Source organism: Stegodyphus dumicola, chromosome 4 (assembly GCF_044657685.1).
Source record: "Stegodyphus dumicola isolate Sdum_Otavi_A_Nest chromosome 4, ASM4465768v1".
NCBI lineage: Eukaryota > Metazoa > Arthropoda > Arachnida > Araneae > Eresidae > Stegodyphus > Stegodyphus dumicola.
In genome coordinates this window covers 88025759-88097399 of record NC_140771.1, presented here as the reverse complement: position 1 = coordinate 88097399, position 71641 = coordinate 88025759, and the positions used below count along the sequence as shown (strand labels likewise).

General features: G+C 33.2%; 1 protein-coding gene across 1 annotated transcript; it reads left to right on the top strand.

Annotated features, from left to right (window-relative positions):
- Window positions 1–30870: 30870 nt before the first annotated feature.
- LOC118198239 (proton-coupled folate transporter-like) lies at window positions 30871–70730 on the top strand. Its single transcript, XM_035369867.2, has 6 exons — window positions 30871–31035; window positions 45409–46515; window positions 50813–51049; window positions 59161–59244; window positions 62869–63025; window positions 67885–70730. Exons 2-6 carry the CDS (start codon window positions 45516–45518, stop codon window positions 68006–68008), a joined length of 1602 nt encoding a protein of 533 aa, XP_035225758.2. The 5' UTR covers window positions 30871–31035; window positions 45409–45515; the 3' UTR covers window positions 68009–70730.
- The last annotated feature ends 911 nt before the right edge of the window (window positions 70731–71641 follow it).

Here is a 71641-nt window from a genome sequence, read left to right as displayed (position 1 = left end):
ATGTCAGGAATACCAATATGTTTCAAAAAGTTGGATGTTTTTTTAATATACTTGCAGAATGCCTGAAAACAAAAAGAGCAAGCTATTAAGAAGAAAAATACATTTTTGCTTAACATTTAGAATTTGTTTGATTTATTTTTTTTTAATTTCATGATATTTAATTCCTGCGATTTCAAAAATAAAATATTTGACTAAAATATGAATCACATTTTAAGAAATTAAATATATATGATAAAATTGTGTAAAGCAATGGACACGATGATAAAACTTTTTAAAGCAATGTATGCAAGTCATCCTAAATTAAAATGTCGAATATATGTCTTTCTTTGGCCCACCAGCGGCCGAGCGGTAAAAACCGCTGAACACTGGTAGTTCGTTCCGGAGTTCGAGTCCCGGCGAACGGGCTGGCTGCATGGGCGTTTTCGTGGTTTTCCCTATGTGTAACGTGGATACGAGCTAGTTTCCCTTAAAAAGACCTCCACGGGGCATCCCTTCCTTTCCGTGTAGTGCCTAAGGGAGGAGCACGTAATAAATAAATAAATAATAATAATAATAATATATCTTACTTATTTATATATCTTTTCTGAATGGAACATTGAAAAGCGTGTTAACTGTGCTTTACTTATTTTCTTTTTCAATATATCAATTTTGAAAGGTACCGTAATCTGGGTCACAAAGCATTCTTCCCAAACAAACGCAATTCAAATAAATAAAATAAAATTCTGGAAAATTTAGATTAATAAATATATTTAAAATGCGCAGTTCGAATAAATAAATAAAAATTTTAAAACAATTATCTGAAGAGACAATGCAACACAAAAAATTAAAATAAAAGTCTAAAAAATTCAAAAATTACCCAAAATAATAACAATGACTAAAAAATATAGTATAAAGAAAACTATTTGAAAAACAAAATAATAAACGATGCACCTTTTATTGATTTAAACTACGCAGTTCGAGTGAGTAAACAGAAATTTTGAGTTTGTTATTCAAAAATTCGTTAAAGGTTTACAAAATAGGAAATCGATAATAAAATAAATTCCAAATTTAAAATCTGGGCTTCCATTTGGTCACAATCGTCGGTGGATTACTTCATTCAAAATTCGATGGCTCTATGAACCGTTGTTTTATCACAATGCGATTATATACATACATTTATGCAGATTTTTCATTATTTAATTTCTTTAAATATAACGCATAAATATAGCATAATTTGTGGCAACAGTTTGAAAAGTGATTCGCCGTTTGAAGTGAATCGACGCAAAATCGCAAAATGAAAACACTAGTCCTTCAGGGACAAATCTCTTTGGACTAATAATAATACAAAAATATAATATAAAGAACATTATTTGAAAGAAAGAACGATGTATCTTTTTTCCGCTCACGCACAATGTAAAAAGGAAAAGGAAAATAGGTTCCTACATATTAAGAAGTTCGCCAAGTGAACTATTCTTGGCGTAAACAGAAAAAAAAAAAGCACCAATATTAAATTGAATTTAAATTGAATATTAAATTGAATTTCTCCGTAAATTTTGCACCAAATTTTAAAACAATTTAATATTTAGACATAATTTGAGTCGTAGAATAGAAATGTGTAAAAGAAAATTGGTATGTTATTTCAGAAAAAGTCTGAGTTTGTGTCAAAATACCTATGTTAGGATAGTGCTATATATAAATCAAATATATATCGTTAAGTCGCGGTCTTGAGACATGAAAAACGCAATTCGAATTTTATCAATCGGCCCAGTAGAACGGAAGATATACACTGGTTATCATAAATTATGGAAATATCACAAAAATAGCGATAACTCCCTCAAAATAAGCCAAACCGTGTAAAATTTGAATATGTTGCCAACTAAGAGTAGCTGAGTAAAACTGCGATATGCAAATTAGTGCCGCTGCTTTCGGAATACGTCATCTGCGAGGAGCATAAAAGTCCATGTTTGAGAGCAAGCCCACATATTTTCACTGTGACAGTGACATCAGAAATCTGAGATAGCCAATTCGTAACAATGACCTCCAGGCATCATTTGCCTGCAGAACTGCGATGGAGAGCTAGTGGGAGACTAGAGGCAGGACAAAGTCAAACAGAAGTGGACAGATGGCTAAATGTGAGTCCTTCTGTGGTTCATAGACTTTGGAGACAATTTCAAACCACAGATTCGGCGTCTAGGAGGTTCAGCCAAGGACGGCCAACTGCTACGACGAGCGCCGATGACCGATATTTGACATTATGTGCACGCAAGAATAGAATCGCTACTCCGACTCTTCTTAGATCCTCCCTTGCTGCAGCAGCAGGAAGGTTCGTGTCAACGTCAACTGTGCGTAGAAGGCTCCACGAAGGTGGTCTGTATACGAAACGACCAGCCATTTGAGTGCCGCTCACGTCACGCCATAGGAGGGACCGTTTTCAGTGGGCACGACAACATGTCCACTGGACGCCTGATCAATGGAGGGCGTTTATCTTTACGGATGAGTCCAGGTTTAGTCTAGAAAGCGATAGTAGGAGGTGTTATTTGATATGGAGAGAACCTAGAACCCATTATCATCTGTCAAACATCTGTGAAAGAGATGCATACGGAAGGGGCAGTGTCTGTGTTTGGGGTGGCATCTTTTTGGGTGGACGCACAGACCTCCATGTCTTTCCAAGGGGAACCGTGAATGCTCAGATTTACAGAGATGTCATCCTTGATGTTTATGTGCGCTCATATGCCGGGACAATAGGCGGTGCTTTGCTGTTACAAGACGACAACGCAAGACCACACAGGGCTCGCATCGTAGATGATTATCTTCAAAAGGAAACAATTATGCGCATGGAGTGGCCAGCTCGATCTCCGGACTTGAATCCTATCGAGCACGTTTGGGATGCTTTAGGGAGAAGTCTAGCTGCTCTCAATCCGCCCCCTCAGACCCTTGTCGCTTTGCAAGAGCAATGGCTCTCGCTTCCTATGGAACTGATAGACCGCATAATTGAAAGCATCACACATCGCTGTATGTGCTGTATTGCTTCTAGAGGCGATCATATTCCATATTGAAGGTACTTTTCCTATAGCAAACTGACACCTTCGATTTGTTCATTTTATACATGTGCTAATTTCTATACTACCATATTTGCCTGGTAATTTATTTTTTGTTATTTAATACCTTACTATGTGTTGTATATTGTGGGTAAATTTCATTAAATTCTACATGTAACTTTTTCAGTAATCGTGATTTTTGTGATTTTTCCTTAATTTATGATAACCAGTGTAGAACTCTCCCTTCCCCCCCCCTCAGTGTACATCTAGTACCATTAAAGCTGAATACTTCGTCCAGTTAAAAAAAATACTTGTGTAATTAATTCCCTGGATAAAGACAATAGTAAGCTGACATTAAAATATATTTTAATAACAAAATGTTTTCTTTCATAAAATATAAATAAAGCAACGTCCATGTACAGTGTACAAGTATTCTTTATAAAGTAACCTAATACGCAGTTTCACAGCTCTTGTATATTTTTACCGATAGATAGAGAATAGAAATATGGGACATTTTCGAATGGCGTACTGTATTAATATAAATATATGACAATTTTTTACGATTGATTTTTAAATGGAAGAAATTAAATAAGCCGTAAGGTATTTTCTGTCACTTACCGTGTGGCTTCGTGATATAATTCGAAGCACGCCCCACTAGCAGTTAGGAATGCGGAATTTTCACGTCTCCTTCTCCGAAATATATTGTCTAATGGTGTCTACAGAATGTTACTGATTAATAAACTCAGAATCAGTGAAACCTTATGAAAATCACAAATTTTATTTAATTTTTCTGAAGAGTGTGCTCAAAAAGATGACTAAAATGTTTTATGTCTTTAAATGTTGCACCTATATACTCGTATGTATTTCCATGTCGCAAAATTTGTTGAAACAAGAGAAAAAAACATTCTGAAAAGAGTTACAGCTCTGTCATCTCATTGTGGACTGTGTGGTTTTCAGGTTTTGTTTACTCGGGAAGATCCTCGAACTAGTGATGCTGCTACAAAATATAAATCTTATCTTAAATATAAATGTTCAGAAACACATTTAAAATGCAGTAAGATCAGTAGTGGTGATCATTTTCCTAAGCTGACCATCTCAGATATTTCTAAAAATATTAATAAACATCGCAAATGAAATTTTATCTCTAAGACCTTCCCAGTTGAACAAAATCATCTGAATCTATGGGTGATCATCTTAAAGAGAGATAACTGCATATAAATATTGCTTGCATTTTATGGTTTTGGTTTGGTTTATTTGATTATAGTAAAGCACACAAAGGCTATTTATCCAAAAGGAGGAATACCTTCGTTTTAGGGTTATCTGAGTAAAACTGGCTTGTATCCCCGTTATACATAGGTAAAACCATGGAAACCTCTATGTAACCAGACCGCTCTCTGAGATTTGAATCCGAGTCAAACTACCAGAATTCAAAGACTTTAGAGTACAGTGGAAATCTACTTCCCAAACGATTTTTGCCTTCCATGGTGTTTAGAAATGCCGTGCCAATGACGGTAAGTAAGTACGTCGCTGAGATTGCTTCCGGCCACGGAGGTAAACCTTACGGAATACCACCCAATACCATCCTAACGGAGAAATCCACTATCTGTCGAAACGTGGAAAAAAACAATTATAATAATCTACTAATATACAAATGATTCCAAAGCTTTGGTTAGCATAGTTACTGTGAGCGAATTCTATACTACAAAAACTCACTGCAGTATAAATTATGTGTGGATACGCATTACCATTAGGCATCCGTATTAGCAATTCTACAAAACTTCACTGCAAAATCTAAATAAAATCAGCTAACTTATCAAATCAATATGATACATAAATATTCTGCAGAATAATACAGTATGTTATACGTATGAAAATGCGAAAATAACATACAAATGCAATATATATATATATAAGCAAAATAAATGCAAAGTAGTACTCTGGTATACAATTGAAAGTAGTTCGTTAAGATCCATATCTTGCCTAACATATACATTATCTTCTATACACTATGCTGCTTACTGTTCTAATACAATGTCGTCTTGTAAAGAAAGGAACTAACCATTACTGAATAATACTAATTCTTACAAAAGATTCAGTTCATAGGGAATTAATTCTACCTTACTTACCAGTAAAAAATGGTGCATTTTGCTAAACACTAAAGGTGCATTTTGCTAATATTATTCATAGTTTAAGACTTATGCCAAAATTCTAAATCGCAATAAAGGAAAAAAAGGTTTACATATAATAACAAATATATACAAAATATCACAGTAATATTCATATGAAACTACTACATTAAGAGATATAGTAAAGTGCATAAGTATATGAATCTAGTACTGTTATATGCATATGAAGCCAATATATTGAGCGCTATGGAAGGTTTATATATATTCATTGAAGCAGGTTACACTACACAGAACAGAAATGAAACCAATGCACTGAATATGGAGATTAAGCCTGAAATACTAAAAATAATACTCTGTACTATGCTTACTTACATATCTATATGTTCCTAATGCTACTTGTTTTCTAATACAATAACTTACTTCCTCTCTAGGGATCGAGGAAATGCAAAACAAAACTAATTATGACTTTTGGTAGCAGTTCATGAAGTGCTCACCACTAGAAGTTTATTTAAATAAGTATATATTCATAATTATTGCTTAGAATCTTTTCCTAGGACTCTATATCCTTAGAAAAATAAATCCTTTATAATAGGTCAATGTTGAGAGCGCTTTATCTAGAAAATAGTAAAAAAACAATATTTATTTTAAGTTTGCCCGTTTTAGATTACAATAACACATAGTTTCCAAGCATTCTTTAGAATTTTGATTTTTTTCTTGCACTCACTAGATGCATGGAGCTCCAGGCTTCACGGAAAACAATTTGAAGAACATTACCCTACCGTAGAGCAAAAACTCTAATTAGTAAACAACTGGTAACGCTTTAGTAAATTTCAAAAGGTTTCACATCTTTTAAGTGCAACATTTATAGTAAAAAAAACCGGTTTTAGTTAACCAATTATTCCACACATTGGTTAACTTAAACTATGGTCGCTATTGAGACTATTAGGACATAGTGCACATAACAACTGCATCAAAAGAAGTTTTAAATAAACATTTTTATTTAAAACTTTGACTATAACCCAGATGCACGGTTTTTGCTTACAGAAGTTATCTTTGCAGTTCGGAATATTCAGCCAGTACAAAGTACGAAATAAAATTTAAATAATTTAACATTTATTTTAAATGTTTATTAGCCGGAGATTTACAATGGTTTTAATTAGGAGATTTACAAAGATTTACAAAGATTTATAATGGCCGGAGATTTACAAATGCACGGCCTAACAAATGCTTACTCAGTTCTAAACTAATTGCGCGAGCAACACGGCTGGCAGAAATAACGTAATTCTCAGAGCTGGGCAAGGGAATGGTACAATGGACAACTCTCTAATGTTAAAAATTTCTGTTTTTATATACAAGAATCTCATTTCATCCTGGTGATAGCTAACGAAAATTAGAAGTGATCATATAGATCAAATCATAATCTAATGGGTTAATTAAACTAAAATCCTTACAAGTTCTCGGTAATATATATGTAATTAATAATTTCATGAGGGGAAGATGATACTCATGGAGTCATTCCATTTGCCAGGATTCGAATTGGCGTCGAAGTAATTGTACTCAGGGATCTTATACACTCAACCACTGAAAGGTAACCTATGTTGTTAGGTTGATTCAACAGTGAGACTGATGAAATATATTTTGCCCTCAGAATCGAACATAAATTATCTAGTACACATATTTTTGCCGTCGTTGCTACCAGACGCACCCAGTCGCGACCAATATCTACACGAATACATAATTGGAATGATAATATACTCTAGCTTCTGGAGAAGTAATTAATAGATAAATATCCTCATTAATTCCGTTAAAGCAACAGTTGCCAATTGACGGAAAAAGGAGACACCATCGTTCTACAAAAAGGCTAGGTGGTATTGTGTTGTGTGTTCGTATATCTAGCATTAAGAAATACATCAAATAACATTGTAAGATATTGTTGCTGTTGTGGCTCAGTATATAATCACATAATTTACATAACTTCAGATACTCAAATAACTTTACAGCAGACTGTACACTTTGCAATAATGCACATTACAAGTTCGTTATGAAACATCTAATTATGATAGTAGTTAGGTTCAACTTCTAGAACCAAACTGAATGGGTATTAAATTCTGACTCTTGTCACTATTCTTATCATATATATACATATATATTGTTGTGTGCGTAAGAGTTCGTAATAGATTGAATGCACAAGTCCGATAAAAATTTAATAAAATTTATTCTTCTTATCACAAGAAATATAACAAATCTCTGAAATTTTCCTCAAAGATATTAGTACAAAATTACAATATCACGCAATATAATCAATAGCTATATTTTAAACTAATAGAACGCTATCCACAGGGCAGAAAAAGCTATCCGATCTCACCGCGAATTCGCTACAATCAACAACAACAGTTACCTAAACAACTGAGCTGAGATATTTCTCTCTGGCTCTTATAGCTTTTTAAATCGGTCACGCGAGACAGTTCTAGAATTTCTGGAAAGCAAAAAGAGTAGAATTACGTTTACAGCTAACATAGTAGTCAATTACATTTATTCAAATTAAATATCAATTACAGAGATAAACTTTTATTCAATGTTAAATGCACGTGCTCTTGTATTTTTTACTTTTTCAGCGTAGCTTTCTCTTAAAATTTGTCATGCGCTGCATTGCACAGGGTAATACAACAATTTTAATTATACTTCTACTTAAAATATCTAATTAAATACAAAATTCGTAACAATATATATATATAAATAGAGATAAACTCCCTTTCTTTGGTAGCATAATCTCATGAGCTTAAGACTATAAAGGAATAATTCTCTTGTCTTAAATTATAGATACACGAAGTCAGAAGAAGAGTGAAAACAGCTATTTTATTTGATTCACAAAATAACAACAATGTCCCGAGTTAGATTTACACAAGCCAACATTTCTGGCTTAACTTACACAAATAATGTTAAACTAAAATTAAATGTAGTTAGATTAACCTAACGGTTCATAGGATAAAGTTACGCGCAGGAAGGCTCTGGTTTGTAGAAAACCGGCGAGACAAGCTTAATGGATAGAAGTACTCAACACCATAAAATGAAATCGATATTTAGTCATAGTAACAACGTGGCCTCAACTAGGTAGAACAAGCTATAAAATCATTTTGCTAGACCTTCGCTTAAATAACATTTCTTTCTTTCTCAATCTGAATAAACGCGAGTATCTCATTTACACTCTGGCATAAAAAGTGTATGTGAGAATGAGAGCAATAGGAGAGTTATTTAAAATTAACTAACTAACAGTCAAAAATGAATCGATAAATCCTTACATATATATTAACGTTAAAATTATATGTATATAATTACAAAACAATTCTTTTGAAAAGCCAAATATAAACATGCCTAGTATTTTCGCGCATTAAGCTGCAGAAAAACTTATTTGAAATTTATTACTTATGAATTAAAATTTTTGGTCTTTGTGAAATATTAGCTCTAAATTTCTTATTATGTATATATAAGGTTAATCAATGCCTCGCTATATATCGATTAATTGATCGGCATTGGTCAGCGCCGAGTACTGGAAGGTTCTCGATAGTTTAGGTGATCCTTGATACTAAATAACATTGTTTTACCATAAACTTGGAGCAGGCTTGTTACTCGGGATTTTAGGACGGTGTTCTCTGGTAAGTGAACAGATGGTAAAATATGGTCTGGGGTACCAGTTTCCCCGCAGATACAGAGACCGGTGATGCTTTTAAAGTACTCGGAATTAATTACAGAGGTACTCAAGTACTCGGGATTACTCAAGATTAATTACAGGATACGTTTCCTTTCCCCATAAGAAGCCGTGTCCTGTGATTAATCTTGTTAATTGCTTAGAAGTGATGTATTTCTCGTCTACTTGTGTCATGTCGTGTCATGGCGGTTTTGTTCACATTTACCTGTGTTTGCAATTTGATCTGTGTTGTAGTTGTTTCTTCATGTATGAGCGTGGCCAGTGTTCTTCCTGTGGATAATGAATAAATGAATACTTCTTGATGTTGCTTCTTTGGTTTTGTCAGCAATTTTTTGCCACCCACCCCAGCGTGCGCTTTCGTGCAGGAGAGCGTGATATTAATTTGTTGATAAGTCTACTTGAAATTTGCGTAATTCTTGGAGATATGTTGTGATAGTTGTGTATGAACAGAAGTACCGACATGTTGTCTATGCGGATGGTGATATCCTGTAGACTTTTCGATGATGCGATGTACTGGATAGCTCTGAAATAGCTGCTGATTCTGCCTGAAACACCGTATTGTTATTGCTTAGTCGCTGCTTCCACAGTTTCTTCTCCATGCTGAAGGACTAGTGCGGTGCCAACTTTGTCTTCCATGCGTGAGCCGTGTCTGTACGTAGGAGTGTTGTTGATGAGGACGCTATGATGATGCAGATGTATGTTTACACCGTGTCCTTTAAGTGCTGGATAAACATGTAACATCGTCGTTGACATTTCATGATTATTTAGATAATGTCATTTATTCCGCAAAGGCATTATCGCTGCCAGTGTGTTACCTTCCCTTGTCATGATCCTGAAGCTGAAATTCCCTTAAAACTTTGGCTTAATGACCAAATCGTTAGCCAGGCAACTTTCTTGTCTTCAATCCAAAATATCATCTTCTAAGTTTCTGGTAGAATGAAAATTCCAGTGCGGGAATGAAATAGAGAGTAATTTTTTTATTCAATTAAAATTACAATTTCTTCAGCAAAACAAGCCAATCGGCTAGCAGGCAGAACGACAAATTTCCGGTGCACAAAATTGAAAGGAAATTTGTTGTCCCACTGGGTAAAAAGACATTGAATTTAGTGTACCAACCGACTTAATTCCTTATTCTACGAAGAGTTCAAATGTAAACAAATGGCGACCTCGTTAGGCCTAGCGCCACGTTAAATTGGTGATAATTCTACAACTATTGCATACAGATTAAATAAAGGCATAAATATCTCAACCGAACATAAGAACAACATAATTAAATCACTTGTTAAAGAAAACAAATGCATATAAGAATAAAAACACAGAGCTCACCGAGACAGATAAGAGGATGGATATATATATATGCAGCCGACGGCGCAAAAATGCATGTTGTAGGAGTCCCACATACAACATTTTATGGCTGATTGTTTTTGAGTTATGCAAGATAAATACATATGTACGTACGCATGTACGTACAGAAATCACGAAAAAGTCTCTTCTGGAACCATTTTAAATATATTTTTCAATCAATATGGAAATTTAGTCCTTTATTCTGTTCGTACGTATAGAGATGGCAACCAAAAAAAAAAGCCTAAATGGATATTTTCATTGAAATATGGCACCCTAAATTTTTCGCCATTACAATACTTCCTATACTTCGTACAAGGAAGTAAAAACACTGAAAAATTATTAACGTAAGTCATTTCATGAAGATTTTCTTACTCATAGATGTTAAATAACGGTTAATTAATGAAACTGTTTTTTAAGGAAACAGGATATGCATGAATAATTTTAAGAATAAAAGATACTCTCAGATATGCTAGTTGTTTATTTTTACTAAAGAAGAATAAATAAATAAATACTCTGTTTAATACGATCTTTAGTTTACAAGTAAAATGTTTGTTTGGATAATTGTTAATTTAAGAAATATTGACTGGTTTTAGTTACAAAACGTACATGGTACAATTTTCCTTAAATTTGGCTGTGCAAGAAATTTATATTCTACGTTTTTGACTCTAAAGAATTGCTTTGCTGTTTCCACTTCCCGCATTGAATAGACTGGATTATTTTGCAATTAAAGGAAATAGCAATACAAAGACATAAGAAAATGTAAATGCTCTAAAACTCAATAATTGATAAGAACAGGTGCGTCAAATAAAGCGTGTTTAATTTAATCTCGGTTACAAAATTTGTATTGTTATGTGGTTACTGGTGACCTTAACAATTTGCGAATGCGATATTAGTGAAAGATTTTCCTTTTCTTGATCTTTTCTTTTCTGGAAATTCCTACTGTCAGAGTCAAGAGATTCTGTTGTTACTTATATTCACTTGTCTGATAGTAACATCAGCCTAATGTTATGTACTAGTCACGGTACCAAAAATGTTATGTTTTCCTAAAGGTCTGGTACCTAAAAGGTTTCCTACTCTGTTGACATAACACTTAAAATTTTCTAACAACAGTAATATACTAATATCAATAAGCCCTGTACATTTGCGTTGTGTTTTCGGATTAACCCTGAAATCAATTTGAGAATGAGACGGGTGAAAATCATGAGCACACACACAAAAAGAAATAAATAAACATTGACTGATCTAGAAAAGTGAGCCTATTTATTAAATTCTTCAAGAATTACTTAATCCATTAATTTGTAGGCAATGTATATTCAATCAGAACTGTAACATATTGATGATTACACAATGCAGAATTAACTTAGTAAGCAAATTATATTCAAGCTGAACTGTAAAATATTGCCTTCTACAAATGCATACCCTTACAGAGTAATATTACTTTTATCTTAGACTCAATAATATCAAACTATTATTTCTATTACATTCAGGTAAACATGATCAGATAAAACTTTGGATAAATTAACAATACCCTCCCCGTGGAGAAAAAAAAAGAATAATTAACAAGTTATACTTTCCAAAAAAAAAAAAACATTTCACACAGAGTAATCAATACCAATGTAATTCAGGTTATTGCACATAGTAACTTTCTATTTTCAAAAGAATGATATAACCGGGTAATATGTTAATTAAAATCAGGCTATTACAACCTACTAGCAAGTTAGTCCCTAAGAGGAGCAAAGAAGCTCAAATAATGACACCTTTACCAATCAATCTTCACCATGAAAGAAATTCACAAGTTCAATTAAATAATTTAAAGAAGAATATATTTCCTTAACCAATCTAACTAAGTTACATTCACTGTTTCAATTAAATAAATTAAATAAGGATATATTTCCTTAGCCAATCTAATAATTTACTTTATGGACAAACAAAATGATTTCATTAGAATTAGGTTAATTTACTCAACTACAATATTTTAATTCAACTACTTAAGTTATTTCAATCACTATTAACTATTTTAGTTGTTAGAATTACTATTAGAAATTACTATTAGAATTTACTATTATAATTTTTCTTTTTTTTTTTTTTTTTTTTTTTTTTTTTTTTTTTTTTTTCCCAACAAATAAAAGAAAACAAAAAAAAACTTATCTGCGGAATCACAGGCTGCAAGTGAACAGGAGGAGGAGAAATGCCCTCATATTTAAAAAAATTATCAAGATGCCAAGGAGGACGGCTGCTGAGCGTAGTAGAAAATGAGAAGAGTTCATAGGTAGATGAATTTTCAATAGAGTCCAGAAGGTTCTAATTGATTTAGGATGCACTAAGGAGGTTCTCATTACTCTGATAGTTGATTTCCAATCCAATATTGAAGTTAGCCGTTGTTCCAGTTAAATGAAGCATTATGTAGTAGCGACCCCGGAACTAGCAATGCCGGAGACTCTTGCAGGGCGGAAAATAATTCTTAAAGACGTGAAACATCGAGGCAGATGAAAACTCTATTCATGGAGGAGAGACTAAAATTTTCTTAACGGCACCAGTACTAGGCATCACCCTTCGTTGCATTTTTCTATTTTAATTATCTTTGAGTAACTTACATATTCAAGCACTAAAATGATGAGACTATAATTTAGTCGAAATCATGATGCATATAACTAAGTCCCTCGTTCAAACCTCAAGGGCAGGAAGCCCGTAGATCCAAAGGCGAAAAAATGCATTTTCCAAAATAAAATTCAGCTGCCAGCGAGTACAGCGTCCGATGGTAAGTCAAAAGCGCAGAAAAAGTGTCCTTGTCCCTCAAAACTCCCCGTTAAAAGGGAGGACGCCGGACTGCCTAGTTGGCAAAACCCACTCTTCGCCGAAAGTTAAAATAGTTGCAACAACAGCATACCCTCATGTTATCAAACTCGCCAAAACCACTACTTTGAAACCTCAACGGAAAATCTATGTCGCCAAACCCTCGCCAAAAAAAAAACCACCTGTGACAGGGGAAATTAGGAATTTCAACAACCCTGCAAGGGTCCCAACGAAAGAACGCTGAAAACTCGCAAAAAGTGACATTTCAACCGGAAAGAAGGCATTTCATCCCCCTTTAACTAAATCACAAGCAAACGAGGAAAAAACTACTAATTAAAGCTCATAACTGAAATGCAATTAAAGTTAGAGAAACGAAAGTTATGCCAAATTAAAGAGCTAATTTTTCTGCAACTAATAATATTAAATACTAAGAAATCAAATTAATTTTTGACATGAAAAACTGAGTTTATTACGTAGAAAGAAATACTTATCCATTGTTTGCGTGTACAAGATTGAAGACGCAGTTCGCATAAACTCGGAAAGCCAAAATATATTACACTAGAATTAATAGGCCCAAAAAGAATATAACCAAACTTGTGTAGCTCAAATTTTGAATAATTACAAATTAAAATTTTGATTTTTATGAATCACTTAATTAAATTAAATTCGCTACACTACACTAAGTAGTTGCCTAAGGCGACGTTAGTAAGCCTAAGTAGTTGCGTAAGCATCAGCCTAAGCCGACGAAATTCCTCGTGGCAAGGAGCGCAAGATACGCCTGCCGTTGGCAACAGCCTTAAGCACCTTTGATCGTGTGATTTAGCTCAGTTCCGTTCACAATTTTTATGGAAAGCTCTCCGGGGGTCTCCCACCCCTCTGTTAGTTTGCATTGTTAGTGAAACACATTCTGTTCGAAGCTAAGTATCGAATTAAACGGGCTTGCTTTAGCTCAATAAAAAACTAGTACAGTATAGACAAATTTATGTTCCAATTAAAATCTAAACTTTGTACTATTTCTGTAATTATTCTGTATGCTCGGAAACTATTTTGTATGCTCGGAATTATTCTGTATGCTCGGAAACTATTTTGTATGCTCGGAAAAAATACAGCGTTATTTAGGATGTAAAAATAACCAATAAGTAAATAAATAAGCAGAAATTTAGTCTTACTCAAATACGATCATATGTAACACCTGATCATTCATTTAAAATTGAAATGTAATGAAATGAAATCGATGTGATATAAGATATAACTGCAAATTTGTTTAGAGTATAATTTGCTCATTGATTTGCAAAAGTCATGTTTTTATTTATTTGTTAATTATTGATCAAAAAAGTCTTCAAATTTAATTTATTCCTATTTATTGAATAGAATTAGAGATTCCTATTTATTTAATAGAATCTGTAGAATTAGAGAAATTCAACAGAAAATAATGTTTCTCAATAGAATTAGAGAAAGATTCCAATATTAAGCATCAAAACATAATGCAAATGTTTAAAAAAACAATTTCATTACGATTTCTCAACACAGAGGGCAGCACATGCTCAAATTTAAAGATTGCGTAAACCCTTAGAACGCGGCGATGAGTGACGTCAAATTTTTCTTCAAAATATAAATGAATTGAAAACGGCATTTAAATTTAAATATATGAAACATCAAACCTTTATCAAAATTAATTCTGTTTATTTAAGTTAATTATTAATATTATTAATTTTTTATTTAAATTAATTCTATTTATTTAAAACAAAAGTATTTACCAAAATCTGAATGTGCTTAGATTTTAAGGATAGCCCAAAAAGGGTTTTTCAAAAGTTTTATATGATTTACGAGTAAAGATTATCGATGGAGACTGCCCAGGTGGAATAGTGAAACATTTATAGGATATTAGAGAAATATACATTTAGACTAACATGGGGACATTACATATCATCTGTATATTTGAAAGCGAAAAAAATATTTAATGTAATTCTATAAAAATATTTTATGTAATTCTGTAAAAATATTTAATACCTTTAATTAGATATATCATTAATGAAATGCATTTTTATTTAAATAAATCAGATTATATAGAAAAAGCATTTTCTTAAGAAATGAATCTATTGCTTTTAAATAGTTTAGTTTGTTAATTAAGAACAGATAGATTAAATATGAAAAGGAAATAGCTACCTTTTTCTCCGAATATCGCTCGAGTGAAAAAATGAAACTACGTATTAAACTGAAAAAAAAATCATGTTTCGAGACTAATTGTCATTTTATGATAAAAATAAAAAGAAAGAACAAAGAAGAGCTAAGGTTTGCGTGAGCAACCTGATTCAACCATGAAAATGGAAAAAAAGAAAACTGAAAACATCAGCCTATTAGTACTTAGGTAAAGCCGTTTGGGGCCGTTTAGTTAAATAGCATAAGGAAGATCTATAAATAAAATTACTTATACAGAAAAAGCTCGAAAAGCGATATATCTTTCAACAGCTTGAAGTCTACGTTGAACTTCTGGCTGACGATCAGAATGCGACGAAGAATTTCTTGAGCGATTTAGTGAGTTGATTTTGATCGAAAGATTATTTTCAGAGTAAATATACAATATAGATTAGTCTAGCTTGTTATGGAAATGCCTGCTAACAAAACTTATTGCGTTGGAAAAAAAATTATACAGATCACAAGACTAGTAAATCGCGTGTGATAATTATGGTGTACTCTAACACAGAAGGGTATCATAAATTGAAGCTATTTGTCATTAGAAAGGCGAAAAATCCGAGGTCTTTAAAAGGTACAGAAGTTACCAACCGATATATTCCTATTTCAGTCAAAAAAGGGGTGATTGATTCACATTTATAATAGAGTTTTCAAACAAAATTTGCGCCTCATGTAAAAGATTTTTTAAATCACAAGGCCTGCTTAGAAAATCAATTTAATTTTAGGCAAAGCGCCTTCTACCCAGGTAAGTTAGTGTTATGATCAAAAGATGAAAAAATTCTTACAGCCTAATGTGGCAGCCGTAATACAGCTTATGGACCAAGGATACATTGCGATGATCAAATAGAAGAGCTGCTCCAGGGTTTTACGTTAATTATTGAGAAAAGTCTAGTATTTTACAAAAATTTCTGCTTTCAATCCTAGATGCAGTCTGTTTAAGAATGGTGCTGCATCGGAAAAGGTCAGGTCACCCACAACTGTCATGAAATCTTGGAGGAAACTTCTGCCTGACACTGACGAGAGGAAAAGTATTTTTCTCTGAGAATGAGGGAAAAGTTGCACTGATGAGAGGAAAAGTGCAGCACAGGAATAATTTCCGGCGGATTTCGCCTGGATTGTAAGCCGTGTTCTCCGGTAACAAAGCAGGGTGCGACGCAGCCCCTAATCCACCTGGTCTGTGAAACCTCATGATGCAAAATGAACTTGCCCGTCCAACAACAAAAGACCACAGCCACCGGCCCGGCCGTACCCCAACATAAGACACATTAATTTATAGAGAAAACTGTGTTCTCGGTATTGAAAAAGTGAACGAAGGAAACATTTCAGAATAGCAGAATATTTCAGGCTAGAGTCGACGACCTTAGCTATACGGCCAGAGTGCGACTTGTAGATTTCGAAACCTACGCAGAGAACAAATTGCCCAAAAAGGGAAGAAGGAATCAAGGGAAAGTGGGGGAAGACGCATAACGAAGGGAGATGTAATCAGCGTACAAGCTCATGCAAAACACTGCACATCGTCACGTCAAATGCTTTCTCGATTATTCGGAAAGGCAGAAAGATAATCTCTTGACAAGATAACGTTTTATTTAATTGACGAACATTGTGTTTTAACTCAACTATTGTTCAAATTCTGTTGTAAATATTATTCTTTAATGCATTTAGAACTCAGTTTCTTTATTTCTAATTATGTTTATTCTTCCAATGTGAATAGTTGTTTTTTCTGCTTTGAATACAGATTTAACTTATGCAGCAAATTGAAATTACACTTCAGAATAAACTAATTGAAAATACAGGTAAATTCTTAATAGTATTTTCTTTAATTATAATTGTTTTCTATTAATTAGTCCTCTTTCGTGTGTTTTTGACAGTCGTATTAATGTGGTTTCGCCTCAGTATTACCGGGATTATCGTTTTTAATAAGAACAGAATGATTTATCAAACATTCATCCGGTTCTGTTTATACTGAAGGCAGAACCAAGCACATAGAGATAAACAGAGATAAATATAGTCAAACTTCTTAAGTTAAAAAGTGGGAGAAAATCCCGTAATCAAAAATTTCGATTTATTGTGAAAAGTTAACAATACTTTTGGATTATATTTGGTGCGTGCAAAAGTTCTAGAGTTTTTCAACGAAAGAATTCTATTGCGCTAGATATAATACATTAATATTCTAACAATTTATAATAACTATTCTCAGTTTACAATACATATTTACAAAACTCTGCCTTTCATCGGTTGGTAAAATTAATCTTCTCTACTTTGGAAAAGTTCAGCATTCTAGCGAAAAAAATTCTGCATGTTGTCATAGTCCAATTCCCCAAGAAAACTGTTAATCCTAGGAAATGTATTCTGCTGTGAGCAACCCCGTTTGATGCATTTCTGCCTCATCTTATTTTAACTCATGTACGTGTAAAAGACAGTGTCTGATATGCTTCTTTTGGATCTATACATTTTTATCTCTCTTCCTCATAACCTGGAAATAACGGTCGTATCGACCCCTTTTACTAGACGGAAAATGGACAACCCAGTACTATCCCTCCAACAGCTAATGAAAAAATTGAAATAATTTGTTTTAAAACATTTTCTAATACACTTTTCTAGTACATACAGTTTTAACTTACAGAAGTTCTATCGAATTTAAATATCATTTGCAAATTTCAAAATGAAACGATACTGATTCAGGAAAAAAAAAAGAAATTAAAAACAAAATATGCAAATGTTTTTAAGCTTACGAAGATAGTGAGAACATATTTTCGTATTACTTGTGTTTGTTGATTGTTTATAGGAAAAAAAAAATCCAACCTGTTTTTTAAAACTTCACAGGATTCAAGTAGTCTTCTAAATAATTATATTTGACTGTATTTACTTAGGGCCAGTCTATACAAATACTATTTTTTATTTTACTTTTCGCATTCCTTTCCTTCCAAATGTGCTTCCTATTCACTCGATGTCTTTGCGTACCTTTCATTCTGATAATTCACGTAAGAATGACACAACCTCACATAGATAACACACATTCCATTATTCTCTTGGCAGAAGATGTGAGGTAACTGTACCTGTACACCTTTTTTTAATACTGCAATTAAAAATATTTCTTCGCATGGCTAAACTTTCTACTTTTTTTCTTTTTATGGCATATGACTGACGAACCGCTTAAAGAGTTTGAAACAAAAGTTCTGTAAAAAAATATTAATTATGATTATGAAATAAATACACACATTATCACATAATACTATAACAATACTGTTATTTTAACCAGAAATACTGTAATAAATTATACTGCACTACATTATTTTGTGATAAAGGCCACCCAATGGTATAGTGGTTATCGACTCTGACTACCGTACCAAAAAGCCCGGATTCGAATCCAGTAGAAAGCATGGGTGTTGTAAATGTATAGTGCCTTTTGCGGCGTGAGAACAATCTAAATATACGGCGAGCTGAAAGTCCACTCGTGTGGATTAGTGATAGGGAAAGAGGGGTGGACTATCATCTGATCGCCCCCAAGATGCTGTTCTTCAAAATTATGATGGAACTGGGCAAAATCGCACTACTACCTATATGGTACCTAAGGCTCTTGCTAACGACCGAGCGATCTCGCGCTCCTTGGCACTATAAAACTCGTAGGTTTGTTCTGATTACATCGAACAAGTGAGATAAGTTACAACAACAACTGTGATAAAGTTCAAATATTGGAAGTACATAATTGGAAATAAATAAGAATAGTTTTGCATTATAGTAAGAATTGGGACTTCATGATTCCCTGATTTGTTTTTTGTATTTAAATATTTAATTTGACAGCAAAATCCTGCATTTCGTTGTTCACCTTTTCACGTATTTGATGCTCTCGGTCGGGTAAAGGAGTGGATGCCTGACAGGAAAAAAATATTAATTTTGATTACTTACTTTCTCAATATTTTTCGATTTCGGTTAAGAATAATTTTACTCTCAAAAAAGTCTTTTTTCAGGATTCGCAGATTTATGAAAATTCATTTTCTAGCCAAAAAAGCTAGTTATGTGAATCTGTAGCATAATGTTATTTAATGTAAGCTTCTGAAAATTCAAAAGTCGGCTAATTTTGATTAATCGTCTAAATACATTAAAGAGAATTTTTCAGAAAGCACAAATGCATCAGTATTTTCTACCACTTGTCTATTTACATTTTCCTTGACAAAGTTGTTGACTTCCGCTTCCTATTTTTCATTGATAAATACCATTTGGAATATGTACATCCAGAAGCATCTTAATGCCCAAAGAAATAGAGTTCAGTGTAAGGTTATTCAGACTCGATCTGAATATACAGCTGACATTCTTGATTATTAGAGTTTTATTTACTATTATTCTACAAGTAACCAAAATAACTATTATCAGAATTAAAGCCTAACTTAGAAGGATGGGAATGAAGTTAGCACTTTACAACAGAATCATACCTTACAAATATTCTGGTTAGGGAAAAACCATTCAGATAGTAATTGACAATCTGGACATCTAAAAGATAAGAAATTTTAAAAAATTTGAAATGTGTTAAGCGCAGTTGGATGCTCATGCGGTTACCAGAATTCTTACATTAATTCAAAAAGCATTTTAAGTATATTCTCCATTCTTATCTCTTTCTGAGGTTTGTCCAGGAAATCTGTAACTCGATCCTTGCCTCCTAATGATAATGTTCATACGAGTACTAAATGCAGCGAGTTAAGTCTAAGACCGCTCTTGATCTATAGGTTTATTGCCGCAGACTTTAAGTTTTTCTACTTCTACCTTTTACTTATGGCTTTTACTACCTTTTACTTATTTGTTTGTTTGCTATAGCAGTGATGAATGATTTTCTTATGTAATAAAGTAATGATGTAATAAAGTAAAAGGGAAAAAATGCAATATTGTGTTGTGTGAATTATTCAGTGCACCAGCCACAATGAAATGCTTATAGTAAATTTTCAGATACACTTATCCAAGTCTGAGTTTCAATATTTATTCCATAGGTTCGCAAAAAAAATAATCTTCAAATACATTAGTTATTTTAATATTACGGATTATAAAATATATAAATTTTTGGTACCCCTCATATTTAATAAAAATTAAAAGTACGAATGAGTAAAAACCGCTGCAGAAATCCCGATGAAGGCTATATCTTGCAAATGTTTAGTTCATTAAAACGTTTGGCCATACCACCAGATAAAAAAATGGTATTTATTATAAAGCATATGAAATATAATTATTGATTTTTGTTAGATAAAAATCTTTAATTTAAATTAATGTTTTGAAAACTCCTAAAATGTTGATCCAGTAGGGAATAACATCTTCATGCTCTTACCATGCGTATTTTTCAAACAAATTTCTTTGTGGAATAAATTTTGATTCTTTATTACCCATGCGCAATGAAATGAGTTACAGAAGAAAGGACATTATAAAGTTCTCACTCTGCTTTTGTTACATCGCTGTACTTTATCCAATTTGATACAGCTGAGTTCTCTTTGGAGATCATCACTAGATGTACACTTTCGTTCCTTTCATATCACAAACGAATCATGATCACAAAACGAAAGCGCATGTTTATTCTGTGACTAGCAATACCGAACAAAACCTCTCGTTTCAGAACCTTCGCAGCATTTTAGAAAGGCCACCAAGTATTGAATAACGAAAACGTATTCTTGGTTTTTCTCTCTCACTTCCATCACTGCAGCTCTGCGACCGCTAGTGATAAATTTCTCCAAACGTGTTTGCAATTTATGACTTTTCATATTTAATTATATTTTTAAATAGTTAAGAAACAAGGACAAAATTTGAATTTTATAAAAATGACAGAGGAAGGTGTCATGGCAATAAAATGCCATTACTAAAGGTACCATTTATAACAGGACTTATCAGCAACCTACCCTGAAAGCATCATTCGAGCAGCAGAGAGTCATTACAACACTCATAACTATCACATGTAATCGCTTGGTATACAGACATAGCAAGCAATCATACGGTAGAACAACAAATCATATTTAAATACCGCTTTCAATTAATTTAATACTCCTTATAGGATTTTCTTTATTTCTTCAATAACTTTTTAAGGAAAATTTGGTCATATTTACACTCATGTCCATAAATTAAGGATAATGCAAAATCAGGCAAAGGAAGTGTTAGAAGCAACACAAATTTGACTTATTTTTAAAGCTTATTTATTAAACAAAAAAATAAAGAGCAAAAAAAAAGATGCTATATGTTTGATATTATTAAAAAATTTAACGACTTTTACTCCCTGGAGCAAATTACAAAAAACCCCTATTTACAAAAAACCAATATTGCATGGTTGGTATGATTGTTAATACATTGTATGTCTCCCAGACGATGCAATACAGTCCGTACAACGCCTAGGCATGCTGAGTATCAAATTATCGATCTGATCTTGGGGGATATTGCACCACTCAAAAAGCAATGCCCTCCGAAGTTCCGGTAGACAAGTAGGAGGAAGTTGACGGGCTGCAACTCGTCGGCCAAGTATGTCCTACACGTGCTCTACTGGATTCAAGTCCGGTGAGAACGCTGGCCAGTCCATACGGGTGATATCCTCCGATTGAAGGCATTCGCTTACGATGTTTGCACGGTGAGGACGGGCGTTGTCAACCATAAACACAAATTGTGCGCCCATGGCGCCCCGAAACAAACGTACATGTTGTTCCAAAATGACGTCCCGATAGATTTGGCTTGTCATGGTTCCAATTTGAACATGCAGGTCAGTTCTGGAACCCAGAATAATTCCACCTCAAACGAGCACTCCCGCACCACCGTAACGGTGTCGTTCAATGATGTTTTCTTGGTGGTAACGGGTACATGGAGCTCTCCATATGAAAGTCCGGCGAGAAACAGACTGCAAGCTAAACCTGGACTCGTCGGAAAACATCACACAAGCCCACTGTTACGGTATCCACAATGCATGCTCTCTACTCCAGTCTAACCGCAGGCGACAGTGAGTTGCAGTAAGTGGAACGCATATGAGAGGTCTACGAGCATATAGACCAATCTGCTCTAAGCGTCTGTACACGGTCTGCCTTGAAATTGTCGTACCAGTGGCTGAAGAGAGCTGACGAGACAGGTCTGAGGCTGTGCTCTGCCTGTTTCGTTTGGCAGTAACTGCCAAATACCGATCCTCATTCGGCGTTGTAACTCTGGGGCTACCTGTGCTGTGACGTCTACTCACATTACCATCATCTTGGAATCGTTGCCAAAGCCTAGTGATGACACTCTGGGCAATTCCAAGTTCGTCTGATACTTCCAGTTGGGTACGCCCACATTCCAGACGGCCGATAATTCTACCACGTAAAAAATCATCCAAATGCGTCCTTTGTGTCATAACTATTCGGTTATTGCACTGAAATGCTTATAAAGCGCCTGAGAACAACAATTTTACTTCTTTGCCTGTATTCCTTATATATCACACTCTTACACTCTCGTCATTGTGACGTACCATCGGTGTCACCTGCTTACTTTCTGAAATTTGCATATGATTCTTGAAGATGTGTGTAGTGATTTTACAGGTGATATATTTATTTTAGAGTTCGATTTCCGCGTGACTCCGAATTATCCTTAATTTATGGACATGAGTGTATATACCATATGGAACAAACAACGAAAACATTTCTAGGAGATATCAAAATTAGTCGGAACTTCTAGGATTCACTGAGATTTTAATATTAGAGTAGTACTACAGCAGAAATATTTAGAACGTCAAACGTTATTAAAATTCATCGCCATTTAAGGATCATTAGCCGTAGAATATAATTATTCTCATTTAGGAAAGGTTCTTGAAAGAGATAATTTGTAGTGTCAAACAGGAAATATTTACTTTGAAATGCAATTTATTTTTAGAATATGTCTGAATTGAAATGAATTAAATGCAAAAAGTATTTCTAGACAGATTAAAAAACTGTGTTAAAATATATCGAAAAGGTATATATTATTTATAGACAGGCATTGTATAAAAAGTCGTGTTAAAATACATTGAAATTTCAAAGTATGTATTATTAGTTCTTACAACTAATAATGTTATCAGACTGAAAAAAAGGAATAATGAAAAAACAATTAGTTCACAAAATGCGTAGAAACTATAGAAATTCGTACCGAGAAAAGGTGAATTGCAATTAAGAACAAATGTTTTCGCATACATTTCTTGCATTTTGAGGTTCTAAGCCAGATTATTCTTCGGATACTTTTTCCCCAGGCGTTATGGTAGCATTGTTATACTGGTGTTAGCATTTTCCTTTTTAAAATTTGTGCGAATGATTCTTTACTTTACAGCTACTCTGAATTCTATACAGTAACAAATTTCTTAAAATGCCAGTTAACATATCACTTAACTCTGAATATTTATACCATTAGAAGATTTTTCAAAGCTATATGTGAGCTATTATTATCAAAATAATGTGCTAGATCTCGATAAAAACTAAGATAGCCCTGATGCCGTTTCGTCATCAGGAATTTGCAAACTAAATTGGTTTCAGGAAAACGGGTTTAAATATTTGATATAAGTGCCATATTAAACTCGCGTATTTTTCTTCTTATGTATTTAGCATAAGATTCTAAAAGTTTTTAAACTATTCACGTAATTTTGCCCTACCTCACGGCGTTATGAGAGAGAGTTTGCTAAATTTCAAAATGAGTTTATCCACATAGTGTTTGTATACACTAATAGTTATCAAATATTAGCTATGTTGTAGGCACACCTTTGAGTCATAAGATTTTTGACACGGTCCAGAAGTTTGCGGTCTAGATCGGACTGAGCACACTAGCGCCCGTCGGTAAGTCGGGCGGTAAAAAGTCGCTGAATATAAATAATTCGGCCTGGGTTCGAATACCGGCGAATGGGTTGACTGCATGGGCGTTTTCGTGGTTTCTCCATGTGTAACGCGCATACAAACCAGTTTTCCTTAGAATGTTCCTAGAAAGACAATTCGGAAATGAAGTTATTCGTTTAATTTTTTTCTCCCGATTCTCTTACGGTAATGCTTGTAAAAAAAAAAAAAAAAAAAAAAAAAAAAAAAGTGGAGAAATACGCAAGTAAATGCTATAAATTTCGAGGAAACTCGATTTGTGATTTTTGCATAATAATCTTCTAATGCGCATTTAAAAAACTATCCAACTCTTTAACGTAATGAAAAGCATCAAAATCAACATGTAAAATGCAAATGTTTAAAGATAGTAGAAAGCACATATTTTTGGCATGGCGCAGAGGACTTGCATTACACACATCTTCAGAAATTTTTAGAGCTATTACGGTTACAAAATAACAAATATCTACGAAAGTGAAGGTAATTGCCAGGTAATAATGGTATTATGCACTAAAAATAATAGATAAAGATTTATTGGCAGAATGCAACTAAAGATAAAATGACAGAAAGTCATAAATTTTTGCTTAAATCCACCTCCTTGTTGTTTTATGCGCTTCCTATTGAAAACTATCTTATCTTAACACCGCAAAGGTTGCATTCAGCATTTTTCGACAGAAAACAAGTCATAAAACTTGCGTAATAACAGGTAAAATGATTTTCAATATTTTTTAATCTTATTTTAACTCATTTATTTATGAATTACAGAGAAGTAATATCTATGATGAAATTATCTTTTTCTTTTTGTGTAAAACAGATCTTTCGTAAAGAGTTCATACAAGTGTTTCTGTTTCTTTCATTTTTTTTTTCCTTTTGCGTAAAATAATAGCATAAAAGGAATTAACGCCGTCCTACAATTGTGAAAGATTAACACGTGTAACATTTTTGTCGTTGCTAGCATTTTATTATGAATTTATTGTAAAAACAACGTTCAGATGGAATATTGCGTATTTACGCTGGTACCCAAAACTATCGTTATCACAAGAGCACCACCGATTTCTCGAAATCTGTTGAATAAAACTGAATGAATTTATATGGAGAGATTGGAGGGACACTATTGCATGAAAGATATAAATGCAACATGAAATTAATAAATACAACATGAAAAATTAAATATGAATGCATACGACACAAAACTTGATTATGGAAAAATATAAAATGAACTAATAAAGAGAACAAAATTATAAAGAAATGAATAAAACAGGAATATCTCAGATATAGATGCAGACTTCAGATATTAACAGCTGTCATTTTTCGCTAGTTGTTCTGCATATCACAAAGGATTGTATATTCTCAATTAGGTTGTAGAGACATTAGGTTATTTCGAAGCAAAAGAGATGAAAAATGAGCAACGCCTTGCAGGGAATCGAACCGCGGACCACTGGAATACGCACCTAGCGTGCAGACCACCACACCACGAAGGCATGCTAAGAAGGCGGGAGAAATACCTTATATACTCCTCCTTCTAAAGAGCGACTGGGGTTTTTAGGGGACCCGATCGCCAAATCCTGGGTGTGGAGATTCATCAACGGGGTGGATTAAGCAACTAACAGAGCTGCATTTAGCCTCCGGGATCGACTTTTTGCCCACCCTTGATCTAAAGTCATTGGTCACAAAAGTAAAACACACTGGAGAAGGGCATTTGCCAATTCTTAAGCGAAATGCTGCTTCTGGAGTACATCTCAGCCTATCTTCAGGCAAAGCCAATAGAGGGGAATGTCACATTCAGCATTATGAAGTATTTGGGATTCTCTTGCGCATAAAGTCTATGTATAAATTGCATAAAGTCTATGACGCTTTGGAAACATAAACTTTTAAAAGGTCTTTTGAATAATTATCTTCTAGCCTTGTGAAACTAAACAGAGATCAGAAGAATGGTGTACAAGAAAATTTATTCAATCATAAAATTAACAAATGAACCAACTTGGGTTACAAGAAGCCAGCACTTCTGGCTTAATAGAAATAAGTAACAAATAACAATTTCGAGGTGTGTAGGCTAGCCTAACGAGGTGTGTAGGCTAGCCTAACGAGGTGTGTAGGTAGCCTAACGCGCAGGAAAAGCCCTAGTCTAAAGTAACCGGCGAGACAAGCCTAAAGGCAAGAACACATCAACGCCGCTAACGCTTTAAATCGCGAATAAATCACAGCACAATATGGTTTAGAATAGGCAAACACTCTCTAAAACTAACTTCCAGAGCTCTTGCTTAAATAGCCCTTCATTCTACCTTAATCTTAATAAACTCCCGCTAACTCATTTACATTCTGGCATTAAAAGAGACTCATAGGAAAGACTTTTCAACTTGAAATGAACTTTTAGTTATAATTAAATAGATAAACCTCACAAATGCATTCAAGAGAGCATATTTGCAACAAAGTTGTGCGTAATAAAATTCCTGTAATAAACATATGAATACAATTTTAATACTAACTGCTTTTTTGCATTAAAAGCTCACCAAAATACAATTTGTAGAACAAATTTTACTAATTTTTGTGTCATCTAGTATAGGGATTCTCAGTCTTAAAATCTTGCATCACATAATGCAATGTTTCAGTAGTGGTACGTATGCTCTTAGTTTCAGAAACCCAGATCTAGTATGCGATTCAGCTTGCCCTTGCGCTATTCCTGAATTTTTTTTTTTTTTTTCACTCTGCTTGGTTACAATAATTTCGCTCTTCCGATTTGATGAAAGTGCTTTGGTTCCATAACCAGTAGATAGTATAACCATTTAAACAATGAAGCATTTATACTCAGCATTTTCTCACTGCTACATCGTGTCTATCTACTGCGTTTAAACTTCACAAGTGAGTTCTGTCATTTTAACTTCTAATATAATTTAACCGATGCAAATGAATGCGTGTATTTTTTATGCATATTAAATAAATGCGGGATAATTACATTTAATTCACGCAAATTTTGCCATAATATATTAATTTTAATAAAGCATTTGTAAAACATATATTGAAGTTTCAACAGCAGGTATATTACTTTTGAAACAATTCGCATAAATTTGATAATGCATTTTACCTACGTATTATATGTTGTCAAATTAAAATATTCACATCACTATATTTTATAACCAGAAATAATTTTAAAGAACTGGGAAAAAAAAAGATTCTTTTGCCATATTAGCTATGAGTCAGAAGCATTTTAAACATCAAAAGTTTAAAATTTTTCCATTAAAAAATGGATCCATTAAAATATGGATCTTTGTCGATGTCTAAATACGAATATGGTTTTATTCCAGCGTTTATTTTGCGCGCTATTTAGCCCACTTCACATATGTTATATATCTGAATTAGTATCTTGATAAATTTTAGGAAGAATATTCCTAACAGTTAATTTAAAACTTAAATTATGAAAATTAATATATTTGAAACTCAAAAATTATTAATCTGATTAATACAATTTTTTTTTTCTTAGCGTATTTGTAAACAAAAATTATGTAAAAGAAATTGAAATATTTTCGACATATACCTGTTTTAAGATTTATGTAACTTTTTAGTAGAAAATGTGATATTTAATATTACTTACTTTCACTCCTGTCGTAAATAATTTACGTCCGTTCGTTGCCCTGCGTTGTCAACATGCTTTCGAATTGTCGTCCACAGAATTCAGTTGCTAGAATGTAGCTGACCTGTAACTGTTTTAATACTTATTTTTAATTTAACTATGCTATTGGATTAGTATCAGATGTTTGTGTATAAATATTGTTGCGTTTTTCTTTTCTGATAACAGTTCGTACGTTATTCTCTTTCTTCACGTTTTTACGGGGTTCGTGTGGATTTGGAGTGAATAATGACAATACCACTTGCTCAAGTATCGAAACACACTTTATTGGCCAGTATTGTCAGAACAGCTCCAAATTACGTTTTACAGTCGTCGATAAACTATTATAAACACGCTGACACGATCAGAGACACAGCCTCCAGGTTATCAGGCTATCACGATGGAGACAGCTTCACGGCAAAGCACTAGAGGACAGCTCCCGACTCTGCTCAGTCGTTCTCGGAACTCCACGTACTTTCGAGACTCTCCACGCTACAACTCGCGATGCACTCGACCACACACAGAGCACAGCTCCCGACTCTTCGGTTCAGTCGTTCCCGGAGCTCAACACGCTCTCTCGACGATACACTAACCGTGATACACTACGAGACTCTTTCGGTGCGCTCGACGACCCACTCGGCACTCGCTGCCCGGCTGTCAACTCGATCAACTCCGCAGGGATTGACTTACTAGACGAGACACCAACTCTATACTCTAGACGAGGCACACTAGATCGCCCTCTCGACGAGGCACTCTCCAACTGCGGACCAGCAAGGTTTATATAGCTTTCGGCTTGTGTTCGAGAACATTCTGGGCTAAGCCGGTAAGAATTCGTTCCAGAAGGTTATCCATCCGTCCATTGCATATCGCCAATTTTGTCACCAAATGGGTGATTTCTCGCCAAATATGGCAACCCTGCCTTCTTTTGCCATTTTATGGCAACCCTAAACCTGCTTTGCGGGTAAGCTATCTATCTCACCGCGCCTGTACATTTTGTAACAATATTTAATTATTGTATGTTTACAATTTGGTTTGCCTAAATTGACAATAGCTGATTTAATTAAAGTTATTTCAAAAGTAACATCTCACTCAACGTCGGTGCCATTTGATTAATGGCCAGTAAACAGGTATTGATAAACTTTTTTGAAAATATTTACGTACATTAATTTTACTGATGTAATATTTTCTTATTATTTATATTTTTCATATCTATCATACACATCGCCATCAATTAAGATGCTTCTATTCATAGGCTTGTTTAATAATATAATTCTTTACACAGGACAAATAAGATCACTTTCTTTCCTTGAAATTCAATCGTTTTCACGGAATTTTTAGAAAATGTTTAAAAGCACAATAGTATGTATTTCAAAGCGTTGAATTTGTTACAAAAGGTGTGAGAGAGAAATATTTCTTTTCAAAGCAAATTTCTAGATATTGAAATTTCAAGGAAATATTATTGCTTTAAATGTAATTTCGAGTCTTTCGCGTAAAAGACTGGTACGACACCTGAACATGCAGATTCTGCTAAAATAAATGGAGGCATTTCATGATGTCCTTTTAAATAATTTATTTTTTCCTCAATGATTTAAAAGTGTCATTCAAAATAATTAGATGTATGTGTTTTTATTCTTCACAATATCCAAAATTGTGGCCTTGAAAATTCTTGCGCACCATATTTCTTAGCGTATCCCCCCTAGTCTTCTTAGCTCCTGTTTCTGAAAAATATTTTTAAAAATATATATATTGCCTAATTTTTCCTTTTCTCAGCGTATTCAGGGAAAACGTTCCCTTCAGTTTTAAAAGGGATTCGTCCATGTAGTAATTGTGCTCGTCTAACAAAGGTAAATTTTCGCAGACCACCTGCAAGGTCACGCCAAAACGTTTTGCTCTCAATCTTAAACTTTATGCCAGCCTAATACAAGGACAAACCAATCACAGCGAAACAAATGCAAACTGACATTCAGTCTAAGATTTTGCTGATTCAGCTTCACATTCGCGTTCTATAATTATTTACAGATAATTTGAAGCCTAAGCCGTAGCAAAGGCAGCGTTAAGAAAGGGTGAGATTCAAGTTTGAGGGAAGTATAAATAAAGCTATCTTAAAGATACAGTAATATTAATATTACTATGTATTTTTATTGGAACGTAGGTTTATTTTAGAGAAAGAATATTGTGACAGCTACCTGTAGAGTACTCATGGCTTCATTTGTTATGTTTTTATTAGAAGCGCATCCTTCGGATATTAAATTATTCACCTAATTTTCCCTTCTCTATTGTTTAGCAAATATAAATGGTTTGGTTTATTTGATTATGACTAGGCACACGAGGGCTATATGCCTAAGGAGAGGGATGCCTTCGTGGAGGACTTCCTAACGAAAACTGTCTGGTATCCACGTTACACGTAAAACTTTAATTGGAAGATAACACAGAATACCTTCCCAATTTGAGACATCGCTATGACGTCTGTCTTGATGCTAATAGCACGTATACCGAAACTTACAAATTTTGTTTGTAATCTTGGAATAGATAAGTAAAAGCGTTTTCAATACATTTCACATAGTAAGTATTGGAACCTTATGAAGTAACACAGTTATCTACAGGAATGCATCCATACACTCTATTATTTAAAAAAGTAAATATTTGAAAAGAATCTTTGATTAAATAACAATATATTTAATGTGGGATTTTTAAATTAAAATAGCCTATAAAGCCAAAAATTATTAAAGTCCTTATTACCTACCTTGCCGTGATTAATCTCATACCTACACCAAATGAGTAAGAAATAAATAGTACTTAAAATCGCTTAACTTATTCGAGAAAATAACTTGAGTTATTGTACCACACGTGTACACATTCTGCATTTATTCGGTCATTAAAAAGGCTTATTCAAAGTGACAGTCTGCATACAATCGAAACTACTTTAAAAACGTTTCAAAGATTCATCTTTATGAATACATTAAGTCTTTCAAAGGCTCATCTATTATCTTTGTGAATACATTAAGTTCTTTTCCCAAATCAAATCACGACTTGGAAAAAAAATTGCTTAAATGTATAAACACTGTAGACGAATCTGAAAAAGGCAGATGCGATGCTTCACATTTAAATGTACGCTGAACATATTTACAGCAAATATACGATATTTTTCTGGGAAAAATATGTGAAAAGAAGAGCTTTTATAGCATGAGCTTATCCTTATCTGTTCCAAATTAACATCCTTATCTGAAATTATCTGCTACCATTCTTGAAAAAATAATACAGAAGCTGTTTGGTTTGTTTCAAAGGTTAGTCACTTTATGCTTCCTTCTAAAATTTGATTACGTTTAATTCAGTTAATTTTTGTTCCAGTATTTTGTGCGAATGGCTTTATTTTTGTAGTCCATTGCTACAAGCATATTGGTTTTAGTGAAGGGAAAATTTACACCTGGATCAAGTAGCTGAGGTAATTTTTAACTACATTAATTTGCTTTGCGTTTGCCTTTCATTTACACACGTAAAAAATTACATATGTACACATTTACTTATGTAAAAAATCTGACTTGACCAGAACATTATTTCTAGCTAATTGTTGTAAATGGCAATTGTTGTGTCAATAAAAAGAACAGTCTGTAATGCTAAATTTCGGATTGCATTTTATAAGATATAATTTGCCATGCGCCAAACAATATAATTTTATTAAATGTATACCAACATGATCAAAGTTTGCTCCTTTAGTTTTCTATTAAAATTTGTATTTCAGTGGGCGTATGAATAATATATAATTTAAATGGCTTTTAGTTAAAGAAAATTAAGTGCTTATGATATATTTAAAATAAATTCTTTAAAAATGCCATAATTTAATTTTCTACTGTGCTAGTTCTACAGTACCAACAAATCTAAATTCATTTTTATCCGTACGTGTGATATAACCACGATATTTAGGTATCAGTTTACAGTGTTAGTTCATTTGCAAAAATAATGTTATATTGATTTTTGGTAAATTGTTATGGGCTTCAAGTAAAATACCCATTCTGGTTGTCCAGTTTTACCTAAAATCCAATCCCACTCGTTATATGAATGCAGAAAGCTTAACCGTTTGAGCACGGCGAAGCACTTCACTTGTCGTATGCCAAAAACACGGCGCATCGCGATAGCGCTTCTCTTGTTTTGTATCGAGAATGCGAAGACGCTGGTGTTGGTTAGTATACTTTACGCAATTATTGAGAGCAGTTGTAGTGATATCAGTAGCAGTTGTTTTATAGGAATTGGAAATTGTTTTCATTTTTTTACCAAGTGTTATGCAGCGTCTTCGCATTCTCGATACAAAACAAGAGAAGCGCTATCGCGCTGCGCCGTATTTTTGGCATGCGCAAGTGAAGCGCGCGCCGGACTCAAACGGTTAACCACGAAAAACAGAAAGTTTTGAATAAGAATTATAGAGGACTAAAAATTCGTTATGCACATGTAGACACACATTCAGACAGACATCATTGTAAAAGAGTGAAAACGTTTTGTGTGAACACTAATTCTCGCTTATCATTGAAAACTCACTATATAATTTTTGGGCTGAAATAATTACCCTTTAGCTACACATATATTCCGTACTATGATAAAAAGTGCAAAAGAAGATATTTGTCAGAAAAATTTTTTTAAGTACACGATAAATTCCTTATTGTTTAAAAGAAAGGAATTTAACAAATTTTACTGTGATGTTATTTTCTTTCTAGATCCCTGTCCGTACATATTAAAGTCTGTGATGAGATTCTTGTTTCTGTGCATAATATAAACACAAATTATATGTTATTATACACACTTCGCTTCTACATTCATAAAATATTTATTATCTCTATAATTTTTAGTTAGCAACTCGTATTTGTCAGATCTGTCAGAAAGTTTTTCTAAGATAAAATTTTCCTTTAAGCTAATTATTAATAAATGTAGACTTCTTTTAGTATTAATAAATGTAGACTTCTTTTTTCTTCCACTTTCCCCAATAGGAATGTTTTTATTATCTTATTTTATTACCTTAAATTATACATAAGTACTCAAAGCTTTAAGAATGCTCGTTTTACGAAAATTAACTTTTATGAGAAACATAAGTTAGTCTTCTTTTTTCTATTACCAAAAGAAATTTGGAAAGGATTTTCGTTTTCGTAAAGAAAGGTGAGTGAAAATATGGTTCAGTCATTTTTTATGCAAGGATTGCGTAAAATATGACTAGACACACAGCATATGCTTTTAGGCTAGTTTTTGTTTTGATGTTTTGATCACCTACGAAAAGCTACACAATAGAAAGAATATGTGTGAGTCTTAGCGACCAAGCGTACCATATTACTTATAGAATTACCATATTACAGGCACGCATCAAAACTGTACACACAGTGATCTTCGGGATAAAAACTATGATAAAATATTAATAATTTACACTTGCCTTCTCTTATTCTATACCATAAACCTTGAAGCTCCCTTACCATTCAAAATTCAAATTACTAATTATTTAAATCGCGCAGTATACTGTGAAATTAATGTAGTTTCAGTATAAATGTCGGTTCACTTTCAAATGGTTGCCATTAAATATTAGAGCCCTGCATTATATTTAAAGAAATTAAATAATAAAAATCTGCATGAATGTATGTACGTTTCTCGCACTGTGAAAAGCAACGGTACCTAGGGACATTAAGTTTTGAATAACGTAATCCTCCATTCGAATATGGGCATCTGGAAACCCAAATTTGGAATATGGAATTTGTTTTATTATCTATTTCATATTTTGCAGAGCATTTATGAGTTTCTCGTTAAGAAACTCAACGATTTCAAAGCGAGCAATGGCACTTCTGTACGGGAGATGAAACTCAGTGTTTACAATACGATCCACAAACAAAACGACAAAGTGAACAGTGGAAAAAACCGTCTTATGTTAAATGTTACAGGCATTTTGAGAGCGATTATTATCAAGATTTCTATTAAATAATCGAAACCTTTTGACTCTCTCCCGCTCCTTTTGAATGCGTAATCACGGTTCTCGTTTGCGTAGTTACTGCTAACATGCTGAGGCTAATTTCTGTCTGTCATCCACTGTCTTGAGATGCAAGCTTTCAAAGACGTGTAGGGTCCAGAACTCGCTCATAATGGTGTGTGAATGAGATTATGCGCCTAAAGAGTTTCGTTATCCATTATTAAAAGTATGTAAATCTATGGCTATGTCTGTTTGCACGTCCATCATTCTATATGCACAATATACCTCTAAAATCTATTACACACACACACATATATATACACGAAATACAATTAAAGAAAACAGTGTTTATTTTTTATCGCTTGTTTTCCCATCCTTATTTGATGCGTGTTAAAATGATTTAATTTAATACTATTTCATTCACTATTTTTCTAAGAATTTATCCTAAATTCTAAGTGAGGTATTATCAGAGCTGGATTAACCATTAAGCAAAATAAGAACTTGCTTAGGATATCAAGGAAAAGTGACACCACAAAAAGGTGCTTAGAGACTCAAGGGGACACCACATTGCCAAATTTACCATTAAATGGTGCAGCTAAAACCAAAACCGAGACTGAAGAAATAGAGAGAAAAAAGAAGTAAATGTTTATCTGTGGGGAAGGAGGGAACGAACATTTCTAAGCGCTTATGTTCTCCGAAAGTCTTCATCCGGCCCTGGGTATTACAGTATCAAGCTTCATTACAAAAGGTTAAAAGATAAAAACTAAAGTAAAAGAATGTTAAATTTATTCTGTATGTTGGTAATTTACACATTATTAAAGAAACTCGGCTGAAAAAATTAATTTGCTTGAAATAAAAAATGAATCTGATAGCTGATTTAAAAATTATTATGCAAAAATTCATAATTTATTAGTTTTGAGTTGTAAATAAAGAATCCATTGTAACTTATTTTTAATTAATAATGCCATTTCTTAGAAAAGGGTTCCCATTTCATGAATAATTAACGGAAAGCAATAGTTTGAATATTTTGCAAATTAACTTTATCACCTCTGGATATTATTTATCTATCTACACGTGATAAAGTGCACAATGTAGTTTTCGTGGCAATAACATGAAATGGAATTTTGCATCAGATAAATTATCTACGTTATTTCTGATAACTACCTGAAGCAGATAGCGAAAGAAACGGAAAATAATCAAACATGACATTAAAAACAGCTCATTTTAAAGACACAGCAGAGATATTGAATAAACATAGAGCTTATTTACGATGTTTGTAGCTTTAAAACATCAAAATTCTCGAACAGCATGAAACTAACTCATCTTAATTCTGAAAATGTAAGATTCCCCCTCTTGCTTGGGACAAATTGGTTATATGACATTGTGCAAAATAATGGTAACAAAAAGCATAATTATTATGCAAAATAACATAATAATTATGGGAATTAGCACAGGGAATTTCAAAGTAGGCATTCAATGAGGAAGAAAACAGTTTCTGAACATTAAACGTTTACTTTCCATGCGGTTTAAATCCTTGTTATATAATTGTTGGAAATTAAGAACTTGCTTTCTGATTACAGAATATTTATAGTGACCCGTTGTCAAATGTGTTCTGTTGCTTTTTGGGATTTATTTTTGGAACTAGACTTGCATCGCTTTTCCCCTAATTCCAACCAATCTTATATAATCTACTTCTGGAAAAATTTGGATTTGCACACTATGGAGCCAAGATCCTCTTGTATGATAAAAAAGCAAGTTTTATAATTAAATATTAGTTAAGTGAAATTTAAAATAAGGCAAAACTTTTAGCCCGAAGGCCTATTAATTTCGTTTTGGCATTTTGCGTTGGTTCACTATAAATGTCGGTTCGCATTTCAAATTGTTACCACTAAATATTAGAGCCCCGCATTATATTTAAAGAAATTAAATAATGAAGAATATCCATGAATATATGTATGTTTCTCGTGCAGCGAAAAAACAACGGTACCTAAAGACATCAAATTTTCAATAAGTCGTCTTCCACTTGAATATGGAGATCTGGAAACCGGAGGAATTTAGAATTTGTTTTATTATCTATTCTATATTTTGTAAAACTTTAACGAATTTTTGATTAAGACACTCAGGGATTTCAAAGCGAGCAATGGCAACACTGTACGGAAAAAAAAAAGAAACATTTTTATCTCCAGCACGCGAGACTGTGTATCAGAAATTCTAAAGATATGCTTATTTTAAAATTATTTTGCGATATTGCTGTTAAATTGAATTTTATGGTTTAAGTGCAAAGAACATGATATTTAATAAATAAAGGTAATACACAAAACGTTAAAAAAAAGGGACCCTTCAAGGTAATTATTTCTTTCCAATGGCAGATTGCGAACAGTTACAGTGTAACACATTCCATTAATCTATTTACAAGGCCAGATGTGGTGATCTCTTTATTATGGAGGTATCTAATATGTGGGCTACTATCGCCTCCTATGAAAGGACGGACAGTTACAACCACGCTTTCTCCGGGATTCGATCCAGGCCCTTCAGTATTGATGTCAGGCTTCCCTAACCAATATACCGTCTGGGCGGCCTGAGCGTAATGTAAAATCTGAAATATTTCAGACTTTCTTTTATTTTTTTTTTTTTATTATTTTTTCAGTTAAATTTGGTTTATTGCAAAAACGCCCCTTTGGGCGTAATATAAAATCTGAAAGCTTTCCGACTTTCTTTTATTTTTTTCAATTAAATTTGTTTATTGCAAAAACAATATGTAGTAAATAGTATTTTTTCTCTTCCTCGTAGGAAATAAAGAAGTATTGTAACCACGATAAATTCCTAATATCATATTTAAACGAAAATATTCATTTTGACCGGCTATCGTATGAAATTTAGCGATGTTTTTAGGTGACATCTATACGTAAAGACAGAATAAAGGACTCTTTTCCCTGAACGAATTATAAAACTGATTTAAAATGGATTCAAAAGAGAGTTTTTCGTGGCATCTGTATCTACGTACCTAGGAATGTATGTATCTCGTATAAGTCAAAAACGAATAGCCTCAAAACGTTGAAATTTTGTACATAGGACTGCTACAACATGTAGTTGCGCACCTCCCTTTTTGGTTGCGATCGGCCGTACCAAACGTAACTCTTATACTCTGTTACTAGGCTCAGTGAGCTCAGTTTTTTTTTATTCTTATATGTCGATAAACTGTGCATTTTTTGCTTTAATAAGGATTTAATTATGCTGCTCTTATCTTCCGGTTAAAGTATTTATGCCTTTGTTAATATGCATGCAATAGTTGTAGAATTATCAACAATTTAAAAGTCGTTTAAGTGAGGCTGAGCCTAATTTTTTTATCATATCAGCCCTGTATGTTTACATTTGAAACTTAGCAGAATAGTGAATTCAGTTTCTGCACCTTCAGTATCATTTTGCCGAGTGGGGCCAAAAGTAAACTCTCAGTTTTGTGCACCGGAAAATCTGCCTTTTTTGCGCGCTGGCCGAATTGTTTGTTTTTGCGTGAAACCTCTAATTGTAAAAATTGTTTTAAATGTATTTGCTGTTTTACATTTTTATATTTTTTTCATTTTTAATAAATACATTTTGAAGTTTTATGTATTTTTGCCTTGCCGCGAAGTGAGAACTGAATTAATTGAATGAGAAATATATCTCTAATGAAATTTGAGGAAAATAAGTTTAAATGAAATGCAGGAAAAAATGCGTATAATTTAATATTCCGTGCAGGAAGTCATGTGGTGTAACACATTAGGTTTTTTTTTTTTTTTTTTTTTTTTTTTTTTTTTTTTTTAATTTCTACATGATGAAGTAATTTCCATTGGTTTTTAATCTTTTATCTTTCTTTTTTTATTTTCCTCCTCTCCCCGAGTATATCAATTTGTTGTATAATTTAAGCAAATCGATGGAAAATTTCTTTCTTAAGTGTAAAATTTGAAGTTTAATCAAAAGTTATCCTGTTCAATAAAAGTTTCAAATAAACCTATCTATCATCCTGTTAGTATAGCAATTAAGTAGTGCCCATTCCATTTTAAGAAGTTAACTTGTGAGATGCAAAAACCTGCAAGTCAAATTTTAATAACACCGTTCCAATACATGCTTAATATACATTCAATAACCATTTGAGAACCTGAATTACACTTTCTTGGAATTTAATTTTGTGTGATATAATTGCATTAAAAGCAACCTGCGTGAGAAGTAATGCAATGAGATTAAAAGTAATGCATTTGCTGATTAGAAGTAATGTACTAAGATTTTTTCGAGACATTTAAAAAAAAAAAGAAATTGAAATATTAAAATAAAAACTAAGATTACAATTAACTGTACAGTGCTGAAGAATCTTAACGGGGAGCCCGAATAATAACATTTTTTAACACTTTTTTTTATCATCCTGTGCAAAAATTCTTATATTAAGATAAAAATAGATTATCCCTATCTGTCCACTCACAAGCACACTGTAAACATGCCAAGAATGGTTTATGCTATTTATGAAAGAAAATACTTACCTCCTGCAATGATGTTCCCCTTCAAACAAACATAGTAAACAGCGGTATTGTTTGAGAATTTCATCAAGGGTAACTTACGTCATGCACCCGTAATGCTGACGAGCATCACAGTCGGGTTCTAAAATTGGCTAGTTTAAGGGGGAAAAATCTTACTCGTCTATTACAAGGAAACAGTTTTATTTCTCGCTTAGCACACATGATTTTAATAAAAGCCTTTGACATGGAAAGGTTTTTACGATATCGCTTTTCCCATATGTCTTATACTCGGTATATAACAATTGTATTGATAACAATTGTATTGATAACATAAAAACGAACACTAGAGTGAAGACCTGAATATTTTTGCAATCAACTCTTACAATTAATATTTTTATTTAAAAGACACATAATTTCGGCAGACAGACTCGTGTGCTAGAACTCAAAATATTTTTTCCATACCGTGTTGCAATTGCTCGCTTTGAAATCGTTGAGTTTCTTAATCAAAAATTCGTTAAAGTTTTACAAAATATGAAATAGATAATAAAAAAAATTCAAAATTTGGGCTTCCAGATGCCCATATTTGAATGGAGGACAACGTTATTCAAAATTTGATGGCTCTAGTTGCTACCGTTGCTTTTTCAGAATGCGAGAAAAACGCAAACGTTCATGTAGATTCTTCATTATTTAATTTCTTTAGCTATAGAGGGATAATATTTTATGGCAACAATTTGAAAAGTGATACAACGTATTTCAGTGTTTTGACTCAAAATGCCTTTTGGAGACTAATCCGCCCATTCGGAATTAACATCTCTTTTGGGCTAAAACAACAAATAAAAACAACAGCTATGAATAGGCTGCAAATATAGTTAATAAATATATTTTTATAAAACATAACAAATACTTCATAGTTTAGCAAAATTGTGCGAGGTCACATAATCTTCATATAAACATATGGTCCATAAACAAGTATTAGAGAGAACTGAAAGCTAAACGTGTAAATGTTGCTAGCCTTAGAAAATTCAGGAAGACACTGATTAGATGCCGTTCTTATTAACAATAATAACTCAATAATAAATAACTTGAATGATAAATAATTTAAATGCACATAAATGTCAAACATTTAGCACTCAACAGACTTCCAACTATAGAGTGACATGAAAGTCATGTAGTTATAATGTAATCTAAAATACTACACTTGACTTATTTTTGTCATAAATAACTTATCTCTATTTTAAAATATATTCAAACTCAGTTAATGCAAACTCAGTTTTAGTTTTCTGTATATTTTTTATTTACCTATGTTCGTAAACAATTTCATCTGGAAAATAACCTCAAATCAAGTGTTTACGAGATGCTTATCGAATCTGCATATTTGATTTGTGCAAATAATCGGGAATCATCGCGCAAGACATTTTCTTTCCAAACAATCAAGCCAAGTCTTTGAATAGCTAAAAAGCGATTTCCGCGAGCAATAGTTCTTGAAGAAATACATTGGAAGTATTGAATTAAAAGTTAATGAAGCATTAATTAATATAAATTAACTCAGATATTGAATATGAAAGCTAAGATAAATATTTCTGTAGTTAATTAAAACTAAAATAATAAATCGGCATTCATTGAAACCTTTGATAATTACTGAACGTGTCACACTTAATTTTATCCTCCAGGTAAATGAAACAATTTCTGAAGCAGATTCAGATTATTTAAGAAATACTATGCCATTCCCTTGAAGCTTCTTATAAGCTTCAAAATTTAAATACAGACTAAATTCGTCTTCAGTTGCAAGTATTACTAAATTATTTAATGCTTAGCTATCACAATTTAAAATATGTTATTTTGTGTTTTTAGCAATAACCTTTGAAAGAGAAAATAATTATTTTTATTTAAATCCAAAATTCGTATTTAATTTTTTATAATGAAATAAAAATGATACATTCTACAAAAAAAAAATTGCATTTTACTTCCTTTTCAGTTGTATAAATATATAAAGAAGAATGTCCCTTTGTGTGTTTGTTTGTTCGAGATATACTCGGCCACTACTGTAGCTATCGTCACCAAATTTTCTACAGTTCTTTTCTGTGTCATGGGAAAGGTCGACGTCCATGTTTTCCAAAAAAATTCAATATACATATATTTTACGCGAATTTCACGAACTTCTGATTTAAAACTCAGCGATCTGAAAGCTTTGCATTGCCACTCTGCAAAAGCGTAAGACATATATGTTACAAATTTAATCAGAATACTCGACGATATAAAAAATTTGTGTTTGCCACTCGGGAAGATGCAATCACATTAATTTGTCTCGAATTTAATAAAAATTTCTATTTAAGAAATATGTGTTGCACTGCTCAAATTAAAATATTTCAAAGTGTGTTATCGTTCAACAAAGAGTATAATATTTATTTTTTCACGCAATAACACGCAGTTTCTTTGCTTTTGAAATTGAATTTGTAATAGTCGTCACAAAGCGTTACTTTTGTTGTGAAATTAATTGCGCCACTAGAGCGAAAATCGGTTGTTCGATTTGCACATTAAGCACGGTAAGAAAGAAAGATCATCCCGAACTTCAGAAACAAATTGGCAACGGAAAGCAAGACTGGAAAACGTTCGTGTACTTACTGCTCAAGCCCGCTCGTATGAAACAAACGAGCAATGGGAAGCAAGCTTGGGAAATATTCGAGTACGCACTGCTTGATCTAGACGAACATTGCACTATGATTTAAATCTTATTGCATTCTATTATCATTGGAACTTTAATAGTGGCAACACAGCTGAAAAAACGCTACGCAACAAAACCAAAGAATATAGCGTATACCACACGTAAAAACTACATACCTACCTTACCTCTCAGCAAAAAGACTCGTCCTGTCTACGTCACGCGCATGCAAAGTGACGCGAAGAACGAGTCCTTGTATTAGCTCGCGGTCTAAAGTAAGTGTTTTCAGGATGTTTTCAAAACAAGAACAACGATGTTGGATAAAAATTGACTGTGCCAGAGGTCGTACAGCACGACAGTGTCATCAAGGTCTTCAAGAGGCTTGCGGGGAATCTGCATTGCCTTACAGAACCGTAGCAAGATGGGTGAAAGCATTCAATGAAGGATGCTAAAACGTGGCAGACATGCTGCGGCCAGGTCGTCCGAGTCTGCATCGCTGATGCAGACGTGCAAGCTGTTGCCGCACTAATGGACAGTGATCGATTTGTCAGCTGATTCGTCAGCTGACCAGAAAAACGGGATTAGCGCATACGACTGTGCTGCACATTCTGAAGGAACGCCTGTCCATGAGAAAAATTGCTTCACGATGGGTTCCACATCAATTGATGGAAATGCAGAAATGGCTTACAATACGATGCTGCTCAAACCCACCTGGAGCGCTATGAGCGCGAAGGAGATGCTTTTTTATGCCGTATCATTACGCTGGATGAGACTTGGGCCCGATTGTACCAGCCAGAACTGAAACGCCAATCAAACGAATGGCGTCACCACGACGTTCGAAATTTCGTCAGAACCCCAGCAATGTGAAAGTTATGGTGATTCTCGTGTACGACTGTGATGGTGTCATCCTAACGCATACCATTCCCCCACAGCAGACCGTCACTGCGCAGTATTACTGCTCATTTTTGGAGCACAATCTCCGACCAGCTTTGAGAAAAAAACGGCGACACTTTCTGCAGAACGCTCCTCTCATTTTGCATGACAATGCTCGACCGCATGCAGCACAAGCTGTGACTGATTTGTTCAAGCGATGGGGCTGGGAAGTGCTTTACCATCCACCATACTCCCCAGATCTAAGCCCTTGTGACTATGACTTAATTCCTAAGATGAAGGAACCACTTCGTGGCACTCGCTTCCAAACTGTTCCTAAGATTCTTGCGGCAGTAGACCGGTCCATTCAAACTATCAACAAAACAGGCGCTACTACAGGTATTCTGCGACTTCGACATCGTTGGAAACGGGTTGTACACAATGCTGGCGACTATATTGAAGGACTGTAAAACATGGTGACATGAATCACTTTGTATTCCTTGTAAATAAATAGTTGCCACTATTAAAGTTCTAACTCTAGTACGATTACAGTCTTTACCCAAGTGTGGTCGTTGGAAAGATGGATAAATTATAGCGCATTGCACAGCCCTCAAATTTAAGAATGAAGCACCGGGAATGTTGCTATGTGGGTAGTAAAGTGAAACTGCCCACACCAGATGGAAAAAAAATATTTTGTATCCAAAAGCATTTCAATAAACATAATTAAAACACAAACACTTTCTTTTCTTTAAGTAGCACTACAACGCATGCCTGGTAACAGCTAGCTAACGCCTTGCTTTTTATATGGTCATTTGCACGTAGCATGTTCAAGGGTAGGAACTAGAATTTGTACATTTTCGCTTCTGATGGTAAAACTCGAAATATTGTACATTGCACAGCTTTACAATAAAAATTCATTTAAGTGAATTGCCTTCTTTTAATAAAAATAACTCATAACAGAAGAAAACAGCCTCACCCGATTTTGTTACATCAAAGATCAATAATTAGAGAAGGATTACAGCGTTATCGTTCTCTCTGTTGTTAGATACATTACTCTCAATCTAACTTAACTGGAATCGAGTACTTCCACTAGTTTATAAATAACTATATTAAAAAAGTAAATACATCTGTGACTATATTAGTAACTTTATCGACTGCAGACATTTGTATACATTTTACAAAGAAGTGCTCCTTAGATTATATCAGCAATCGCATGAAAACTGTGCAGCAGACAGTGGACCAGAGCTGTATTAACCATTATGCAAAGTATAAGAAAGAAAGCTTAAGACATCAAGGAGAGAGAGAACCATGAGAAGCTTCTTAGAAGCTCAAGGGGCCACAAAAATCTCTCACTGCAGTTTTAAAATGTATGATGCACCTAAGCAAAACCAAGAGAGAAGGAATGGGGTGGGAGAGAATTGCCGTAAATGGCATGTGAGGGTACCCAAATTTTTTAAGTGCTTAGGGCATCTAAAAGTTTTAAGCTGATCCTAGTGGGCTTAAAAAACTAGCCAATAATAACATTTTTCTTTTGCATGGTACATTTTAGTGATTTTCCATCTTTTTCGACTCAGAGAGCCCCTAAAACTATTTCGTGGATTTAAGAAAACCAACAGAATGGACCTTTTTTTTTTTTTTTTTTTTTTTTTTTTTTTTTTAACCTGTACCATTTTCAGAAAATTAAATATAAAAAATATTGAATATATACCAATATTATGTGTACTTTATACCAAAAGTTCATTATTTTTTTATACTGAAAATTGATCTGCTTCACACATGTAACAATAACGATGATAAAAATATTAATTGGTTATTTTTAAAGTTTAACCTTGTGGTCCGCAAAGAAGTAAAAAATTCGATCTAATCTTAGTTTTAATCTGTAAAACTCTTACAGAAGTTGCACGGAACTTCAGAGGTTCACGCAGTATCATTTGAAGATCATTGACTTCAAATGATAATACCATTGTCTTCAAAATCATTTCTATTATAAAGGCTTATTTATATTTATTGTTACGAATTGTGTGTATATGTAAATAATTTTAGTGAAATGATATGTCAAATTGTAGTATCTCTTGTATAAGAGCTGATGAACATGAAAGGCCTCAAAAGAGGGAAGCGTCTCCGGAACAATAAGGTTACAGGCGTACGTTCATTTAACATTGAGGTAGATGACTAGCTTGCGAAATTGGCGAGATAAGGCCAAGATGGCGATGATTTTGAAACTAATTTTTGTTTCTAATGGTTTTGGAAACTAATATTATGCGGAAAATCGCCAAACTTGGCAACCATTTGGGGACATTTTGGTTCCATCCCTGCATAAATGTAATTGATCTAATCATTATAAGTAACCGTTACTGTATCCTGCCCTATATGTAACTGTACCTGTACATGCCTTCCAGCAGTTTCGAGGAAGTTTAACAAGACAAGGTGAGCCTTTCGGCTTGTTTAAATTTTGCTTATAAAATTTAACAAGATATATAAGTTTTGGCTTACCTTTCTTGATCTATGCGAAGAAATATGGCTAGTAACGTCTAAAGCCGATTCAGGCAAATTTAGAACCTGGGAGAGAATAGTACCGAGACGGTTAGTGGACGCTGCCAGAAGTTCTGTATAAAACGCAGAACTCGCTGCCTGCGTTTATCAATCAATTTGCATCCTGATGGGAGTGGACAAAATTAGAAGTGATTTTCGGTGTAATAAAGGCCAAAATGAAAGCTTTACTCCTTCCTGTAATGGCAAAAATGATAAGATAATTGATTAATATACATCGAATCTTAACAACTTGCGTGAGCTACGCAAACATACTTATATATATATATATAAAGTTTACTATAGGTATATTAGACGCAAAAATAACACAAAACTTTGTACAGAATAGATCCAGTTTTTTATGTTACAGGTACAGATGCAAGTGGGCGACACACTTCACCATTGGTAATAAAAGCATAGCCCCGCCACACTAACTGTGCAGTTTCGCCCCAGTTTTGATAGAAAACACCCTACAGGAAATTTCGAGGGTCTCCAGCGTGGCCTTCGGGAATTTCGACCGAGGCCTTCGATCAGTTGGCCGTGGTCTCACACCCCTCTTTCCCTACCACGAACCTCTCGAGAATACTTTCGGTTCCCCTTGTGCTATTTTAAGCGACCCTTGCCGCACAGGCAAAGCAATCTTAAGAATCAAGAGGCCATCTTGATGGGAGAACGAATGAAGTAACTTTATGAAGTACAGGTTAAACAGAATTAATTAAAGGAAAACATTAAAGTGAGCTAGTAAATCAACATTCGATACGTCTTCTTAAACGTTAAACTTACTGTAGTTAAGGAATAGTTAATGTTACATACCTTCTAGGTTAATCCTACACTTTGTTTACACTCATACTGTTTGAAGATGGCCTTAGTATGAATTCCCTCGCTCGTGGCGTCACGGGAAAATCCGGTTGGATTCGGTCTTCTTCCCTCAGAATGGCCTTGTTATGAACTCGGATCCATCGGTAGGACAGTCAGCGTCACTAATCACTATACTATTACTAGTGGAATTGTTAAAACAGTACGATACTGATAATGCGTTCCGAATTCGAACTCAGTGAATGGGATGGCTTTACAGTTGGTTTTTGTGCTTTTCTTCCGTGCGTAAAGCTAACCTTTTCTTTGATGAAGTCCTTCACAACTTCATCCCTTCCCTTGTGTAGATCACTCGTATGTGCTCTGATATCTTTACCTTAACTTTAAATACCTTAACGTTAAGCAATTTGAATCTCAAATACAATGCTTAATAAGATTTGATGTGTAAATGCAAATAATAATATGCACTGAGAATAAGATACATATATTGAACATTTTCCTTCATATACTTCTTTTTTTCAGGCAAACGATGACGGTGCCCTGTTAAGTTTAAAATGGAATGAAGTTTACTCCTAACTGTTCACTTTCCCAATAAATACAACTTTTTTTCCTGCTTATAAGAACTAGAGATGGCGCCTGAAAAAGGAGTACCGTCTGCAACTATAGCAGATGAAAGTACAATGGAAACAGTGGAGCTTCATCGGGCAAGTAGTATGTCAGAACCCAATACACAATGTGTTAAAGATAATGTCAATGGCCAAAAGACTGACGTCAAAAGATTCAATGTCTATTCTACTATCGAAAAAAACATTTTATACGAAATCAAACAACTGAAAATAGAAGTAATCATGTTCTTATACATGTTTTCATATATAATGAGATCTGTGTCATCAGTCACTATGATGATGGAGAAAGTATGTTCTGTTCACTTAGGCTACTCCAAGGAAGTTTGCTCAAATCTTAGTTACTATGAAGAAATAAATGTTGAAGTCGAAAGAATGGCCAACAATTATCACCTTGCCCATTCGCTTATACAAATGTTACCATCTGCTATTTTAAGCTGCTTTATAGGAACATGGAGTGATAAGTATGGTAGAAAATTACCAATTATCGGTGCTCTTTTAGGAATAATACTGGATGGATTAGGTGCTACTATTTGTGCCTGGTTTTTTCATAGCAGAATAGAATACTATCTCATACCTGCCTTTTTTACGGGATTTTCCGGTGGATTCATAAGCGTTCTTACAGTTCTGTACAGTTATGCTTCTGATATAACAACGTTTAGAAAGAGAACCATGAAATACGCTCTCTTAGAAGTGGCCTTTGGTTACTCTTTTCCACTAGGACAACTTGCCGGGGGTTTGCTTTTCAGGAGTTATGGTTACGTCGTAGTATTCATGACTTCTACGGCGGGTCATATTCTTGGACTTGCATGGGTTCTTTTCGTGCTTCAGGAAACTCGAGGTTTAGATAATAATGATAATTGGAGAACAAAACTGCGTCAGTTATGGTCCACGGAAGCTGTTATTGCCAGCATGAAAGCAACTATCAAAAAGCGCCCTAACAGAGGAAGAGAGCAGCTGTTACTACTGATATTAGCAATGAGCATTGTTGTGCTTAATTTAGCAGGTGAAGTATTTGTTTTTCTGATGTTATTACTTTTTAAATTAGTATGTATAAATATAGTTAATAATGTACCAGAATGTTTAATAGTTTAATAACTTGTAAGTCACATAAATTTCTAATCTATAAGGATATAACTAATAAAGGAAAATGCTAAAGGGAAAAACTCCAGAAATGGGTACTGTTTTGAATTTATTTCTATTATCTTGGAGCGAACTAACGTTTAAAATTGCATTTATCAAAAAAATATTTTTAAATTTACTTTATTAACTAAAACTGATACTTTCAGTAACATAATTATAGGTACAAATAGAAGCAGGAGGGCGCTTGCTTTATATAAAAGATTAGCAGTTGTCATACTATGTCTTAAAAGGAAAACTACGCTTGAGATTTCCTTCTAAAGTTTATTTTAATATTTCAAAGTACATTAGATTATAATTAGCTGTAAAAGCATATAACCATGTCTAAGTTTTTTCTCGCTCCTTACCACTTGCCATCGTGATGTAACTGGAAATCACTTCTGGCTAGCAATAGAAGGTCCGGAATTCGAGTTCTGGCGAGGGCATAGCACCTTTTTCATATTTCCTGCTTCGAAAAGTTCAAAGACTCTACACATGTTGTTAAAGTATAGATAGTTAGATAGCAATACAAACAAGAGTAAATTGTTAGAAATATTAAAGATAAGAACTAAACAAAATTATAAATTTCGAGAGCAAAAGAGAGTCATGATTTGCTGGCCGAAAATTGTGAAAGAAAGAATTGTAAGTGGTTCTAGAACTATCGAATGAGCGCAAAATACAGAGGCCCTTGTTCAAATTGTAAGACAGTGGTAAACTGAAGCAGCAAATTCATTTGCAATAGATCTCGAGTTCTTTCATTACAGCACTGATATTTGGGCGAATTTAGACACCTGAAATACTGCAAGAACCGTCAACAGCTTATCCTTTTAAACGTCTGTGGTTACGCTGGAGAATCATTAGGATTTTCGAAGCAAGAAACATGAAAAGACAGGAATACTGTCGTCGCAATTTCATTCCGGACCTCCCCACTGCCAGACAATCTGTTTCCAATAACATTATAAATGCAAGCAGTAAGAAAGGAGAAAAATGCTTTACAAAAATTCGATACATATCAAGATAAAGTAATATTTCGAAAATACGTCTGGAAACAAGAATTCTTTCACCTTGCATGATTTTTAATATTTATAATTTTAGACCGGAAGATGCTTAATTTCATTTTTAACTAGGAAGATTTCTCATTTTCATCACATCTGTTTCAAAATATGTCATACGTGATTACGTTTTTGCATATTTCTGATATATGAGCTCTAATTAGCAGGCTCTTTGAATAAAACTTAAATTAAGCAATATAGTTTTCAGCAATATTTTGATTTTATCATTAGTTTCTAATGGTATTATTGCATTAATAGTACAGTTTGGCAAAAATATGAAAACTGCTTGAAAATTGAAATATCTTGAAACCAATAATCCTTTTCTTAACTATAATTCCAAAGGAAAATGATGCGATTCCTTAAGCTGTTTGTACTTTAGCATCACAAACCTCCCCAAATGTAAAATCCCCCATTCTCAAGATACTTCTGTTGTAGAAATGGTTTGTACTCGCCTACCGTGTGTTTTTAGCTCACTGTGTGCAAGTTGATTTACAATGCATATCCATCATACCGCTTTAGCATGGTTTAAATATGTGAAACATCCAAATAGTTCTTACAATTCTGAACAGTTAAGCTTTTACATTTGGTGCTTACTTTTATGAGATTTCGTTAACAGGTTATATGCTTTATCAACAACAGTACTCATACATTTTGGTTTCTCTCATATCAAACACTACTACTTTATAATAAAAAAATAATATAGAGTCAAATATTTATATACCTTAAAAAGTGTTTTTCGATTATTTAGGTTTTTCACTATGCAAATGTTTAAACAGATAAGTATTTTACAATACTGACCATCCATGCAGCCGCCTAACTTTTAGAAACATAAAGTTTGCATCGTAAAAGATGAATTGAGAGGAATCATATTTATTTATATAAATAAATATTGTTTATTTTAAAAGCCTGAATATATAAATGTTTATATTCATTTGCTTATGTCAAATTATATACTCCTGAAATAATATTAAATTTTCAAATAGTAAGTTCATTTGTATGTTAGAGAAACATAAGGGGCTGCGGAACTAAGAGTAAAAGCGTTTCCACAGTTAAGTAGTTCAGTCACTCCTGTTGTCACCGTTAGAATGGCATCATACTCTTAGGTCTGCCGATAACCGCAGAAATAGTTGAAAGGCCTACTGAGGTTAATTAATTATCTCAGTGTCTTGTAGGAATAATATATATAGGTATTTTAATTTATACTTTGCTTTTCTAAGATTATTAGACTAAATGTGTATAGAATTACTCCAACTTTGCTTATGCTTTGCAGCGAATTCATTTTTCTATTTCCATGCTTGAAAATCTTTTACATGATAACAAAATATTGTAAGAGTAAATACATAATTTTACAATAATATTCCTACAATGCTTTATTGTAAAAACATTAGCACTGTTTTTATATCAAGAAGGACGAACTTTCTGAAATAAAATTTCTCACTTCAACAGTTGCTTTTATGAGTTGAAGAGATTTTTTTCATTTTCTCGTACGTCTTAATATTTTGTACTACTGTCGTAATACCGGCAAGCTGAAACACTACTGGATGGATACTACTGTATCTTTCAAGAGATTTTACTCTTCTACCATAAAAGCATTTATTAAACAAGCCGTTGATCAATGAGATTTTGAAGGGTGTTTCCTAAAATCTGCTATTAAGATTGCAATCGATTATTATATGAAACAATACCTTCTTGAAAAGGTCATCTCTGCAGGAAATATAGTTGATTGAATGTAGTGTAATTTTTCAGTCACGATGTTCAGTTATGAGGGAAATTTCAGTCTATAGACAAATAAATTATGGGTCATTGTTTAGATTATTATACTTGCCGCACAAATCAGTTATTAAAAGTTGTAATAGCCTAGCTAAATTAGAATTCCTTGTAAATTAGAATACTGAAGAACTGTATAGCGACTATTCACTGAATTCTTTTAAGTAAAAAGTATAAAGAAGGGTTAAATTATCCTTTATTCCAACTCAAAATACATTAAAATATGACCCCTCTTGGGCGTACAATAAGCCTTCACTTGAGCTTTAATTCAAAATAGAAAATATAAAACTAATCCAAGGCTAAGTCAAATTAGCCATTCGAAGCTGCACAGAATCAACTAACGGGGTTGGCACTTACTTAGAGATCATTGGCGTATACTAGCAGAAGCGTAGAATTACGGCCCTGGAGAGTAAGCTTAGACGAACAGCAACAACATGAGCGAAAGGCATAACACGCTGTCCTACTGAAGTGAGCCGGATTTAAGCTGAAATAATCGTTTCTATCTCATCTGCATAAATCGTAATCCTGAAAACTCACTCTGGCAGGGAAACGTAGGTAGAAATTTAGAATATATAGGAAAGGTTTGTTCCAAAATAAAAATAAGTATGAGAAAAATAAAGTAGTCCTACAACCTTTACTACAACACATCCGGGTAAAAGATAATCACTGAGCAAACTTTGCACACACACTCGCCGTTCCACATGATGTAAGAAAAATGTCATCCAGACATGCTTGCCTTTTCTAGTCACCAAGCAGATTATTATGTGCCCACTACAAGTGTTTATGATGATGAAAAGCTATGATCTTAGGTATAAGAGCCGAAGGTTGCCGAAGTCATATCTAGCTATGCACAAAGAAATGAGTTCTTCGAACCATTGGCTCATCTTTGCTATTGAATTTATTGTTAAAATCGGTGACATTCCTCTTCTTGTGATGTTGATAAAACAAAATAACTAAGGTTCACTTACAACATCAGTTAGATTTAGATAGTCTATAACTTGTCGACAACTTTTCGATTCATTTTTGGTAGTCACTAACTGCTCAGAAGGTAAACAATAAGCCACAGTTGGTGTTTCAAAGATATTTAACAGCTAAAACATTTGTCTGCATGATCGGGCATTTATTAGAACTAAGTACACTTTTTTTCTGCTCAAGTTAAAAGTAGCAAAGAAATCCAATTATGAGAGATCTTTTTCTAGTGCTATATAAGTCTGTGTGCGCCTCTGGCATTTGTTATTCACTGCCTGAAATAGCACAAATCTTCATAACTAAAAGGTGGTTGTACTTCTTTTTTTATTAGTATAATTATTTCTTTGCTTAAGACCTTTCCTTGCTTGAAAGTAATCTTTATGTATTTTAATATAGGATCTTCTGGCATCGCCTATATGTATGCTCACCATATGTACAATTGGGACAACACTACATTCTCGACAGTTGCTTCAGTGTTTTCTGTTATTGGTACAACCTCTATGCTTATAGCTGTTCCCATTTTCAAATGGTTCAAGTTAAACGATCCAGCCCTAGGAATAGTTGGTAGTGCTTCAATCCTACTTAAAGGTGTAGGAATAGGTTTAGCAACTCGAAAATGGATTTATTTTTTAGGTAAGAGGTGTTTGTATGTCCTTTCAAAATATCATGCATCAAGTTTCAATTACTGTTATTCGATAAACCAATATAAAAAGAAGAAATTACTCACTTTTTAGAAGCTTTGCTCATAAAGTCAAGATAATAAATTTAATACGATTTAAACAACTTATAAATGAATTCAAACGTAAATTTAATACGCTTGCTTATAATAAAAATAACTATGAGATTTTATATAATTTGATATTCTTAACGGCAAGTTAATTTTAAAAACTATTAATTTATAAGGTATTTTCTCCCTCCTTTCCTCGTGCCTTCGTGATGTAGAAAAGGTGGTGGCCGATGATTTGTCACCACAGGGATTTGGTGACTGGCAGCCCTAATTCTCAGTCCTCATATAAGAAGGGAATATATAAGATATTTTCAACTTCCTTTTCTCCCGCCTTCGCGGTGCAACTGGAGGCACACTCGACGAGTGTTCGGGAGATTTGGAGTTCGAAACGCAGTGAAGATATTGAAGATTTCTTCAGCTTCCTGGCTTCGAAAAAAATTTCTAAACACTGCACAGTGTTTTGAATTAACTGAGTTACTGAAATTTTAAGATTAATGAGGAAAATTATATAGATAATAGAATTTATAAGCCATGATAAATATCTACTCAACTGCCTTACGTGTTTAAAAGTATCTTTTCATACTTTTGCTTCAGCAGCTATTCTACTAATTCTTTTGCTCTCTGTTTTGTTGAATAACTTAAAATAACTGACTTAAATTTTTGTGCAATATTTTATACAACTTATATAAGTTAATATGGTTAGAAACTCAAATAAAAAAGCACTAGTTTATGTGCAATATTTCTTTTTCTCTTTTTCAAATTATTAGGTAAACATTTGAAATTGTGTATAAATACATCTATTTAATAGCTTCGTTGCTTTTTGTGCTATAAATTTTTTGTATATAGCCTTATACTTAATTAATAGCTCTTTTAAAACCCGACTAGTAGATATAAAATATTGGTACGAATTTCAGCACAAACTGACAGTTTTCTTGACGTATCTTGAGTTTTCAAAATACGACCAGCACGAACAAAATTTCATAAATTTCTAGATTCCGCCATTTCTCTTGCTATTAGCAGGAAGCTTATTGTACCTATTGTATTTGTTGAGTTCATTCTTATTTCAGTGAAACAGCCGAGCTTTTATGCATTAATTTCCTTTGAAGCACCTTTCTGCCATCTAGTTCTTGACAGTTTTTATCATGTGTATCCGAGAGCTTCAAGCTTCTTCGAGAACATACATTATGCAGTATATTTTTAACAGAAATTGCTAAATTTTTCTACGACTCGGTTTGATCCACCCTCGGTTAAGTAGGAGTTGATTCTAGCTTAGAAAGTGTACACATTGGACATACTATGATCTCAGTCTGACTCTCTAACTAAAGCATTTCATGCTGTCACTACTCGCCCTACGGAAGTTCCATGTGTATTCAGACGCTTCTACGAAAAGACTGGCTAACATATTCAAAGGAGGATGCAGAAATTATTTTCGTCGAAAATTTCGGAAGAAGTAATATGCACTGCTGCTTAAAATTTTGCGGAAAAAAGTCTTTAAAATTCAGTGAAAATAAAATAATATTTAAAACACTAAGAGGTCTAATAAGAAGCTCTGAGGCATTAAATCCATCCAAGATGCGAATGGGCAATAAAAGTAACCTTTTCTTTCCCTTTCCTTTCAAAAATGACCAGAAACTTATAAGGTATTTCTCCCGCTTTCCTAGCGTGCCTTCGTGGTGTAGTGGTTCTGCACATTGTGCGAGTAGTCTAGAGGTAGGCGGTTCGATTCCCGGCAAATTCGGTTGCTAAATTTTCATCTCTCCGGATTCCAATTAACCTAATGTCTCTATAGTGGCGCCCTAAGTAAAAGGGTGTTGGATGAGGATTCTCCACACCCAGGATTTGGCGACTAGGTCCCCTAAAAACCACAGTCGCACTTTAAAAGGGGGAGTATATAAGGTATTTCTCCCGCCTTCCTAGCATGCTTTTGTGGTGTAGTGGTCGGGGCACTGAGCCAGTATTTCAGAGTTCCGTGTTTCGATTCCCGGCGAAGGCGTTGCTAATTTTTCAACACTCCTGCTTTCAAAAATACCTAATATCTCTACAGTGGCGCCCGAACTAAAAGGGTGATGGATGATGACTCTCCACACCCAGGATTTGTCGATTGGGTCCCCTAGAAACCCCAGTATCCCTTTAAAAAGGGGGAGTATATAAGGTATTTCTCCCGCTTTCCTAGCGTGTCGTCGTGGTGTAGTGGTTCTGCACACTGGGCCGATATTTCAGAGGTCCGCGGTTCAATTCCCGGCGACGGCGGTTGCTAATTTGTCATCTCTCCGGCTTCCAATTAACCTAATGTCTCTACAAACTTTGTTTGAGCATTCGTTGAGAATGGTGAATCCATTGCAAACATCTAGCCATATCATTACCCAGAGCGTTGTCCAAGTTGCACTGCAAAGGTAATCGATGTTGGATTTCATACCGATATTTAAGCAGTAGCAGGAGGAATAACTCGGTGTCTACCAAAAACATCGCGGAGAAAACAATGCAACGCGAAAACGTCGTGATACAAAACATCGTGGAAGAAAACAAAGCAAAGAGAAAACATCGCAGCACTTAAACATCGTGGTACAAAATATCGTGGTCGAAAATAAAACGGTTAAAAAATTTTGCAGTTTAAAAATATCGTAGTAAAAAATAAAGTACTTACAAATCATCGCATGACGATAACATCGCACATATGCGTTTTTCAAGTTTTAAAAATAAATGCATTTTCGCATAATGATTTGGGAGCGCAAGAAGCAAAGAGGCATATTTTTCTTCTATATTTCATATTTTTGAATGAACTAATAACTTTTTGCTGAAAAAGTAAGAAGGAAACCTAAGCATTTGAAAATTGAAAATGAAAAGAAAATTAATGCAACTTATAGCACTTAATTTTGAATTTACATCGTTAATTAACAAAGATTATTCCTAACTTAATCGTTTTTAATAAAGTTTTACTGATAATTTTTCATGAAAAATAAATTCTAAAAATGTTTTGAAAAAGGAAGATAAATAACTGCGTGAGGTTACCTCTATACAAATTGCTTAATTAATTACCAAAATTATTTTTTTTTCACGTTTGTTAATCTATTATTATTTTAGTGAAAATTATATCTTGTTTTATTTACTTTTATTCTTAAAGAGTCGTTAACGTTTTTACTCTCTTTCCCTCTTTCCTTCTTGCGCTTCCAAATCAGTATGCGAAAATGCATTTACAACTTTTAAAAACCTAAAAAAAAAATTTAAAAAAAAAACATGTGTGCGATGTTGTTATCATGCGATGATTTATAGGTACTTATTTTACTATACTAGTAGTACTAGTACTTTATTTTTTTATTTTTGATGACAATGTTTTTAATCTGCAAAGTTTTTGAACCACAAATTTTCGACCACAATATTTTGTACCTCGGTGTTTTAGAACTGCGATGTTTTCTCTTTGCTTTCTTTTCTCCCACTATATTTTGTACCACCACGTTTTTGCCTTGCGTGGTTTTCTCCACGACGTTTTCGTCCGCGATGTTTTCGGCTGTAACCAATAACTCGGTAAATAGTATGCTAGTATCAGTAATTCTCAGACTGTCTTGCTTGCTCCGTGCATCACACACGCTGCACGATCATTCCTCCCTTCCTTTCCCAAACAAAAATACATATACATTTATTTAAATTTATATTATTTTAAATGCATTTTGTAAATTAAACAAGGAAAAATATAGAAAATGTTTATGAATACCAAAACTTGAATAAAAGTAGTTTTTTGTATTCGTAAACTGGAACTAAATACTTAACAGGTAAATAAAAGGCTGACCGCATCCCCCCTCTTGAATCTATGAAATTCCCTTTGGTTGTAAACTTCCGGTATATGTAACATTCGTGGCCTAGCTACTAGGCGTTAATGGCATATATTAAGTTATTTCGCACCTTAAAAGTTATCAGCTATCTTCTTAAAACGCCCACTTATTTCATCAAGCGCATCACTTTGAAATGGTGATTCAGGTCACGTTTCCTACTATTAGATCTTTTCTTTAAAACGTCATATATGAAACTTTAGGATCGTAGAATATATACGGAAAAGAAAGCCGCTTCAGATTTGAATTTAGTTTTAATATACAAAATCACTCGTAAGGCATACAAGAATATCCTACGCAATACGTTTATGAAATAAATAAATATGAAAATAAAAGTATTTTTAATTTTTCATTAGATTATGACATATAAAGAAAGTATTTTGTCATGTTACCTATAATAAAATACAAGTACTATCAATAATTAATTTTTATGAGCTATTCATTCAGTTGTAGAGACATTAGGATTTTTGAAAGCAGAAGAGATGAAAAATTAGCAACGCCTTTGCCGGGAATCGAACCACGGACCTCTGAAATACCGGCTCAGTTTACTAACCACTACACCACGAAGACACGCTAGGAAGGCGGGAGAAATACCTTACACAGTTAAAAAATTATCTGTTCTTTTTTAGTTCTTTGTACGAAGTAAAGGAAGTATTGTAATCAAGAAAAATTCTGGGTTTCATATTTAAACGAAAATATCCATTTTGACTGCTATCGAATGCAATTTAACTATGTTTTCGTGTGACATCTATACTTAAGAACAGAATAAAGGGCTCTTTTTCCTTGAATTATGAAACTGATTTAAAATGGATTCAGAAGAGATCTTTTTCGTGGCGTTTGTACATTCGTATATACGTATGTATGCATGTATCTTGCATAACTCAAAAACGAGAGGCCTCAGAACGTTGAAATTTTGTCCAAAAATATATAAATATTTATATCTATCTATGTATGTATATATATATGCACACACCCACTCTGTTACTCGGCTCAGTCAGCTCAGATTTGTTATTCTTATAGGTTGGTAAATTGTGCATTTTTTGCTTTAAAAATCATTGAATTATATTGTTCTTATCTTCCGGTTAAGGTTTTTATGCCTTTAGTTATTCTGCATGCAATAGTTGTAGAGTTATCAACAATTTAAAAGTTGTTTAAGTGCGGCTAAGCCGGTTTTTTTTTTTTTTTTTTTTTTTTTTTTTTTTTTTTTTTTTTTTTACTACAGCAGCCGCATTTGCTTACATTTGAAACTTAGTAGAATAGGAAATAGTCTTTTTGCACCTTCAGTGTATTTTTGCCGAGTGGGAACAAAGAGAAACTAAGTTTTGTACACCGAAAAATCTGTCTTTTTGCCTGCTGGCCGAATTGCTTGTTTTTGCGTAGCAACTCTAATTTTAACTGTAAAAATTGTTTTTTTTTTAATTGATTTAACTGTGTCTGGCGTTTTATGTTTTTCTATGTCTTTCAATTTTTAATGAAGATATTTTGAGCTTTTATGTATTTTTGCCTTGCCGCGAAGTGAGAACTGAATAATTGAATGAGAAATATATCTCTAATGAAATTCGAGGAAAAATGTTTAAATGAAATGCAGGAAAAAATGCGTATAATTTAACATTCCGTACATGAAAGTCATGCGGTCTACACATCAGACGTTTTTTTCCATGTATTACCACTCTTGTAAAACGAACTCTATTCTCTGTACGGCGAATAAACATATAAGATGTGCTCCTGTCTATCAGATGTTGTCTCTTTTTCTAGCAATGTCTTATTGTCAGGTGAAACTATTTTAAAACAGATGGAAAGTTTTAATTTCAGAAAAAAAAAGAAGAAGCTTAATGTTTTATTCGAAAAACTTGAAAAATGTCTTTGAAAACATGCTGTTTTTAATTTATTGGATTTGATCTTATTCGAAATGTTCGAAACTGCCAGCTTTTAAATTTTAAAGTCAACAATTTAGCAAGGATAACACGGCCGGACGGAATTTTGTATTAAAATCTTGTGTATTTTTGTTTTAACTATGAAAAGCATATCACCTTAGGTAACAAGCAATTATATTTTAATTATATAAAGAAATGAATCAGTATGCAAACGTGTAGAGACATTAGGTTATTTCGAAGCAGGAGATATAAAAAATGAGCAATGCCCTCGCCTGGACTCCAACCACAGACCTCTCGAATATTCGTCGAGCGTGCTGACCACTACACCACGAAGGCATACTAAGAAAACGGTAGAAATATCTTATAAACGCTTAAAAATTCTTTGAAATTGTAAACAATTTTCAGAAAAGTTCTATCACTCTGAAGTTAACCAACAAATATGAAAATCTCTGTAAACTAATACAGTCTTAGAGCAATTCACCAGACCTGAATGCTCGAACATTAGAATTCAAATGTTTGAATAAGGAAAACAGGCAACAGGATCAAAATCACATGTTAAATGATACATGTTAAATGCCTTTCTACGGAATTTAGTAACAAAAGGAACAAAATATTTGCATTAAAATCATACGACATCAGAACAGAGAAGAATAAAAAATGAAGCAGAAAAAAAAGAAAAAAAAAAAAAAAAAAAACTCTTTGTCCAAAATTTGTAATAAAAATCTACTGAAAAATAACTCAAGCACTTTTTAAAACAATGTGAGAAATAACGCCATTCACAAATGCAAAATCGGTGTTTTCGTAGCAGAGCCACTTCGCATATGTTGCAATGATAGAACGTAATTTCTTTTTGTTAAGCCGTGCCCCCATAATCATTGAGTTACTAAGTAGTGAACGTAGCGATGTAGAAGAAAAAGTGCTATATCTTCGTATTTGTTAATTCAAAGTTAAGAATCGTGAAATAAGAAAATGTGTTATGCATATTTAACCTGAAAATGAAATTAAAAAGTGCGATGTAATATGCATTCTTGTTCTTTTAAGAAATGCGCACAAAATTTTAAACACTAGTTATACGACTAATGCTACATCTAATAATTGTTACAGAGTGAAAGATGCGGCCATTCATCTGATTTAAGGATTGATATAAAAATTATGATGCAGGAAGTTAATACGAAATAGAATTTGAACGCTTTAGTTAGTAAAATGTAAGTCAATGAAAGCAAATAAAACCTCAGATGTCTCCTTAAGAATCGTATAGCAGGGATACTCAACCGGTGGTACGCAAGAGAAAAATAGGTGGTACGTAAAGTATTATTAACTACTAAATTCAAAATCTCGTGAAGAAAAAGAACAATTGATAGACATTGCCTGTGATCGAACTCTAAACGATGATTTCAAAAATAGCCCACTTGTTAACTTTTGGCAGAACCGAAAAACGAACTTAAATGCATTTCAAATAAAGCTATTAAATTTTTATTGCCTTTTTGCACAACCTATTTGTGCGAACAAGGATTTTCTTTCATATTATATTTGAAAAATAAATACAGGACTGATTTTTTAATATTTCTATTGAGAAACTGAAAAATAATCATCTCAAAATGTACAAGTGTACTAAAGTTTTAATTTTTTGTTTAGACGGTGCGCGTTAGTCAAAAGAATCGCTGGTATAGAGTAAGCCATGATATTTGAGAACTTAGATGCGATGACTTATTCAGATAAATGTGAATTCAGTCATTAAAAGAAGATAAATAATTTACGACACTTATTGACAATAAATTAAGGAAGGAAACTTTCGAGCGAAACAAAATGTATGATATACTTTAAACTTTCAAGATGTTTAATTGCTGAAGAACAAATTAATAAGAATTAAAAATTCTACGGAGTGATGATGTTCATGAATTTATAGGATATAAAATATCTGGAAGAAATGTTTGAGAGATGAAACCATAAAAAGAGAGTTACCTGTTTTATACAGACACACACACACACAAAAAGTGAATCTGGAAAATGGAGTTTTGGAAATCAGAGGTATTTTTGTTACTGCGAAATTAATTTTTAGCCATACATAGTAATTGTGTTAAGATAGTTTAAAGTACATAATGATTTCCAAATTAATGTATTAAACTGATTTTACATTACTATAGTATTTTTTATTTAAAATTACTTTGTTATTTTGAAGTTAATGTTTAATATTACTATTATTATATCGTACTTTTCGTATTGTTGTACAATTAATCGATGTTCAGTGATCTTTTATAAAACTGCAATAAAATTGAGCCTTTTAAAGAAATATCTTCACAATGAACTATTTCTTTTCAGCAAGTCTACTGGGATTGTTATCAGGACTAAGTACTCTAGCAGGACGTTCAAGAATTTCTAAAGTAGTTTCAAAGGATGATTTAGGTAATTTTGGAATTTTCTTTGCTATAATAGCTAATCACAAGAAAATGAAGATGAAATTAAATAACAATGGCAATCAAAAAATAAAATGCGAATCAAAACTACTCTTTCCTTACTTACAGTAAAGAAATCTGCATATCTATTATTATAAAATAAAGAATCGCAATATCAGTTCGTCGCATAGGTCAGAGACAGGTAGGTCCAGAGCTATGGAATTTGGAGCATATGTTCTCGAACGATGAAGATGTGTATTCGAAGAACTATTTTTTTTTTTTTTTTTTTTTTTTTTTTTTTTTTTTTTTTTTCAAAACTTAATTTTGATTTTTTTATTCAATGCTGAAATGTAATTTTGTAGATTTTTCGCTTATGTTTTGACTTAAAGAGCAAATTAAAAAAAATCTTAGAATTTTACCGTTTCCACCACCTTTTCTAGTGTTCTTTCGACCTCTTCTAGTCCATTATTTAAAATTACAAGGCCCAAAAAAAATGTACCATTTATTAAGTTTTGAATTTTTTAAGTTACAAACCGAATTTTTTCACCACCTTTTAAAAAGTTATATTAATAAAAAATATTAATCAGGAGACTAAAACTAGCCATGCAATCATATAATGAAATACACAAATTTTACTAAATCTTGAGCTTAATTCTTTTTACCAATTTATAAACAAAACGATTTTTCGATAGGAGACAAAATGTAATAATTGTATTAAGATAACTACGTTTTAATTTAGAAGTCAAACAACAAAAATCAGCATTATATTTGGAAATTTTCACAATACCAGTTTGGATGGTTTTACCGAACCATCATCCTCAGCTGCTAAAGCGCAAATGAACGAGATAAGATATAGTGATTAGATAAGATAAGATAAGAATGACTGAACAGAAGGTAAGCTACTGGCGCCATTATTGACAAAACGAGAAATAGAACATAATTTCCTTAAAGGCTGAAGGCAAAGATAGATTGTAATTAGGGTAATTAGCTACAGCAGAATGATTTTTAGAATGTGAAAAAAAAATTCTCTAGAAAATTTAATTCACCAAGGGAGAATCTAGAGGCCACCAATCTTCCACCAATGGAATTCCAGAGACGTTTCACATTAAAAAAAAATCTTTCTGTTTTAGTTAACAAGCCTAATTTCAATTCATCTTTGCCTTCAGCCTTTAAGGAAGATATGTTTTATTTCTCGTTTCATCAATAGATGGCGCCAGTAGCTCAATTCCTGTCCATCCATTCGTATCTTATCTAATCACTATATCTTACCTCGTTCATTTGCGCTTTGGCAGCTGAGAATGATGCTTCGGTAAAATCATCGGAACTAGTACTGTGAAAATCTGCAAATATAACGCTAATTTTTGTAGTTTGACTTCTAAATTAATACTTGTTCTGCGTGTTATTTTATCTTAACAACTACGGTTATAAAGAAATTACCAGAGATGCAGTTATATTACAAGCCATAATGTTAAATTAATTCAATGCTTAGTGAAATGTTAAACTGGTTTAAATCAAGAAATCAATATACACATCGAAAGTAATTTTATTTCACAATGTTGACTGTTTCCATGGTTTTCGCCTTTATAATAAAAATAAGATTAACTGAGAATCTCCTTTATGAAGGCGTCATTGCACTTAAGCAAATAGCCCTCATGCCCTTTGCCATATTCGACTAAACAAAAAACAATATTTTAGAAGGATCTGAAGACGAATATGAGATTCAGCAATTCACTTTGGAAATTCCCGCACTAGAGTGCGCAGCTTTGACAAAAACAATGAATTAGCGAAAAGTTACAATTTAAGCATTTTATTTCAACATGTTATGCTGAACATAAACTTCGAAGAGCAGATTAAGGCAATCAAAGAAGTTTTCATGTATATATATGAAATATTTCATTTATTGGCAGAATTATGGCCGTTACTAGAAAGATGCTTCCATCGCTGAAACTTCTACTAGTACTGGAATGTTGAATTCGTAACCTTTAGAGGGAAAATGCCGATTTTGTCCAATATAATATTAACGTTACTACATTCACAGCAGGAAAAAGGTTAAAGCAAACTTTATTATAGCTGTCTAGGTATCTTATTGTCTTCTCTCCTATTCCATGTGAAAACACAGTCGTTACTTGCAATTATCATATGATAATTCTACTTATGAATCAACAGACAACATTTTTGCCAATTTGTTATGTTAAAGACATATGATGCCTGAAATGTGGTTCTAACACTTAGACTCAGCATTGTACACGGGCATGTAAAAAAAATGTAGACATAATTTTTTGAAGGAATAGATTCGAATACCTGCTAATCAATAAAACGTATTCAGCTGCATTAATTCTTTTACCGGTTGAAAAGAAGTTTATAAGTTCTAATTCCCAAATTCCCAAAAATTATCCTAGAAGCTCAAGGTAGGCTTTTGCATGCAGAAAGAAATTTGTAAGTTCTAATCCGTAAGTTTCCCAAAATTATCCTGCAAGTGCATAATGCTTTCGCATTATTAAAATTATCCTAGAAACTCAAAGTTGCTTTTTGCATATAGAAAGAAGTTTGTAAATTCTAACTCACAAATTTCACAAAATTATCCTGGAAGCTCAAAATAGACTTTTGCATTATTGTCACCTCAACTGATTGATCAAAATTCTTATCTAGGATATACGAAGCGTAAATCATAGAGAAACTATGATATCAAATTAAGGCACGTAAGAAAAACTGATTTGTCATTGCTGATATTTTAAGAAACCTTGGCCAACTAACTACCTTGGGCCAAAGATATAGCTATCCCGATGGGCATTTCCAGTCTTAAATCCAGCCAATCTAGTTTCTACAACACTTTAAACGCCTTTTGCATTTCGGGTAATTTTACTCCGTGTGGCATGTAAAGCGCTTTTAATGCCTTTAAAAGTACTTTTTAAAAGTATCAACATTGTCAATTTTCTTTCAGAATTAAACACATGACCGCTCAAAATAAAAATTCGCAGAGTGATATTTTTTCGGCCAATTTTTTATTCTTTATCTTAACTCAACCTCTCTTAACCTCTTCGGCTGAATGCATTAAAAAGTTAAAACTATTATTTTAAGAAAGCTATTACCGAACTTTCCTCCTTTAACTCTTAAGGAGAATATACCGGCAAGATAATTCAGTATGGAATCAAGCTCAAGAAAGGTAGGTAGGGTTAGACAGAATGTTGTGAAGATACGTATGTAATGTATTAACTATTTCAAAGAGATTTTAGTAATATTTTAATGATTACTGATATTGCATATAAAATATATCTTTTATAACTTGCTACAAGTGAAACGAAAAAAAGTAATTTAATTACTTCCACTGCGTTTCGTTTTAAAATAGAACAAAAATTTTATATTTTAAAAGTTAATTATGAACCAAATTATACCTTTCAGAGTCTCTTAAACTTCAGCTCATCGTAATGTAAAAGAATATTTGTTTTCAGTTTGTTAAAATGATAGAAATAACTCCATGTGCATCACAATAAATTCATATATTAGGAACTGAAATTAAGTCTATTACTACTAAGAAACTTTTACGTCATACTAACGACAATAGTTTTTACATTAATTACAAAATTATCCACTCACAAGATTGAGTTTCTGCATGTAACAAATTTTTCTTTTACAGGCAAAGTTTTTTCATTTCTGACCACGGCAGAGGCTATTTTACCTGTTTTGGCAACATCTGTCATATCGCAATCTTTCAATGCCAGCTTAACATTTTATCCTGGATTAGTATACCTACTGATGGGAAGTCTCTGTTTGGTGCCCCTTGTCATATTTTTGTAAGAATTTTTTAATGTATCTTTCTTTGATGAGTGCTTTTTCGTATGAAAACAATTAACTGTTCTAGTAAGAATAGTAAGCTGTTTAGATTTGAAAAATTCTATAACATTTAAAATTTTCTTTGCTCTTTTGAGAATGATATTTAACTTTTAATATAAAAGGAAAACACGTGTAAATTTCTAAGGCACAAAAATCAGTCTTGAAATATTAGAAGCAGGAAAATAAGAAGCAACGTAAATATTTTTATTGTCAGACAAAAAGCTAAGCATATTGTAACATGGAGAAACGCAGTTTAAATTTTTCAACATTTGTTATCAAATAAGGTTTTAAATAAATGATCTATCAGGAGCAGAAATAAATATTTATTCTACTCGTATATTTGATGAATTGGGAGGAAAAAAATCAGCGCATTCATATATATAATACTCTACTGCAATTTTGAAACAAAAAAAAAAAAAAAAAAAAAAAAAAAAAAAACTACGATACGCCTGTCTCGATAATTTATCACATTATTCTCCTTCATCTAAAAGATAAAAATGTAAGGTCAGTCAACCTAAAAATGAGACAATTTTTTATATCTTGTGCTGTAATTTAGACTCGAATGTTAAAATACATATGATTTGATAACCCGTGGGTTGCGTCTTAAATAGCAAAGTGAAAGTATTTTAGTAATATAGTTTCACAGTATAATAGGGAAGAACCTTTTTTCATAGTCAGGGAGGGAGAGTTCCCTAATCTAATACTTAAAAATAAGACTATCATTATGTGTTTTTTTTACTAGAGAAATGTTTTATAAGTAATATTATTTGACTACTAGAAATTGCAAAATTTGCTTCAGACGTAGCATAACTCATTGATACTTGTAATCTATCTTCTTCGATTTAATTTAATTAAAATTTGAAGTTATTGTTTAAGGAAAATAATCAAAAAAACTCAGTAGCATCGTAACGATGTTCGCTTGATGTCTCGGCTTGTGAGTTTTTATCAATTAGTTACCTCTTTAATTTGGCCTTAAATGCCTTCTTTCTTTATTTCATGACTTCCTTTACGGTCTTTGGCATATTTTAGCATGATGCGAGCTTTTTCTTTCTTTGATTATGGGGAACCATTCTTTCGACGTAATTAACTTGCTGTTGTTAAGATCAGTTTTCATTCTATCTGAGAACTCTTTTTTATTTTGCTTATTTTCTCAAATATAATCTTTGTTGGATGCCACTCCTGTCAGAAAAAACATACCAGTCTAATTAAAACATGTAATTACAATTTCAGGTTTCAAAGCATCAAATTAAATACTACAAACATTACATTTCTACCCAGTTGCAGCAACTTTAGTCTGAAAGGATCACCTGAATATTAAGAAGTGAAAACTGCTATCACATTCTTATGTTTTTATTATAAGTATTTATTTATGTTTTGATTATAAGGATTTATTTATTTTTAACTAACCAGTTATTTTTTAAGTAGTTTTACTGTCATTCTCTTTTTCCGTTTTCCAGCAGAAAGATGGCTCCTACAGAATGATAATTTTTAGTTTGCACATACTCAAATGAGGTAGAAAAAGATAATAATTGAAGGACAGTTTCAACAATTATGGCTGTGGAGGTGTAACGGTCTGGGCATGCATCATGTTGGATGTCCGCACACCTCTATACGTCTTTGACAGAAGCTCTGTGACTGGTGTGAGATATAGGGATGAGGTTTTGGAGCTCTATATTCGCCTTTTCCGGGGCGCAGTGGGCCCCGAGTTCATCTTACAGGACGATAAGGCGAGGCCACATATCGTCCTGTAAGATGGTTTTCTGGTCGACAAATTTATCGAGAGTGAGGATATTAGCCGGATGGATTGGCCAGCCAGGTCTCCAGAACTCAACCCTATAGAGCATGTTTGGGACGCTCTGGGGAGGGCAATTGCAACTCGCAACCCCCCTCCGAGAGCTATCCAGGAACTGAAAACAACGTTGATAAATGAGTGAGACCAAGTACCACAGGCAATGATAAACTGCCTTATTTCCAGTATGACATCACGCTGCGAGGCCTGTATGGCTGTAAAAGAGGACCCATACCCCTATTAACCTATTTCTTTTGTGTTCTCTACAACCGCTGTTTCAGACCTTCATACTCCCATGAGTGTTACACACGAACATGTCTGTCTATTATAAGTGCTGAATGTTTATTTTGTTTGTATTATATGAACCTATGTTCACACCAAATTTTATTAAAATCTGCCGAGTAGTTCTGGAGATTGTAGATCAAATATGAAAATTCCATTAATTTACTTCACCAGTGTAATTCATCTGTCTGTAACTGGTATGAAAATGTGTACGCTTTAGAGATCTTTGGTTTCTTCCGATTAAAGTTACATGGCTTACTCATTTTTAGGAAACGTTTCAACGGTTTTACTTTTTTACACTTTAATCTTTGATATTTTCTTTGCATTTGGTGGCAATTTTATTCAAAAGCATCTAGTTTTGTAAAATAATTCTAAGCATTTTCGTAGCTTATTTGTTGTGTCATTTCAGTTTGCTGCGCCATATGCTATTCTTTTGAAGCGTACTTACGTATTTTATCACCTGAGATCAAATGATAAATATGCTTTTTTCATAAACAATATACTAAGCATTAGACACATTTCGGGGTTTGGTGAGCTTCTACGTTTTTCATTTGTGACGAAAGCCTTACTAACCTCACTGTTGTCCCAGTACTGGCTTTCTGTAGCTCTTTGTAACAGTCATCTGAAATGTAGATAAACTTAGAACGTGGGTTTTCTATAAGAAGTTCTCATTCTCTGGTCACACTAAATAATTTTTTACGAGACTACAATTCTCGAGAGACTTTGGATGCGCTGGTGTGAACTGTATTAGAGATAAAATACAGATTATTAACAAAATCATGCATACCTGCCCTGTTGTAATAGATCTGTCCGTATTAGCACTAAAAATTAGTTTGGAAGATTATAGAGCTTTTTGTAAATATACTATGGCAGCATATGGATTAGCTTTTCCCATCAGATTTTCCATCCACTTCTGGGGCACGCTTTTCTTACACAGGAAACAATTAACTTCTGTATTTCTTTTATATTAAGTTAACTTCTTTAACTTCTTTTATATTAAGTTACAAAGGTTAGTGCATCATGGCTTCTTCTCACAAAATGCTAACGAAAAGTAAGCTCTTAAAACTTCTTACAAAAGAGAATAAAAAGCAGTTGATTTTTTCTGTGGCCAATATGATTTACTTGCAATCACAATTATTCTCAGACTTCTACACCAATAATGGCGACATAAAGACCGAGGGCTAAAATTCGGCCTTTTTCATGGAAAGGTAACAGAATTTATTTTCGTTTTTATTTTTGATTGCGAACTTCCTGATAGTGTTATTTTGATATACTTTATGATAATATGTAATTCATGGATATTCATCACAAAAATTATCATGAAAATAAGAGATTTTTGCTATGATTAAAGTCTGACTTTGGTAGCTTAAGGCTTCGCATGGCCATTCACAGTACTCTCCTTAATTTATTTTTCTTCGTAAATTGTAAAATTTAAGAAATACATTAAATTTATTGAAGAATATATTCAAAACCGCATTTTGAATAACATAATTTTACATTTGACCTCATTATCGTTCTATAAGAAAAATATTTACAAAGTTTATCTGAAATCAACATACATTCTTCATTGAAGTACCCCATACAAACCAGAACGTATTTCTAAATATCAGCTAAAAATATATTATATGACTCGAAGTGTCAAAAGCATATTTTAAGTTAGAAAGAACAAGGCCATTATTGTTCTATATGATTGATATGTATGAAACTTGACTGTCACTACTCTATAAAGACAATAAAATTGCATTCTTTGGAAGATTTGTTATTACCCAATTGTAATTAACTAAAACATGTTTTAAAAATTTATATTAAATTCAATCCCTTGCTATTTATAAAGTTAGCGCAAAATACAAAATATAAATTTTAAAACGTTCTAAGCTACAAAATATATAAGAGGGCGCAAAAATATTTACAATTCGCTTAAACAGGTTAACTCAAAAAAATTAGTGAAAAATATAATTCCTAAAAAGTGGCTACAGAAGTTACAAATTTCAAACCTACTTAAGTAGGTTTAAAGTTTAATTGTTTCCCGCGTTTATAATCCACTTTTCCTTCTATAAAGTAGAGGAATGACTGGAAATGGAACAGCTGGCATGCACTAGCCATAGTTCAACTAAAAAGAGGTTGAGTTCTTCGATGACACCTTCAAATTGTAGATTTTAACCTTAAGGTCATTCCAAAAGAGACAATTCACTATTTTAAATAAGGGAAGCGACAGGACCGTTTGACTTCTGACCTGTCGGGATAAAAAATTCTCTGATATGTATTTCATATATGTATCCATCCGAAACTACTGATATTCCTCTTTAATTTCTTCCTTTATAGTTCGAGCTTGTCGATTTTTCTTCATCTCATTTCATAATAATAACTACTTTTAATTGCTGCAATGCATTGCATAAACATTAATGTGAATTATTTCCTAGTCTGAGATATAGATAAAAGGATATAGATAAAAGGAGAAAGCAATATATCACCTGAGGACTCCTCCGTGGCAGCGTGTATGAAACCGCTGAGCTGTGGCTTTTCTGGTGAATAAGTTCCCAGCATGAGTTTTCTCATGTGTAGCGATAATACGAACAATTTTTCTTTAGAAAAATGTAGCCTATTATAAAGGAAAAGCCTATTACTATTTGCCTAAGGGGTGGTATGAGCAAAGGTAATATGACTTTCCCTTAGGCAGATATTTTAAAGATGCTTTGTCATAATCAGTTAACTAATGATCCTACCTAGAACTTATTTTTTATTTTATAGATGGCTTGCCAGGCTGCCAGTTGTAAACTACGAGGAAATGCATAACCGTGATCAAGCTGACGATAATTCGACAGAGACAGATACCAAGAAATCAAAAGGTGAAAAAGGAAAGGAAAAGTATTAAAGTGTCAAAGTGAGAAATCAAGTGTGAAGAGTCTAATGGTTGTTTTTCAGGCAATATTTGCTCACAAAGAGCTCACGCAGAGTTTTCACAAATATGAAACTATTTTATTATCAAAAAAACTCTTGAGAATGCATGGAAAATATAATTCTCTAAATTCGAGATTTATAGCATGAATCTATATTTGAGTGAAGCTTGTAGTGATTGAAACCTTTCTACACTGCCGAGAAAATTAGAGGAACGACTGTTACTTCACGTTACAGTAAGAACAGGGAATTTATACAAGACGTTTATTATGCTTAATATGCCATCAAAATGCTTTATTGCATATTTCTACCAAAAATTAATTTAGATAAAAACGTAGAAAATGTGATATAATATAGCATAGGAAAAAGTTAATATTTTAAAATTTTTTAGATATAAGGAAAACCTTAATAAGGCATATAATTCCTCCTCTGACCAAAATACAAGCTTCAGAATGATTTTCTATGCTGTTTACTAACCTTCCCTGGTGCAACAAAGGGTATTCACGATGAGCAGAGTTTTGAAACTCCTAAAGAGTGCTCGGTGGGAGTTTTCGTAGTAAAAATTGGCGTACTTGTGCATCCTATACATGTTTTATGGGATTTAAACTCGAGAAATAATGCGGGTCATTTCAACCGTTATATTCCTTCACTTTTAAGATAACCGGTCACTAGTGTAGCTCGATGGAGATATGCATTTTCTACATTAGGGGAACTTATTACTGATTGCACCTCTAAAAAATTATATAAGGATAAAGAGGTTCAGAGCTGTATATTTCAGCATTCATAGTTGCATTAGATGTGGAGAAAAATTTGTAGATCAGTTTGGCTATGCAGTTACGATGCCCGCCAACGCCACGATTTCCACCATCTATCGATGCTTTTCACTGATGTTTCCGGAGTTATTACATCTGTTTTGCTCCATCTGCGCTGTAACACGCTCGAAATCATTTTCCTCATTTTCCAAATAAAAACGAGACTTACGAGTAAAAGCACTCTGCTTTAGTTCGTGGTTCTCTCACAATGATTTTGCAATACTGCAAACGGGCACATTTCGCAGCTTAAGTTAATGGGACACAAATCATAGGCTCCCTTGCCTACAGTTCATTTAGTTCATTTTTATGCAGCTTGTCACTCACGGTATGTCTGGATAGTCGTGTTTCTGTAACTTCAATGAGCTCCCTTGCAGTTTGGGTTGACATCAGTTTTCTGTCTTTTTTGCCAGTTGTTGCTAAACGATCTTGAGAGTCTGTTGTGAAACGGTTCCGACTTTGGCCTGATTGTCTGCATACATCGGTAATGACTTAAGCCCTTTTTAGAGTCTTGACATGATGCGTTCGAATACTTTTAGTCTTTACAAGCTGTGTCATTTATTTCCTTTTTCGCAATCATACGCCATATTCTGCGATCAGTCAAATGCCTTCTCAGTGACATGTTCCCCCTTCTACATGCAACAACCTTTTATCCATTTACTCATACAACCTTTGAAATTAGAATTTAAAACCACTCCATGCACTCCTTTTCAAACATTCCAAAAGATCGGACGCAAAAATTTGCATATTTCTTCTTAACGAAGATGAATTTCATTGAACTAAATCTGAACTTGAACTATCAACTACCTGCCTTCTGTTGAGCTTTACTTAATAGAATTAACATTAAGCCCTTTGTTATTGTTGTCTCTTTAATTTTTCCCGCTAGTGTAGATAAGAGAAAGACAAAGAATAAAAATTGCTCCGCTGACAATGAAATATGGATGATGGAGAAATTAATCCGATTAATTATTATCAATCTACAGCTCTTTTATTTTACATTTATGTTATTATATATATAATATGTTTCCGTGAAAGACCGAAACTGGAGAATGTCGACATTCTCCGGTGAATGTCAACATATAAATACATAGTTGATAGACCGAATATTTGCTTACATTCTTATACATTTCGATCGTCACCGCTCTAACAAGCATAGATGTGCTCTGGTGAAGGTCGAAACGAGAAGCCGCGAAGAAAGACAGAGGCGCTGTAAAACCAAGGGACTATTTGTGCAATTCAGAGTGTCATTACAGTTTAACTTGTTGCAGTAAATAAGACTGTATAACGTCAGTCGCATAATTAAGTAAGTTTGTTATTGGATTTATTTTCTTTTCTCATTTAGAATGCACTGTTCGTTTTACGTTCTATAGTTTATTTGATGTGCCGTTACTTAAGCTTTCTGCTATTTTGACATATAATATGTTTTAATAATAATGTATGATTTAAAAACGTAAAAAAATATTTTTATTCGCTGGTTAAGTGAGAAATAAGAATATTTAGAAAATATTTCGGACATACACCAAGCGATTATGTGAACGTTGTTATTCACTGAAGAATGTCGACCATTTTGCAGATTTCGGTCTTTCACGGTAACATAGACAGCAAGTAGGGCAGTAAATGATTTGTTTGTATTAAACATGAATTTAAAATCGTTTGTTTGGAAAGAATTTTTAATTATAGCATTAATTTCGGTACAGAAGATTTGGTTTTATTTTTAATTAAGTTTTTGTTTTCAATTACTTTTAAAACAACATACTAGAAAATATTCCTCATGTTATTAGTAAATAGTCTCATCTAAAATTATTTTTTGTAAAGATCTCCATGCCTTGTATTTATTATATTATTATATGTATTTTTTGAGTTTTATAAATAAATTATTTATTTTCCTTCTGTGTGAATTTATTTTTATTTCGTACTTGTATGAACTGCTCAGATAAACTTCAAACTAAGCTGTCAACTGCTCTGAGATGTAGGGATAGTTTTTAGTTTATTTTTTAAGCAATTTACAGGGCTTCCTTTTACTCATGCATTTCTACTTCTAGGTTTTTCAGTTGGTTTATTTCAGATACGGCCTGTCCATGAAAGATCTTGCCACTGAATTTTAACTTTTCAAGATTAATAACATTTCACCGTGTTAGTCATTAATAAATACTATTTCTGATTGAATATTGTTAGTGTTAACAATATTATTTAATTTAAATTTCTTTGTATAATTAAATAAAATATTAATATAATTTTTTGAGTTACATGGCTTTACTTTATATACTTTTTTTCCCCTTACCAATGGCGGGCTATCAGCCGACTTCGGCTTGGCCACTACTAAGGCAAGAAGTGGCGGTGACTTTATTATGGAGGCACCTAATAGGTTGATATTCGAAAATAAAAAAAAATAAAAATTTTAGCTGTCTCTTAGTTATATGCGGCTAAAAAAGAAAAAATCCTGAGGCTAATAGCAACGACGTATTCGAAGTCAAAATTGTCAAAGGGAAATGATACGATTTAAAAGTGTTTTGATATATGTCATATTTATATTATCACTTCTACAATTCCTTAAAATTCTATTAATGACTTAACAGAGTTCACATATGCATGTTTCACAGTTTTAGTTTTAGTCGTATATGACCAAGAATATTATTGCCATGTATCTCTGCGGTCAGCCAATCAGCTGCCTCCTATTGCGGCGAGAACCCAGCAGGTGAGACAGACAGAGTGATTGACAGACGAGAGTAGTCTGTAGAAAATTGCCAGGGAATTATCGAAATAAAGTCCTTCAGTTAGCTCATGATTCCATGTTTGGAAAT

Bases quoted from the DNA above. Each gene is read 5' to 3' on its own strand.
- LOC118198239 (XM_035369867.2), top strand. From the start codon at position 45,516: ATGGCGCCTGAAAAAGGAGTACCGTCTGCAACTATAGCAGATGAAAGT. The intron at 51,050-59,160 runs GTAAGAGGTGTT...ATTTCTTTTCAG, and splicing joins AAAATGGATTTATTTTTTAG to CAAGTCTACTGGGATTGTTA. The intron at 59,245-62,868 runs GTAATTTTGGAA...TTTCTTTTACAG, and splicing joins AGTTTCAAAGGATGATTTAG to GCAAAGTTTTTTCATTTCTG.